We start from the raw sequence: 65,595 nt of genomic DNA on the forward strand, positions 1-65,595 counted from the left end.
AGTCCAGGCTGAGATGGTGTAATGAAAAGGAAAAAAATGAATAATAGATGCGGGTGCAGCAGTACACACCAGGGCCATCTTTGCATATTGGAATGGTTCACTGACCTTCCACCTGTTCTGCCATCTCCACTCACCTTCTGCACAGCTCGTTGACACCGCGGCTTGTCGAATGGTGGCTCCGCGAGGCCCAAGTGCGTCCGGTGCCCCCGTTGTTCTGTCTCCGGTGGACCTTCGGCCCCTGCCTGCAAACATTCCCCCGGCCTACCTGCTCGGCAGGCCCCGTCAAGCAATTCCCCTGCAGCAGACATCTGCATCCCCACCAGGCCGGGCCCATGTCTCTGGCTCCGGTGTCGTGTTGCGTCAAACCAGTCAATAATATTTCCTGCAGCTGAAGTTTCAATGTTAAGCAGTATCAAAATATATAACACAAAATATATCCAACTCTTCCCTTTTAACCTTGGTAGGATGTCCAGTTTATATGTTGCAATGTCTTTGTCCTTGGGTGGATTACGAAAAAATTGTTTGGATGTCTTTCAGGAGAGAAAGGATATATTAAGACCACATAATATTTGTGTTCTAAATGCCAAAAGAATGGATGAATAGAACTTGGAAAGAAAATGAAACTACAGGAGGGAGGGCCTCAATTGTGAGGTGCGCCACCTGCTGCTCAGGAGGAGAAATAGCATGTGTGGACAGTCACCGCATAGCAGGGAACCTGCCAGAGCCAACAGCCAGTAGACGTCCAACACCATGGTGCCTGTCCAGGGGAGCTTACATGCCTTCTGGAGACTGTTCATTAACACGCACCATTAGCACGGCAACACGGAAAGTGGATTATAATTAATTTCACATCTGTCACAGTTAATTACATACAGCACAGCTTAACAGATCTGATGAGGGATACTTTTCCCAAGGGTTAAAAGCAATCAATAGTAGTGCCTTTCTCCTTTCTCCTGCAGTTAAAAAAATTTAAAAAAAAAATTAAAGATAGAAAAAGGATAATAACCATCTTGAATAGTTAATTCTTGTACATAACCTAAACCTCAGACTCCCTATGTTTGTTATGTCCGTTGCCAAGGTTACATCAATTATTTCAGTGTACCTAAGACAGTCTGATTATTACAAATTGACTTTTTTCACCCCCATTGATTTTTTTGTAAGTATCTCTTTTGCAATTTCTTTATATATATTTTTACAGAAAAGCCGTGAAATATTTACACAACCAGGAAAAGAGATAGATAAACTAAAATTGGGCTTTCGAAGACTTGCACAACAGTTGACAAACAGTCCACACTCACTATAACAAGGGGTATGTGTTAATAAAATTCATTCATTCATTCATTCATTCATTCACTTTTTGGTTCATGCACAACTAATTGGGAAAAACATAACTAAGTGCTGGGGCTTTGACATTATTCCTCTACTACCTGTGTATCATGTCCTCAGGCTTCATTTTTGGCTTGCTGTTCATCACACAGCCATTCTCTTATACTGTGGTTCTCAGACCTGTTCAGGTGAAGAACTCAAAGCTTTATGAGAAGAAAATCTAAAATAGTCATTATTTTGAGGTCATGACCTTTCACCGGTTCACTGACATACATACAGATGCTCCTCTACTTATGATGGTTTGACTTACGATTTTTTGAATTTACAATGCTGAGCTGGCTACTGATATTCAGTAGAAACCATACTTCGAATTTTAATTTTTTTTTTCCTGGGCAAGCAATATGTGGTGCGATACTCTCTCGCGATGCTGGCCAACGGCAGCGATCCGCACCTCCCAGTCTGTCTTACGGTTGCTATACAGATACCCCCGTGTCTACGTTATCTTTTGTGCATCCATAATGTCACGTAAATGCCCATCTGTGTCTCCTGCTACTGGTGGGAAGAAGAAGAGGAGGGCAATTACTCGTGAAGACAAACTCAAGATAACTGCCCAGCATTAAGGCAGCAAGCCCGTACTGGCCATCCTCCATATGCTAGGCCACGATGTTCGGTAGGTTAGGTATATTAAATGCATTTTCAAATTACAATATTTTTGATTTTGTAGAATGTAACTCCATCATAAGTCGGGGACCACCTGTATATATATTTCACATATATCTCGGAAGTGCTTAGTGATTAATTATAACTGCTAAACTTTCAAAATGGTTATAGTCAAACCCCGAGACACACCCTCTCAAGTTATGAGAATGTGACTTTAAAAGGAGCTCCTGTTTACAAGGAACACTGCTACTTATGCATATGAAGCATGGCTTTGCATTTACAAAATTTGCATTTTGCATGTGTCCTGATAGCTGTGTGCTGCATTAAATTCCTTCTTCATTGCATATGATTTCATTTGTGTTTTTTCTTGAATTTGCTTTCACTTTACTGTTCCATTAGATTAAAGGTTGAGTTAAGACATAAACATTATCACTTTGTAGCCCAACTCCCCCTTCTAATCACCTTGCCCTGCATATATCATCTGTCAATTGTGTGCGAAGACAAGGATCTCCATAACACTGTACATATGACACTCTACCCATTTGTAGAGCTGGGGAATTTTTACTAGAAAAAAATTCTGGGCAGACAGTTTGCTTCGGGGTACTGAACCTTTGGCTTCCAAATTCATAAGTGTTGGCTTTAAGAATATGGTACCTATTGCACACATATGAAATAAAGTTTTGATCAAGACATGATTAAAAAGCACAAGATCCAACATAGCCAAACTGAACCCCATGTGGATCACTTTTAATCATACAGCTTCTGATCGCAGTTGCCCACCCTGAACAGATATCCCACAATGCACAGCAATGCACACTCTGAATAAACACTTATGAAAACATTACAGAACTGATGAACTCATTCAGCTATGAACAGAAATACAAAAGTGCCACAAGGGAACTAATTTACAGTTTTCTCCCAAGACATCACAATATATGTGTACGTGTTGTTTGTGAGCATTTAAGTGTATGGTATGTGAGAACTATGTAACAGCTGAACGAGCGCATTAATGAAGGGAAACTGCATTGTTATGTTGTGCTATAATAATTAATGTTAACTGTGGAAATAATTGTGACTATTTTGATGGGATTTTGGTGATGTTTTAGTATAAATTGGTGTCAACTTTAGGGCTCAAGAACACTATTTTTTTCCCATTGAAACTATTGAGTTATGCATCGGATATCACTTTATCAAGGGTTTGTCATCTTCACCAGGTAGAGGAAGACTATATTAATTAGATAATTATTAGACATCATAGGTGGCCAACTAGTATATTCGTGCAGTGTATCAGAAGATGGATTTTAACCAGAGAGCACATGGAGGCAGAAGATGGTGTTCTGGTTAGAACTGCAAACGTTCTGCCCTTGACCAATGCACTTGCCCTTAATTCCTCTAGTAAAAATTACCGTATTGTATAAATGCATATATCATTATGTCACTTTAGAGAAAAATGTCAGGGAAAAGAAAAAATATAAATGTATATTATACATTTTAAGCGAAAGATTTTTCGTTTTTTTCTTTTGCATTTCCGAAACGGCATCGGTTTAATAGTACCATACGAGACAAACACAATAACTTGAGGTAAGCAAGTGAATTTTAGTATTACTTCCAGGCATCAAGGAAGGCTCGTGTTTCATGCAACCATGACCTGACTTGACCACCTGTCTCAGAAGGTGCAACTCTACTCTTCGTTTCCACACACTGATGATGTTTGAAGGCCCTCTCCTGCATTATTTAAGGCTCTGCCAAGAAGATTAATTAACAAATGTGAGGTGTGAGGAAGTAGAATTATTTGGTGAGACCAGCTGAGGCAATCTTGAAGTAACCCAGAGCCAAAAATAATATGACATTTTAAAACACAAATGCTATGAAAATGAAGCTATTTCTAAATATGGACCCCTTGTGTTAGTATTTTTTTGCACAGCCAATGTGATTGTTGTGGTTACCAAAGTATATAAGGGGATATATTGCTTTCGAGCACTGGCAGGCCCTCTTCTCTAATTCACAGTGACAGCCTTCAGGTCTGCATTCTTAGCCACTGTGCCATCTACTTGCAGCTATTTATTTAGCTGACATTTTTCTCCAAAGCAACTTACATATTAGGGTATATTTACACTTATTTATCTATTTAAACTGCTGGGTAATCTTTCTGGAGCAATTTTTCTTTAATGAAAGTTCCTTGCTCAAGCATACTACAGCCAGAGGTGGGAATCACACCTGCAGCCTCTGGGTCTGAAGGCAGTAGCTCTAACCGCTATGCTACCAGCTGTCCCATACTTGCAAGTTTATATTTAGTGTTTTCATAAAAAGATGATATTTCTTGGTCCCGAAGTCATCCCGTGATTTTGTAAGCTACTGCAGTGACCTGCTCTTCCTCATTTTGGGCTTGTTGCCCACATGACTGAAACCGTTGGAGACCACGATACACTCACCACACATCTCCTTCAGTCTATTTATTAATCCCTTCAATTTGATTTTCCCTTACATTTTTGTTCTTTTCATCAGCATTCATTTTGCTTGCCGGAGCTCTGATTTGGGCTGTTTTACCACCTAAGTGTGGGAGGCCCCCCATCTCTTCGCAGATTCCGCTTTTCCACAGCACATTTTATCGTCCCCCTCGTCTGCGTTCAGAGTTCAAATTCACTTCCTTTGATTGGCTGATAAACACAAACCGCATCCTCGCTCGCGCCTCTTGGCAGGCTCCGGGGCTGAAATCCCTCAGGCACATGTAACGCAAAACTGAAATTAAAAGAAGTGCCAACAGCAGCATACCGGAGCTGAGGGCTCTATCCTCATCCCCACGTCCGCAAACTTTAGAGATGCTTAAAACAAATCAACTCCGATGTGTATGTCACCTACTCAAATGCATTGCGGCACATCACTTTTTTTTTTTTTAGTGAATAAAAGAGACCCTCAGCCTTAGAGACCACAAGCTACAAGCTTCAACCTCACCGAATATTAACTCTTGCAAATGTGAAGTATGGTGGGAATTCCTGCAAGCTCTCAGAGAAACTTAATTAACTGTCGGTTTTTAACCACACTTTAATTAGGAAAACAATAAAACAACTCAGCAGGATCCTGGGTTAGCAACAAAATACCTTACTGGTGAGTTTAAAATGGTGTTTAGAACTGGTGTTATTGTTACTCATTATGTTCAAAGCAACATAATACACTGATATTTCAAGAAATAGCAGTGCTAGAATTAATCATTTGCTTTTTGTATATAGTATTTCAAAAGATATAGCCTCTATGATGCACTTCAACCTTTGTCCTTACTCTTGTGTTCACACTTTGTGCTTGTTTTTCAACTCATAATAATCTTTGTCTTAAGTGATGTACTTATGAGTATGAAGATTAATTTATTGATTAACATGTTAATCAGTAAACTCGTAAATATCAGTAAAAATAATAAATCTAAGAATAAAATCAGTACAATTGTGAATATCAATAAATATCAGTAAATTCGTAAATCGGTAAATAATCGTTATAAATACGATTAACGTTTATATTTATCCGATTAAACTCATATTTTCACTTAAAGTATTGATGAAGGAAATTGAGTATTTCAGCTTCAGCAATCTTTGGCTGTGTTTGGTATTTTGACACTTCCCTCTAGCTTCTGCATTGTTCTTATTTGAAATTCTCTGAGAAGGAGCTCTGACGGTGCTCACTGCTCCTGGACTTCTCAAGAGGATGGAGCAGGACTTTGGTGGAAAACCATCTTTGATGAGCCAACACGATATCAGCAGTCCCCTGTTCCAGTCCTAGTTATTGTTTCGCAGCTGGATCTCGAGTGACATAACTTGCAATAGAAATAAAACTTCAAGGGCAAACCCTAACGGAGAAGAACATCTTGAAATGATGGTTCTCTATAGGTTCTGAGTTGCACCCCTGTTCATTTTCTCTGTTGTAGGGGGACTGAGGTGGAGAATTCAAAGTATAAATGAAGAACCCAAAACACAAACATTAAATAAATAAATCGTTACAAGTATTGTTCCAGTGTAGGGGAAGAGTAAAGTCAAATTTTCATAGAAGATTCTTTTTAAATTTCATTCATTCATTCATTCATTCATTCATTCATTCATTTAAATGATTGGGGGGAGGGGGGTGGCATTTGGACAGAAAATACCGTATCATATCATTTCCTCATACACTTTCATGTGCTTCAGCACCTCTCACATACCTAACACACCTGAATCCAGCATCTCTTGAGAATGAAATATACCGCATTGTTGTTCAACGTCTTTTTTTTTTTTTTTTTTTACTATTATATATTTGAAGGCCTCCTTGCGACAGACAGAGGGACATAGTTGCAGCCATGGGGAACTTCATTTGCCTTTTAACTTAGGCTCCCTATTGAGTTTAATTAAAACTCATGGGGGTCTGGGTCTGATATCCTGGCAAGTTTTATGTTAAATCTTGTCATTAGGGGCTCTGATTTTCGGTAGGGTTACAACTGGGTAGATGTAAATGGCATAACTAAACAACAACTTTATTTCTCTCTCCCCTTCTTTCCTTTCCCAGGGGAAATTTAGGCTCAGTAGTTCTCTGTATTTTCTTTTCAATCTTGCTTTCAGCAAACATTCTTAGAAGAAAAGGTGAAAAAATGAAATGCGGCAGGATTACAAGCACTGTAGACTGCAGTCGTGTAATGTGGATTATAAACATACATTTGTGCTATTTAAAATTGCATGCACACACGAACACACATACATATACAGGTCTTTTTTAAACATATTTACACAGGTTCCATGTCACCACATTAACATGCCCAGCAGGGGTGAGCAGGAGCTGAAACTGTGGGACTCCAAGATATTCATTTTTCTCCTTTTCTTTGGAGTTGAGAGTTTTTTGCTTTCTTTTCCTCAGATGCAAGCTGGCTTATTCTAAATTTAGCTAAACTGCTACTAACTAACTGCTGCTTATGACACCCTGTAATATTACATTATTCCCAGTAACTATATTCAGCGCTCTGGGCCACTGTGGTGGGTGTTCTCTAAAAATAAAGTGAATTTGATTGAACATCTTGCGAGCTGGTAGGCAGTACACTCATGGTATGGTGCAGAGTTTGAACTGACGGACAGCTCCCTATTCATTGCCCTTACCGCACCTCAGAGGACAACCAGCTGCCTTAACTTATGAGACAATCAGCCAGGATATTTAAGGCAGCTGGTCTGAGAGGATAAAGGATTGTTTTGGGGAAATTTGGAAGAAAGAATGGCTCCCTAGAATGGGCCCTGGTTTGTAGATGTAGGCCATGTTCCTGTTGCTTTTTGCTTGGTGTATGTGTACGTTTGTACGTACGTGCGTGCCTTCGTGTGTGTGTGTGTGTGTGTGTGTGTGTGTGTGTGTGTGTGTCTGTGGTTTGCTCGTGTACTCTACTATTGTTAAATGGAACCTCTTCATTTTGGATTGGGGTTTTTCATTTGAAAAAGTCAATTTTGTGTTGGGAAAAAACCTGCCCAAGCAGCTGCCTCTGTCCATAACCAACAATGATTTCTATATATATTTCTATCATTTGTTTTTCGTCAGTTGTGTGAAAAAAAAAAAAAAATTACGTTTACATACGAAAAATATCCAGAAAATTTTTAAGTTTGGAGTTAAATAGTGAAATCTAGTTGCATGCAGTTAATTGTATATTGCTGGTTTTATCAATGAAAATAAATTGGTTCTGCTTCAGGATTCTGTACAGATAGCTATTAACTTTAATAACATGGAACCCAAACGTTTTAGCAGAGTGAAGCAACCGAGTCATAATGCATCCATTTGCTGGCAAAATGAATAGAGTGACTCACTTGCAATAACACCCACATGGCAAAATAACTTATCTTTAGGCCAAGCAAGTGCTGCTCCTCATTATTTAGAAAAAAAAAAAAAAAAAAAAAAGGTCTTGTGTATTTACAGAGTATAGCAATCAGTTTGGCCTTCCAATGACGAAAGATGAAATGGAAGAAAATCATTAATTCAAGTGTTTTTTTTTTTTTTTTTTTAACAAAAATGCTGCAAACTCCAGAGGGTTAAAAACATTAAAATGAAGTCACTAAAAGTTCTCATTAAATTTGGTCGAGGAGAGAAGTGTTTAACAGGGAAGCAGCTGTATAGAAGTGGACTATTTCACAGCATATTTTGTAATTTTACTGATATTTCTGCCCATAAGTGTATTTTGTTTTTCCTATGCTGAATGTTGCATTAATACAGTTATAGTTTAAATTGAAATAAACGTCTTTCATTAATTTTGCCTCTTAAATTCCCATTACTATATATTATCTAAAATGAAAACAGTAGAGCACATAAATCGATAATTAAAGTAGCAATATGGGTTATGTCTGGTTTTTATTTGTAAAAATGTGTAAAAATGTACAGTTGAAAAATTCCCCTTACCCAGTGAAAATTAATTATAGTATATGTTTTTTGCGTTTTATTGTTATTCATACTTTTTGAAATGAAGTACTGAATAATTAATCACTTTGAACTGGTAATTTATAATTACTTTAGAAGTAAATATTTCATATTTAGAGAAAGTGATTTTAATAATGCAGAATTATTCTGATAAATGTCTTCTCTGCCACCTTACTTTTATTCAGCCTCAAACTAAGTCATCTTTTGATTGATTTGTGTGAAGTTTAATAATCAAGAGAAATAATTGTGCATATGTGAGAAATAATGACCATGTTGCTTTGTGATACAGTACAGAAAGAAAGAGAGTTTCACTGTTCAAAAAAATTGCTGTTTGAAATTTGGAGCTGTAACTGCAGGACATAGGTGCCAATTTAGTATAAGATTTAAAAAAAAAAAAAAAAAAAAATGACAATGAATAGCATTTAAGAGGGTAAGTACCATAACAACTAGCAGGGATCTTTATTTACAAAAATTTAATGGTTCGAGTCAAAATAGCAAAATTAACTAGATTAGTTATGGAACACGCTTAAAATACTTAACCTTTAACTTTGTGCTTTTCAGATGAAATGGTGTGTGCTTTCCACTTCGCTGTAGGAAAACGGAATATCTGTTGACTTCCAACAAAGGAATTTTGACACAGTTGCTCCTTCTGACTAATTTTTCTAATTAGCGAGATATTCAGGAATCTGGGCATTTGTTACTGTTTTCGTGATGCTCTCACAGGAGCTTTCTTTTCCCGATTTTTTCTCCCATTGCGACTCAAAGCCATGGCAGACAATAAGAAACACACACACCAGGGAATAAAAACAGTAATGAGAGACGAGAAATCTGCACTCTCACTTCATTAAACTTAGTTTAGAATGCAGGAAAGACGTAACTGGTTGGATGTGGCTCAGGGCTACCAATTAAGCACTAACGTTCCCACTAGTAATATATTCAAAGCAGGACCTCGGTGGTCTTTGAAGACAGTTCGACTGAGTAGGCCGTCTTCACTCAATGTCATTACCTTCTGATTTACATTCAAAGCTCGAGTCCATAGGCCAACCTGTAGGAACAAGAGAAGGAGCTGAATTGTATTAGGAAAGCAGCACTGTCCCTGAATGAAAGACCGCAAGGAATGTCGTTCCTAATGAAGGTCCATTGCCCTTGCCCTGTCCTTACCTAGGAATTGCGGTAGCACTTCAAGACACACTTAGTTCTTGCGGTCCTGGAGAAGAAAGTCAAGCTTTAAACTGTGATATATCAGGCAGCCCTGGAAAAAGACACGAATAATGACACATTCCCTTTAGGGAAACTTTAATCCTCCTTTGCCCTGGAAAAAAAAAAAAAAAAAAAAAAAAAAAATCAAACAAAAAAATTTGCACACTGATAGAAATATCAGTGTGAGATGGAACATTTTTAAGACAATAATTGAGAAAAATCACCTCCCAGTTTTCAAAGAGAGCCACATGTACGAATGCATACACTCCACCTTCATTACAGTGATACTTAGTGATTTATTCTTTTTTTTAATAAGCTAACATGCAGCTTATAATGAAGGCAATGTTAATTGGATTCATTGCATCCGGGAGCCAAGGATTAAATCAGAGGAGGGAGTATAACACAATGCATTTAAATGAGGGCAGCGCAAGCTTTGACTTGTGCCATTGCAACTGAACGACATAGTTATATTTAAGGGCATGCAGGATGAGTGGCAACGAACAACTGGCCAAATTGCCTCCAAAAAAATTTTTCAAGAAACTCGGAAATGTGATTTCCATCCATCCATCCATCCATCCATCCATCCCTTGCTTGACCAGTGGGGAACAGTGGTCTGGAGCCTATTGTGGTAGTGGAGGGTGTGCTCTGGATAATTTCATTTTCTGTCATAAACGTGACGCATCTTTGTCGTTTTGCGTTACTCAAAAATCACGTCTTTGTTCGTCAGAGAGACTGTCTATCTAACTGATTGGTTATTTACCAAAGTACTTCTCCTTTCGCCAATATGTGCCTTTTACTATCAACAATTTCATGCATGAGATCAGATAATTTTGTTAATTGCTATTCATGCAGAATGCCTCAAATCGGCTTACGTGGGGAACTGGCAGGCCGAGCAGTTTAAGTGTAATTATTTCAAAATGCAGGGATGACAATGTGCCAGAATTTACACATCCCAGCTTCTTAATTTTTCTTGAACAAAAGATGTCTTTTGCTGAGAAATGAAGGTTGTTAAGTGCGAATTTTAAACACCTTCTGCATTCAATACAGCACTCCTATAAAATACAAAGTAACATTTTCAAAGGCAAATATGGACTTTGAAGTTAGCATTTAGAGGTGACACCAAAAGTGCTGAATATGATTCAAAACCTGTAGAAAATAAATAAATATTAGACTGAAACCTGCAGTCAGAGCTCTGTGGCACAATATAAAGAAGGTCTGGGAATAAAAGAGGTGGTTTATAATTTCTGTTAAATTTTCAACAGAAATCCATTGTGTCCATTTTGATAATCATATGCAATTTTCATGCCAATGGAAACTGTAAATTCATTCATTTTCTGTCTTAAGGAGTAATTCTGAATACGCCTCTCTGTGTCGATGGTTTATCAACGCATTGGAAATGGCACGCTCTCTAGACAGCGGGTTTAGCTCTTGAAGTTCAGGGTGGAGGCAGTAAGTAAATATTATTTTGAGTTTATAATGTATTGAGTTAGATTCATTACTGAAAAATCTATCAGATGCATCAGTTAAATAACAGGTAATCTCCCTACAGAGAAACCACTAAAGGTCACGTAGGTTTCCAAGCTTATTAAGGAAGTTTTAAACATTGACAGGTGCCCATCACTGAAGAGAATCAATATACAAGTGAGGGAAAAATCATTATAAACACTGGAAGATGAGGATTAAATAGATAAATAGTCATATCAGTTCCTACTAAAGGCACAGCAGGCACTTTAAGGCATCCCAGGCATTTTAATGATAACCACCATAATATGAAGTTTCTTCCCCAAACCACTGAACTTCCACAAAGTGACTGTGAAGATATGTCATTATTTTATTCTCAGTGTCCATTTTCAGAAGGTAGGAGTAAAAATATTAAAAGTGTGCAGGACTTATACTATATGGACTGTTCTCTCAATATATGTTTTAAATCTGGTCTTATTTCCTGAGCAGATCATAAAGGCACAAACTCTTTCCATCACATCATCTAGTAGGTCTAGTAGGTCACTGTTACCTCTATATTCAAAGGCAAAGCAGCTGGCCAGGCAGTCAAGATGAGGCCGATTAAAGAGGGGTGAGCTACACCTTCTTACCCAGACAACTGCCAGCCTCTACTGGAGATCACCTGAGCATCTCTTTGATTGACGGACACCAGTGGACCTCACTGAAGATACCATCTTCAGAAACTTAAAGGCAGAAGAAACATGAGAAGAACTTAAGCCCTAAATACAGTCAGCGGTTCGAGTGAACCACTATCATCTGCAGCAGGCAGATAGAACTTGTGAAGGTGAGAATATGCCCACGCACATTAATAATGTCTCCTTCCTCTTTGATGATTGTAGCCTGGAGTCACCTGTATATTTTATTATGCTCTTCTTGTGGCTGTGTTTGTGATATCAAAGCCCAGCATTTTATAGTATATTACAACTCACCTGGGTGTCAGAGCTCATTAAGGATGCTTTAAATACAGTAGCTCCTGGGCTGTGGGGTCAAATGTGGGTTTCAATTTGGTTCAGTCTGTGCAGAGTTTGCATGTTCTCCACATGTCTGTGTGGATTTCCTCTGGATGCTCTGGTTTCCTCCAAGAGCCCAAAGACATATGTTTCAGGTAACTTGGAGACCATAAATTAGGCTTGGTGTGTATGTGAGTGAATGGGTGTGTGTTTCTCTTCATGCTTCATGCTTCCACCATGACAGTGCATTAAACAAGGGTGTTGATGGATGGATGGATGGATGGATGGATGGAAATCAAAACTGACAGAATTCATACTCAACATCAGTATATCTGTAATGTAATGTCATTTAATGCAAATTTGAATTGCAGCTGTTTATATGTGTCCTTTCTCAGACTAAATGGATGTTTTGTGGTGTTTCGTGCTTTCACCACACCTATGCTCATTCAGATACATACATTTTTTTAACAGTAGACACACAAAAAATCATTTGCACAATCACACTCATTTAGTTGATTTCACTGGGAAGCAGCACTTTGCCTTCACCTTGCAGACATTATTCATGTCCCCTTCAGGCAACGTCTCATATCGCACGTCTACAAACAGAGACTTCCTTCTCCACAATTCCCAGTGATGAATAATTAAAACTATAGAAACTATGGTCTGTTTTGTAGAAGCGGATTACATTTTCAAAGGTATTTTTTTCCCTCCACTTGTAACATGAACAGTTTTGAAATGAAAGCTGCCTCTGTGTGACAAGGCCCCAGATAGGATTAAATGGAACTTGTGTTCCTGCAATGAAAACACAATGACATTTACCGTGGTTATGAAGTTTATAGGATGTATCACCCTGGTACGACCAGGAGAACTGTACAGGAAGCTGGTTTGTGGTCCTCCTGCTCTGTTATCCAGTGTTTTTATCTTTGGCAAATCAAAGTAGGAGCTTGTTGGCGTGACACAGCAATAAGTGAAAGCTGCCGAAATTTGCAGTCTCTTACAAATAAGGTTTTGTAGCTTTTCCCCAAATCTCACAGCTCAGTTATGCAAGTTAGTCATTGCCTATTATCTTTCGAAAATTTAATTTATACCCAAATGTGGGGTCATCAGTGAAGCCAGAGCTAATTACCAGCTAAAATCAAACTCTGTGCAAAAAAATGGTCAATGAAGAAAAGTCATTGAACCCTGACTGGTCCTAGGACCTGAACTTGCAGTATTTCCATCTACCAAGTGCTGGAGATATTTCTACTTGTAGATGATATAAATGAAGTCTGAGGCTTCTAAGGTTACATTCATGTATTTATTCATAAAATACCTTAATTAAATCCTTTTTCATTTAAACTTTGAGGCAATCATTTTTGTAAATGGCCGTGTTTGGCAACTTATCATAGAATTCCATGATTCATGGACTCATCCATCCATCCATCCATCCATTTTGAATTGTGCAAAATTTTTACTTATGAACTTGTTGCCATTACCTTTGTAAGATGAACACCAAACTCACAGGTCTAGGTTTCGTCATCCCAATTAACATTTCAATAAAATTAATTCAAATGGGTAGGAATGCTGACAGCACAAACATCCTATTGAAGCAGCCAAAACCAACATCACAGTAAATGAAAATGAAAAGTGATGGCCACCTATAAAGTTCATGTTCACAACATGCCTTGGCTCCACCTCTTTGCTCCACCTCCATCAGCTCACATCTAGAAAGGGAAAACCTGTACAAGGAAGTATAAAAATTTTCAGCTGCTATAGATTATGATAAACTATAAAACAAAAAAAAAGCGTGTATCCAGGAACACTCATAATGAAAAAGACATATTTCATAAAAGAACGTTTTCGGAGCAATGTCTTTGGCGCCGTGACAGCAAAGAGGAAAAGCCATATCCGTGTGTGTGTGTGTGTGTGTGTGTGTATATAGGAGGTTCTTGCAGGTCCTCTATGCTGTCCCCACTGAACGACCCGTTATTAGGGTTGAAACAACCGGCTAGTTTATAGCTTTGATAATAACTGAATGTGTCCTATCACATATTCATGATGTCTTAGCTGTGTTAGTGTGACTTTTTGTTTTTTTTACTTTTGCTCTTTGCGTTTTACCCCCTGGGATCAGATAATAAATATTTTGTGCTATTTCAGCCAACCCATCATTTAAAATGTGGCCCATTGCAGACGGACAAGAGGGAAATGGCTCGTTTGTCTCCTCTTAGCATCCAACCAGTTTGACGCCACTTTGATTTCATTTTCACTTCTGACTGTGTATGTGTGTCACTGCCCAAGTGGCTGGATTAGTCACTCCGAACTCCTGGCTGCTGTTATTTTCAGAGCTCGTAGGGACCGGCAGAGGCCACTGCAGAGCAAAGAACCAGAAGAGCTGACAGTTACCATCGGAGCGGAGCAGGATCGTAGGGCTGCTACAGGATGGATAAAACAAGATCGAAACAAACCTCCACCATCTGCTCAGAGTTGTCCTCGATAAAAGGTTCCACCTTTCAGATAATTTACACCCTCTGAAGCAAAAAGAGAGAAAACAGCTACCAGCACCAGAGAAAGAAAATAACTGATGCTTTTTAAAGTGCTATAGAATAAAGGGCTGTCAAATGACTCCCTACCAATGAACGAGCCAGAGTTGTGGAGGGTTCAAGTTCTAAAAGGGTGGAAGGGAACGGAAAAGACGGAGATCTCAAACGACGCGGTGAAACGGGAACACGTAATCAACTGTGTTGGCAATCTCCATCGAGATAATGTGATTATCATGAAGAGCACTTGTGTTCTCCACTTTGCACCGCTTTGAAGTTCTCCAGGCTGAATTGCATCTCGTGCTCATCAAATTATTACATTATCAAAGCGGCATCCGACAAGATTGCATCTGCCTTCTTGAGGGAAAACATCGGCGTTGGGTTTGTGGAATTCACTTGGGTAAATTATTCCACAGACAGTTCATATTGTGGACAAGGGAATAACGACTTTGAATAGTAATATGAATTCCATGGTGCGGTTAACCTGCCGTTATAATTGCGTATTACCACATTAACGTATTGTATCATATCAAGGGACTTGCTCCACTGCAGTGATTCCAAGCTCGTGAAAGGTTAAATAAATCAGAAGATAGATTTGCAATATCATACATGCCATTAAACCGCGGTTGGTATCAGCATTAGATGTCAGCAAGCGTGGGACTGAGCCCTCGGTGTTAAATCCGCGCAGAAAAGGATGTTCTTTTGGGGCCGAGATGGAATGAGAAGGAAAGCGGAGCAGGCGCAGCATCACTCTGAGTTGTAAAGCTTTTCCCTTGGTTGCCTCAAAGCAGCCCATTAGTAAACATGGCTGGGGGAAAAGTGAGAGCAGGAGACGTCGGCTAGCGGTCGGGTTCTTGTTTACGATGGCTTTGGCGTGCTGCCAAGGCGACGCTTCTGATGCACGGGAGGGCATCGAGGCTTTAAACCGTGCCGTTACGCCGCCGCATGAACCATTCGCCGGCAGGACCCCCCACCTCTGCGCTCATACCCCCCGGTGACAGGATGCCCGATCGGGGCCTGTTTGTGTTCATTTCTCCTTTATTTGCCTGGTGGGTGGTTGTCTTGGGATAGGGGCAGGGGTTCGACGCGGAGGTGTCTTGAATTTGGTTTTGATCAGTTTGCCGCAGTTTTCTGTTACTCGGGATTTTTTTTTTTTCCCCTTCTGTGCCACTCCCCCACCACCCACTGCCGCCACCACACAAAACTACTTTAGATAAGCCATTTAAAGCAAACGTGGTCTCGGTGGGGTTTACTTGACCTAACCTCACGCAAGCTGCATAATTACCTCATATATCTGCCTAACTGTTAGGCTAATGTGTTTATGATCCTACACGCACTTTTCACCTGTGATGCATCAGCGATACGCAGCTTATTCGCTTATTTGTGCCCGAGTCTCTCTGTGCTTTTATGACCATCCATGTAGTGCAGCAGGCAGGAATTTGCACCTCATCGCGAAGCATCCACACCAAAAGGCAAATGACACAAATTGTTTTGCTGCTCACAGCCGTGTCGATGTCTTAACAATCATTTAGTTGTTAGGATTATTATTTCATTCCGCTGGAGTCATACCCACACACAGCTAGACAACAGACTTTATGTTTGTGTTTTTTTAAAATACTTCTGGATTGGAGGAAGTGTAATTCATTGGAATACCAATCCGATGTGTTTTCGGTGACCTAAGAAACTTTACACTCCAGAAGAAGTCTCTACTGTATATATTAAACAGAGACTGGCTTTGAGTGTATGTGTTATTAAAGATATTTACATTTACATTTACATTACATTTATTCATTTAGGAGACGCTTTTCTTCAAAGCGACGTACAGCTCGTGGAAAATACAATGTGTTCGTTACATGAGATGAAAGAGATACAGCTGCAGACATGTGACTCTTAAGTACAGATTGTTGGTTTTCTTCACCATATACACCGACGTTCATCACACAAGTAGCTACATTAAACTTTACCAGGACATCGCCGATTCCTAATCACCTTCCCAGTAGTTTTTTTTTTTTTTAGATACATATAAACATTTATGTTCCATTGCAGGAGTGGCTCTGTAAAGGACTGATCCGCCCGCGCATGATCATGAACATTAATATCCTACATGAACTTATGAGATCAAGCGCAAAGTGAGTCTTGAAGAGATGAGTTTTAAGACCCTTTTTAAATGTGGACAGAGATTCAGCAGTTCTGAGCAAGAGGGGGAGGTCGTTCCACCACAACGGAGCCAGAACCACGAACCTCTGTGCTTTACCTTTTAAGGTAAATTACACTCTTATTTTTCTTTATAAAACTGAAAGTCAGTTTGAGCCATTTTATTAAAACAAGTATTAATGGCCCAAGTGCAAGACAATACAGACATCATCATCAGTTTTCAGCTTTGAAGCATATTAAAATACTCAGCATCGTTCAGTTGTCCAGTAGTGTTTTCATATCAAAGGGTCGGTGTTGATACTACAGGAACTTCACTTGGTTTGCCACCAGCTATAATATCACACCATCTGTTTGGACTGGCACCCCAGTTCCCAGCTCCCCTCCTTGCAATTGCATTCATATCCTCATGTCAAAGTCTGTTTCAATGAGACCACTTCTTGGCACCATTACCTTAAGACCAGCAATCCAAACTTATTTTGGTAAAAATCATGATTATTCTTCATATTGCTGAGGATGCCATGATGATAAAGAGAATTGCTGCTGGAAACTAAATATCAATCATGCATTTTTTATCCAGTGCAAATTGAAAACTGAATTTCATGTGTAGTTTTCTTTTTTTTTTTTTTTTTTTTTTTTTAAGTATCAAGTACTGTAAGGTGAAATATATCGGTATAGTGAGAGTTTAAAAATTAATGTGTGAGAGTTCTTTTGGATGCAGGAGGCTCAGAAACTTTCTTGGTTCAAGTAATGGACTTCAAATACCTAGAGGGACTCAATTAAAATAAGTCTTTCTGCATGAAGCTATAGGTTGGATGACACTAAGCACAGTTTTCAACACTTAACACAAATAACATCAAAATTACCCTGAGGCTAGTAATAATTCTTGAATGGCTGAGATGAGATATTTCATTGTTATACTAGCATTTGGCTGAACTGTCATAAAATGTAACTTGAGCAAAGCATTTTTTTTCCCCATCTAAGTTTAATCCAAGTTTTCACATTTGAGTTTTTTTTTTTTTTTCCTTTTACATATTTTACATTACTGCAGGGAAGCAATAAAATATGCTGAAACGATTCTTGTGAAATATGAAATGACACATTTGAAAGCAATGCACTCCAGTTGCAGAGGTCTCATTTATAGGTGTCATTGGGATATGCTAAAAAAATTTAGTTTTACAGCAACTAAACAAATTCAACAGCAGTCTGAGACAATATTATTAAGGTTATACATCCATACAGTTTTACTCTAACGTAAAATTACAAACGGACCGACTTGCCGTTCGCCCAATTTGCTTGATTCATTTGCACGTTGCATCATTGCCCGTCCCACCACTGTGTCGTCTGAAAACACGTGCTTGTTACGAGACAGTCCTCACCGCAGAACGTTTGCACCAAATCCTCATTAATTACCTGACATTTGTTTCGAGTGAAAGCGACACCAGATTCCACCACAGCCTCGAGACTCATGCAGAGCTGCGTTTGAAGCTCAGGCCTTCGGAAGAAACGTGCGAGAATGATAAATTGGCAGCAGCGGTGATCCCCACCTGCGTACAAGTCGGGTACGCTGTGGGAGCTTTACATCTTCGTGCCCACAAGCATTTAATCGTGGTACACAAGCAAAGCTTTGATTATCCCCCTGAATTAAAATATAATAAGAAATAAGACCCCTCAGGCTCCCACAGCCCTTTTATTCAATCATTCAAGGTGGTGCAATGGAGTAGCCTTGCAGCTGGTCAGTCCCCAATGAAAGCAAATGTCTTTTAAGTTTGGATGTTTCTTTTTTTTCATATTTAATGGAAATACTACTCCCCTGTATAATGTAACTACTGCGTTTTGCTAAGAGATCACCTTGTGTATGGAAACCCGTTACTAACTAACTAAGGAGAAGTAGCAGTTAAAAAAAGTAAATCTTGATGTTATCAAAGAGCTGTCTTGCTCTATGTGAAGAAGCAGGATAATCATGGATTGTCAAGATTTCAATGAATTACCTTATCTATCTATCTATCTATCTATCTATCTATCTATCATTCATTCATTCATTCATTCATTCATTCAGATTCTTAGACATCACTTTCTAAATCAACTCACTATCTTTAAGTTTATTTGTTTAATTGTATTCATTTTTACTAAATGACAATTCTTTTTGTGTTCTTGTATTTAGACTCTGAAAACTTTTAATGTTTCAGCAGATTTCCTGAAAGTTCTAGAAATTAGTTGACTGTATGATGGTTGTCAGAAGTACTGCATAAGAGCTTCAGTACGTTTGGTTCTCAAGGTCTTCCATTAATAAATCAACACACTCTATATGCATAACAAATTTTGACTCTGTTATACCTTAATATAATAGAGGCGTGTGATATGTCCTACACAGTACTGTACTAATCACTTAATTATCTGCAAGTCAAAATAGTGTTTACTCACATCTTCAGTCTATTAATTAACCAGAATGCCTGTGCAAATGACAGCCTCCTCAATGGCAACAGTGAATATAACATGGAGAGTTGAGAGTTGCATTGGCTCTGTCTGTTGGATTTGTTTTCTTCGATCCACAGACATGAGCTGTAGGTGTAGGTTTACTTTTACCCGGTTTTCCATGTCTATGCATTGGCCTACAAGACCATCACTGGATCTGTTTCCTGATCTACCTGTAGGACCTGATCACTGGCTACACACCAACCAGACTGCTACACTTCTCCACCTCTTTCCTGTTTGCAGTCCCAAGCACAAGAGGTTCAAAATAAAGGACTGTACATTCTCAGTTCTGGCTCCAGTGTGGTTGAATGAGCACCCTCAGCCCCTCAGAAATGCTGAATCCTTCACAACATTCAGCAAGAGTCTCAAAATACATTTTATTTTACTTATTTACAAGACTTGAATTGACAAACAATGATGTTTTTCTGATGTATTTGTGATAGTGATCTAACATTTTATCTTACCAAAGCAAAATTCAGGAGCTCAGTTACTGCGCATCAACTCTGTGAGATTCTAATCCATCTAGCAATGTCATTTTTATTCATCGTAATGAAGAGCCTGCTTTTTGGGGTCTGAAGATTTTATGACCGAGAATTTGAAAGAAGAGATAATGTGACACTTCTGCTTGTCGCTGCAACTGCTGCTTTGTGTTATGGGAACAGATATAAAAGTGACAAAGTGTTCACAGAAATTTCATTGGCCATGTGCTTTTTTTGCCCCTTTGCATGCTTATTTCTTCCATACTAAAGTCATATACGTGTGTGTGTGCATGTGTGTGTGTTGTGTGGAAGTAGATGAGTCACTGATATGGATGATTTAGACATTAGGGTTAAGGTGTGTGTGTGTGTATATATATATATATATATATATATATATGCATTTATATAGCTATATATATAATATATATATATATAGATAGATATATTTATGTGTGTGTGTATATAGTATATAACTTAAAGTCTTTTTCCATCTAAAATGTATAGGAGGGGTTGGCAGCCACCGGGATTCAAACGGGTTTTTTCTTTCTCCCTTGGCTTTCTGTTGGGGGTTTTTTGTTTTCCTTTCCTCCATGGCCAGTTGGTTTACTTATAGCTTTAATAATTAATATAGTTATTGTAATAATTTAAAGTGCAGGCAACCTTTTATTTGTATTGTGTCTCTGAGTCTTTGTCAGTGCTCTATGTTGCTTGAATTAAATTCAACGGAATTGATAAAGATAGTTGGTTTAACTGTAAATCTTCTACTTTGAAAATTCACATTCAAACTGTATTTAATAGTACTAGGGCTCTGCAGACCTTCAAGCTGTTTTTTATAAATTATTAAAAAAAAACTTACTTTTTTGTCTTTGACATGAAAGAGTTTCTATTTGATGCCTTATCATTGTTTTTGGAAACAAAAAAGCTCTTGAGTGTATTATTGTGTCTTCTTGTCTAATAAATTAATTGGCTTCTACTTTTTCTTGTTTTTGGTTTGATTCCAGGCAGGATTTTTACAGAAATTATGGACAATACATTGAAAACATGTTCATAAATTTGATAAAGGTGTCGAATTAAAAATTCTAATTAAGCACTGTTTAAAAGCAGTAGACATGTTTGTCCAGCATGAAAACACTCTTCAGTGAAATATGACCTTTTGCTAGATTAAGTGATTATAATTTTCATTACAAAATTTTTCTTAATGGTTGTCCAAGGATGTTTCTTCAGCCACAATAATTTTGTGTCTGAAACGATACTGACATCGCAAATACTAACAAAGGGGTGTGATATATGATATATTGAGTGAATTATTTTTTACTACCTTTCTTTGAACTCATTATATCAGTTTCAATATTCTATACTAAATATGGTGCCACAAAATGTACACTATACCTTATGTACTCCTGTTCTTTCACCCCAGACAACTAAAACTAGACATGCAGCCAGGAGGTTGTAGGTTCAGTTACCATGAACTTCTCTATCGCATCCCTGAGCAAAGGTATTGAATTGCAGAAGTAAAACAGGCAGCTGAACAAATGGGCAAAAGTGTAAGTGAGCGTGAAATTAATCTTAACCTTTGTAAGTCGCTTTGGATAATAGTGTCTGCTAGGCAAAAAAAAGCAATCAGAGGTAATAGCAGCTAATAGCTTTAAAAACCAGTGTTTAGCCTTTAACCAAGACAGGGGAGCAGCACGGTAATGAAAAACTGCATTTTTATTAACTGTCAAGATCCTAAATCCTACAGAAAAAAAAAACATCAACCTATTTATTTTTTAACTTTTTTTCTTTGTCAAGGATAAAGGAAGATGAGGGGGAAGTTACCTTCAGAAAAGAAAACAAAAAAAAAAACAGTGTACGGAATTTTAATTACTTAGAGGGAATGTGATTTGAAAGCTGGAGCCTTTGGCCATGAGTGAAGCTTGTGTTACACATGGCAGCAGGTGTCGTAGCGGCTGGGGAAATGGCCTTGTAAACTGGAAAGCTGTCAGTTGCAGCTCCAGCCCAGCCCCTGCAAAATGCTCAGCTTCTGAAATGATTATGGCAGTTTGGGTGAAACCATCAGTTACACAAACAGCACAATATTTGAAAAGGAAAAATGATTGGCGATATTTCGTGCACAGATTAACCTGTGATTTTTTGCAGATGACCAGAATATTATGTAATACCACAAACAGTGAAGAGTATTTCTTTATTTATAAAAATGAAATACTGAAAGACATTTGATCATATCTTGGGAGGGGTATTAAATAATTACATAACAATACGACAGAAGATTTGCAAAACATATGTTCTGAATGGAATATATTGCTTATAAATAAATGAACTATGAACAATACAGGAAAAGAAGAAATACTTGTATCAGCACTCATGTAAAGAAGCAACAGATTTGTCTTGATTTTTATTTGTGCCTTTGTCAACTTCAAAAGTTTGTGTCACAAGGAATAGATATTATAAGGAGTCAATAAAAAAAGAAAGAAAGAGAATAAGAAAGATCTTTACTCAACATCTTAGGCAAGTTCAGGTAGATGTAGTCAGTATGAGACTGGTCACATGGTGTATAACCCATTCTCAGCAATGTTAACAGTCATTATTGACCGAATGGAAATGAACATTCTTTGAATAATCTCTTATATTTATTTATTTAGCAAACACTTTTCTCCAAAGCGACTTCCAATGACCTCTATATAGTGCTACTCAAATAGGGAGGTCTTTCTTATGCCATTGTGACTAAAACATGTGCTTGTCAACAGTAAAGACAAGTTCCACCAACAGAGTAGTCTGATGTTCTCCACTGTTGAAGGCTCAGAGCTGGGACGCACATCTTAAATTCATTCATTTAGCAGACACTTTTCTCCAAAGCGACTTCCAGTGAACTCTACGTAGTGCTATCAGTCCACACACCTTATTCACCATGGTGACTTACACTGCTAGATACACTACTTATACTGGGTCACTCATCCATACATCAGTGGAACACACACTCTCTCTTCCTCTGTCACTTACACACCATGAGTGAACCTGAAGAGCATGTCTTTGGAGTGTGGGAGGAAACCAGAGCACCCAGAGGAAACCCACACAGACATGGGGAGAACATGCAAACTCCACACAGACTGAGCAGGATCAAATCCACGTCCTCTCACACCACCCAGGTGCTGTGAGAGAGCAGCACTACTTGGTGTGCCACCATGCTGCTCTCTTTGTTATGCTGATGCCTTTACGGGGGTAAAGGTCCATGTGCCAAACATACAGTATATGCCTACAGTCTGTACAGTGTGAATCACTAATTCCATGAATCTGTACATAATGATATTTGATATAATGAATTAAGTTAAAAAGCTGGAATTGAGCTCCTCCTTTCTTCCAGACCACTGACAAGACATACAGGTCCTCCATGTGTGTCACACAAGTAGGAGATATTACAACTACATTGTCCTCCCCATGTTGTAAACAAGCTTACAAGTTGAACAGAACTGCATAACAATGAAATGCTTCATTAGCATCTGACTGCATATAAGCTCAAGGCACCTTGTTTAAATGTTACTTTTCATCTCTTGTCATATTTGCAAAGACATGACAGTCCTCCGGAATAACTGTCACGTTCCGGTAGCTTCCTGCTGTGACGAAAACCGCAGAACCGGGCCAGCTTTGGAGGCTCTCAAAAGGCACACAAAGGTGCATTAGTGAAACTTTACAAATGTTTCTGTACAAAACAAGCAGGTTGAACATGCAATAGCTCTCAGTTTGCAGTTCTCAATAAATAAATAAAATACCCTTTGCTTCTGGGATAGGCTCCAGACCATGGCTACTCTGCACTGAAAAAAGTGGTTATTGAAAATGGATGGATGGATGGATGGATGGATGGAGCAATATTTGGATGATGGATGGATGGATGGATGGATGGATGGATGGATGGAGCGAGCAATATTTGGATGGATGGATGGATGGATGGATGGAGCAAGCAATATTTGGATGGATGGAAGGATGGATGGATGGATGGATGGAGCGAGCAATATTTGGATGGATGGATGGATGGATGGATGGATGGATGGATGGAGCGAGCAATATTTGGATGGATGGATGGATGGATGGATGGATGGAGCGAGCAATATTTGGATGGATGGATGGATGGATGGAGCAAGCAATATTTGGATGGATGGAAGTAAAAAGTTCATAGGTGCATACAGTACAGAGTTTTTGTAAGTGCAGTTAAGAGCTGACAAATTCCAGTTTAATCCCCCCATCCTCTAGCTAGCACTAGAAATATGAGGTGGTGAGGAGAAGGAGGAAGGAGGAAGGAGGAAGGCGGAAGGGAGAAGAGCAAAAACTGAACTAACCAAAAAACAAGCATGTTTCAGCTTTATAAAACTCGGTGAACTGATGATATTTGAATGGGGCCATTAAGTCCTCCTGAGGGAATTTTCATGCACTCCATTTAAACTGTGTCAGTGTTATTTTCCATTAATACTTACATCGTGTTCCATTGTTTGTTTTTTTCTTTTTTTTTTTTTAAACAGAATTTTGGGATTCCAGCAGATTTCATGGTTAGTCCAAAATTGAGTTCAGGAGTTCTTCTGAATCCTGGTGCCAAGTCCTTTTCAGCTGTATTTTTTCATGTGTGTGGCTTAAATTCACTATAAACACAACAAGAAAACGGGGTCAGATGAGGGAAACATTTATGAAAATAAAAACAAAACACCACCGGCTGTATTTATACACAAAAACCTTGGAAAACCATGTTTAAGAGCTGACTTTGACTAAGAATGATGCCAAGGACAGAGGAACTATCATCAGTATGGTATGATTTTACAGACTTTTTTGCCAGAAAGCATAGAATGTTTCCAAATACACCCAATGTTCATAAAAATATCAAATAATGAAATATCGGTCAGAAGTTTGAGTACACTTGGTAGGAAGTTGTCTATGTTCAAGAGGCATTTGGCCAAAAAGTTTGATGAGAAAAATGAGGTGCCATGTCTTCTCAGCTCTTCTGCAGCAACTCTCTGAGAAGCAGGACACTTGGGTGCTGCTCTGCTTTAACTATTCTGTCCAGTTCGTTCCACAGAGTTGTTGTCCAGGGGGGGTGTAGTCACAATTGTCAATAGTGCTGTATCTCAGTTTTCAGTTCTCTGCATCTTGGAGATGAACGTACAGCTCAGATGGAGTAACGTTCATGGACATTTTTAATTCATGTCCAATATCGGCAGACCTCTCATTTTAATATGAAACAATACCCACTGACTGTGAGCAACCCACTGAGAGCTCTGAAACTCCACCAATTCCTTCAGCGCAAGGACAATTCGGTGAGTCATCGACTTCCAATTACTGCGAAACAGAAATGTTCTTCAAAGTGCAGTTTGCACGTGGCGCGAAGCTCGGGGTGAATATGAAAGCAGGACTGTAACGTGATGCTGATATTGTGACACAGATTTATACTGTTAATCTAGGTCAAGTATTGCATCCCCAAGGTAGGAAAAAGGCGTCCATATTAATATGAGGAGCACAGATAGAGCGCTCGATTTTTATAGAAAAGTTCTTGATGCGAACCATTTCTTGCCTGTAGTTCTTTTCTATCTATCTATCTATCTATCTATCTGAACTATTCCTTTTTAATAGTTCTTTATGTGTTGATGTTTTAAGTCTCATTGGGTTGGAAGCTGAACAGGACACGACATGTCAGAGATTACATCATTCTTGTCATGTCATCATACAAAGAGCTTCACTCTCTGCCTTTTAAGTTGCCTTATGGAAAATAAATGTGCGAGTGAAGAAAGGCCGATCTGTCAACGCTTGCAGCCAAACTGTTCTGTGGGATTCTACTTCTCTGCTAGGTTCTTGCTAAATCCGCTGCTCGCTTGTGGAGCACAACTCTGTACCTGAGAGCGTGACAACCCAAGGGGTACCTTCAACACATGTAATCTCTTTAATGCCAATTTAATTGTCTCATCTTTCGCAGAAGGAATCTCTTCTATATTATTCTTCACTATTTCGCCCATTATCAAAACACATTTTTGTGCATTTTTTATATACTTCTGCAAACTTCAATCCCTATCTATCTATCTATCTATCTAACAATCACTGGATTGTTACAACTGCACTTCTGACAACATTTTTTTTTTTTTGTTTCACTGTATAGAATTTGAGGAAAAAGTGTCAGGTACATCCTTGAGTCTATTCACACAAAATAAATATAATATGATGCCTTTTTAAGCCAAATGCTAGTGAGCATTACATGTCTCAGAGCAGTCTGACTTTTGTCAAAAGATGAATGTGAAGTCTTATATGTAACAACACAATAAAATTCCAGTTGGCAGGAGATGTTTATAGTGCAAATGATTTCACACAGCTTTTTATGTATTCTTTAAACATGTTGTTTATTCTCCTTGGTTTTTAGTGTCCCCGGGAGCCTTGGCAGTTTAACTGTAAGCACCAATTAAGCCCACTCAGAGGTTAGAAGGCCAAAAAGACCTGCACTAAAATCCCCTTTAAACTTTGCATGCAAAAAGTGCATGTTGCCTATTTTTCATGCAGCATGGTTTCATCTTCTAAGAGAGGAATAAAATACTAATTTAGTTCTAATGAAGAGTGGCAAATCATTTATTTAAATTACTGAGCCGGTGACCCACTAAAATGGATCTTGTAGCCGTGACGATGCAAATGTCGTGACCAGTGTCATATCTCTCCTAGGCGGTGTTGGACCTTTCCTTAGAGCCATCTGGGAATTTAATCAAAAATCTTCAGGCCAAAAAAAAAAGACAGTAATGACTGAGTCAGAATCGGTCATGGTGATTGATTTTGAGAAAAGGTGGTTCACGTTACGTTCCTCAAGCTTGACAGTCTGTTCAGAAACATATAGAGAGCCAAATCTAATTATACCTACCAGGTCTGTGCTCTGCAAAGGTCAGGTTGCACAGCACCATACTCCATTATAGATTTGCCATTTGTTGATCTCCTAGACTGATCAATGCCCCACACTATATATCATTAAGCCTCAGCTAAAATACATAATTATTAATGATCACAAGTAGCTGTCAGCTTAAACTGTTCAGAAATGAGTGGAAGAATAAAAACTTTTACACACCACATAAATGACACAATATTTTGACAAAATCAATTGTCTTCAAACCATAAATCTATGTAAGAATAACTGCTTGCCCCCATCAAATTAATGGGAGTATAAAACTAAGGATTCGTCAAAGCTCCAAGTTCCTTGATTCTGGCTGTTTTTCACTGAATCAATCTAGGTCAAGTGCTATATCTCAGTTAGACACACAAGAGAAATGTACCCTGTTGGATTTGAACATATGACATATGCCTTCAATAATGCAAGAATCAGGCAACAGAGCTGCAGCATTCCAAGTATTTTTGGGACAAATGAATGATTTCCTTGTACTTTCATATAGCCTTTTTTTTTTTTTTTTTTTTTTTTTTTTTTAAACAAGGGATAAAGTGGCAGGTAAAACCTACAGTGAAGGAGTGAGCAGCTGCTAAACAGTTATCCCCTTTAGGGACAGCAAAAAGAGCTGTAGAGCCAAGCCCCCCTGCCGCCGCTCCTGGATTATGGCTGGGTGTAAATCCCCCTATCTTTTTCATGCATACTTTGACGGCCGCTGAGTACGGTCCCTCTGGTAGCATCGGAACCCAACCCAAGAGGAGTCCAATCTCCGACCAATCCTATTAGGCAGTGCAGCTCTTGTCTTCTGGTTTCTGCATTAGGCAGGACATGGGCGGTGCATCTTCCCCAACTTCATTTTTCATCATTTACTGTTGATTACTAATAAAAATAACTCTTCATACATCTAAAGAACAGGGGAAACACTACGGTGCTCTACTCAGGACCAGCGCCTTGGGAGTCAGTGCAGGATGGATTGGTGAAGAGCTATACTGCCATCTGTTGTTGGAGCAAAGCTGTAATCTACCTTGGTGAAGCTCCGGGGGCAGCTGCAGAGCCACGGAAGGATAAACAGCCGTGTTTATTGGCATTGAAGTGATACTAAGTGCAAGGGTGTGTAATAGAGTACAGGTATAGGGAATAGTAATTCCAGACTATGTTTCACAGCAAACTTTCATACCAGCCTTTTGATCGAGCATACCTTGGTCAGTAGTCAGAGCAGAAATTTTAGGATACCCATCATTTCAGCCTTAGAAACAGAGACTGCCTAATATATGTAAGATTAACACTTTTATGAAATTGAGAACAGGATGTGGAGCACAGATCGAGGGTCTGTTGTACCTTAGCATATCACCTGAAGAGTAATGAATTGTGTATTTGTCCTTAAAGAAATGCAATAATAATTAATTCACCATACTGCAACCAGTGAAAAAATGGTGAAATAACTGGGACCGAGTTAAAAAAAAAATAAAAAATCACTTATTTTCACAATTTTCACAAATATTCGCAAGATTCTTCCACTTCCCAATGTTTTTAATTAACATTTTTTCTTTTTTCTTTTTAATATAATCATGTGTGCATTACAGCTAAAGCAGTAAAAAAGAAATAACTTCAATCATGATATTCCAAGCAATCCTCCAAAACCAACCTCCTTCCATCACCCAGAGACAGACAAGAAGGCCTCTGTGTATTGGGTGCGTGTATGTGTACAAGCACACATCTGTTCACTTGTGGTGTAACTGAGGTAAACAGTAAAGCTGAGATTAACCCCTCACTTGCTGTTCCTTTGCTGGGATGGGTTCTCCAGCAGCGTGGGGGTTTCTCTTGTGTCAGTGCCCCAGTTGCATAAGTGAAGACATTTTCTGGTGCTGCCTCCAGCCCGAACGGAAGGATTTCATACTGATAATACCAAAATGCCACGAAGCAGGTTAATGATTTGTCCAGGTTTTGTCTCCAGTTTATCTTGACCTTTTATGTGGCATTCACAGCATTACATCTTGCAAGATGCAATGCCTCATCCAAGCATCAAACCTACCGTCTGCTCACTTTCTTTGATTAATTACTATAAAAAGATGAAGAGCAAACCTTCTTCATTTGCTCATGTGTAGTGAAACAGTTAATTTAGTTATGCATCAAAAAGTGTAAAAATCAGAAGGTTGTTTGAGATGTCAGAAAAAAATCAAACCTGGGGTAAACTGGGTACTATTTATAGCAGTCTGTCAGCTTTTAATTATCTTATACAGCTTTAAACTGTTGCCTGAGTCAGCAAAATCACCGATGTGGTTGTATTAATAAAGGTTTATTGCAAAATTAAGCTTGCTTACAACCGACACTGTCATATTAATTATCTCATTACCCATCTGTTTACAGGTAATTCCAGCCTAACAAAGTCTCTCCCTCTCTCACCAACACTTTCTCACGGTGGTTTCTTCTTGTTATTACCGCATCAAAAGTATCATCAGAAGAAAAAAACCTAAATTAAGACTAAATGTTCTGCAGAAATCTAGAGTAGCTTTGGTCTGTCTATGTTATAGCACAATTTGTATTTTAGTGTGCTATGGGGCAGCTTTATTGGATTAGAAAGATTATGCATGTATGTGCAGTATACGATTAGTTGCATTAGACAGTTATTCTAGGACAGCAGTACTTCTGATTGTGTTGTGGCAATTTTTGTGCCATGTTTGATATTAACAGCTTGGCTGTCCTCACACTTTTTCATGGTGGATTGACCTCAGCGGTTCTAAAATTTGTTTTAAAGAAAAAAAAAAAATCAATTTTTGTTTTTATTTTTTTTTTTTTTTAAATTCTGCCGTTTTTTGATGGTCCTTCTGTGATGAAGAAGGAAAAAAAAAACTCCATGATGCAAGACTATTTTGCGAACAGACTTTGATGTTGTACTTACGAAGATGGCTGCCGTTAGGTAACCGGATCCGGAGACCTAAGAATCAAGACACATAGATGTTCAAAGACCGTTTTGCCATTAGAAGCAAACTTAGAAGTGAACCTAAAATACCCGTGGTGTCATAAAAAGCTATAGTGCCATGAAAATCAAGATTTTTTCCTCTACTTTTGTACACTTCGGATGAATCGATTGGACCGAATCAATGGTACATTTAAGAACAAAACCTGCTGTCATTTAGAGTTTGCTCACAAATAAGTCACGCGGGTGAATCACACCTCACTCCTTCCAAGACATGGCATGATGGTAATTCCAACAGAAATGAACGAACAAAAGCGCAAAGAAAACGCTACAGGACCAGCGCATCAGGAGTTCAGTAGCGTTGATGTGGTATGACATACGAAACTGCATCTAAGTGTATGTGAGACAAAAACCAGTTTGATTGACTTTGTCAGTCATGAAACTCACATATGAAGGTTTTGCTATAATCGGGGGACAGTCCACTTAGGAGTCCAGCATAGATCATATTCCTCCTCAGTCTTGTGGACAACGAATCTACTATACATCCTTGCACATTGTAACATGTCATGTAGCCACTGTGTTTCAGGTTCAAAGACCAGCCACCCACATTTAAACCCCTTTATCCACAACCCACCTCTATATTTCATTTTGTGTTACAAAAGGTTTAAAGTATTAGAAAGGAATAAATGTTATTTAGCATCTCTTTTATTATGTTTATTATGTTTAATTTAATGCTGTTTTCGTTTCAACTCCAGCAGCGGCACGAAATGTTTATCAGCACAAGGAGCCCTGTCCTAAGCCAATAATAATAATAATAATAATAATAATAATAATGCACACACACATTTTCAGAACTGCTTGTCCCATACAGGGTCATGGGGAACCGGAGCCTACCCAGCAACTCAGGGCGTAAGGCCGGAGGGGGAGAGGACACACCCAGGACGGGATGCCAGTCTGCCGCAAGGCACCCCAAGTGGGACTCGAACCCCAGACCCACTGGAGAGCAGGACCCGGTCCAACCCACTGCGCCACCGCGCCCCCAAATAATAATAATAATAATAATAATAATAATAATAATAATGATGATAATAATAATAATAATATTAGGCGGGTCTGGGATTCGAGTTATTATTATTATTATACAAGGTGTACCCCGTTCAGCCTTGTTCCCAGTAATTCTGAGGTAGGCTCTCGACCACCATGCCCATGATCAAGACAAGCAGTTAATGAAAATGGATGGCAGGGTGGACGGATGGATGGACGATGATAATAATAATAATAACCAGGTGTGAATGTCAGTCTGCTTGCTTAGTTTACAGAAGCTTTCTCCTGCAGACAAAGGAGGCCCTTGAAACAGAGGTCTGGAGTGGACGACTCAGCATCTTAGTACAGTCACAGTTCCTTGCCAGCCCTTTCCACCCCATCCCGCCTGACTCTCACTCTCCAAGGTCCCCTTCTCATCCCTTGCTGTTGACTGCATTATCGAAGACTAAAGGCAAGCGTGCATAATCATTGTGCACGCTGCATGCCCATATAGGCAAGAGTTAATTGCTCGGGACCGAAGAGATGGAACTGCTTTTCATCCCCCCAGCCATCAAACTAATCCCAGTGATCCACGTCCCCACAACCCAGTCCCCAACTGAACCAAGTTCCAATACACTGCTCACTTCTAATTAGCAAATTAATCCTGAATTTTAAAACAGAATAAAAGCCTCATATAAGAATTGCCTGTATAGATTATGGTTCAATATTATTTTTTATTCATTCTTGCACTGTTAAAATTATTCGTTCCCAAAATGAGGGACTTAAATTAATTCATTCCAGATGGCGTTTGGATTGCACTTTTAAGCCTTATTTGTTTCTCTCGGGTGCCACAGGTGAGGTGTAGGTGCCAAATGGTTCTTCATTATGCATGAGGGTTTATCATTAATAACACATACGGTATGTAATTCAGCTTCTTTTCATTTATCTGCTTTTCTTCTCCCCGCACAAGCAGCCTGGCTTTAAACTGAGTATCTCCGCACGGCAGATCCTCAGACACAGGTGCCGCCGGTTTGTGCTCGAGATGCACAATATTGCACGTGAAAACAGCCTTGATTCCGTTCTCTCGGCGAGAAGCTGAGTCTCGAATGGCAGAGCAGTAGCTGAGCTTCGGCACACGCCACGTATCCGTCCGGTTGGCTGTGCTTGCGTGTGGATAAAGGAGAGCTGCGCCGCTGAAAATCCTGCCGCTTTGTTCTAATCTGCTGCTGTGCTCTAATGTAATTAAATGACTCTCAGGCCTGAAGAGCTTGGAAGAGCCACAGCGCCACCTACTGCTTCCTAGAAGACTTCCTGGGGGGGGGGGGGGGATAAGGGACAGGCTGACTTGACTGAAATAAACTAAATACTTCATACTTCTTCATTATTCTTAAAGCAGCTGAGAATTTTCCAGACGTCACTTGCACTTTCAGTGTTCATAGTCAATAATATAAGGGTTAAGATAAGAGGGCTTTATTTATTGGATCAGATCATACATGAAGGGGAACACTCCACGTGCCACAGTGCTTCCTTTGGTTTTCGTGGAAGGGCATAAAAAATGGAGATATCCCCAGGCCTTTAGCTGGAAATCTCTTTCTCCTGTCATGACTGGGTAATGTAACTGCCCACCACCCATCGATACACCACTTTGAAAGTTTTCGCATGGAGGAGACACCTCAGCAGGACTCATTCTGCTCCCCTGCACCCTGACAAAGACCGTGTCTAAAGCAAAGGTCGCAGGCCACAATGGGAGTGGACTAACCTTTGTACGGCAGCTTCTCCTACTTCTTCTTTTTTTTTTTTTTTTTCTAAATTTGCGTAATAAAAAAAGGCTTCAGAAAGTGCTCAGTGTCATACATTTACATTTATTTAGCAGACACTTTTCTCCAAAGCAACTTCCAATGAACTCTATGTAGTGTTATCTGCCCACACACCTTACTCACCATGGTAACTTACACTGCTGGATACACTACTTACAATGGGTCACTCATCCATACATCAGTGGAACACACACACACATACACACACACACACAATGGGTGAACCTGAACAGCATGTCTTTGGAGTGTGGGAGGAAACCAGAGCACCCAGAGGAAACCCACACAGACACGGGGAGAACATGCAAACTCCACATAGACTGAGCGGGGATCAAACCCACGTCCTCGCACCACCCAGGCGCTGCGAGAGAGCAGTGCTGCCCAATTTTCATGGCACATACACACCAAGCTCTTCACAGAACAGTAAAGAGACTCAGTAAAGCTCCTTCAGCCTTAATTTCGAAACGTTTTCTTCATTTCATTTTGTCCTGGAAGTCATGGAGCATGGAAAACAAAGAGGCCCGCAGGAAAAATGTACATGTGAACGGGAAGCTTTCCGTGGAAAGAAAAATTGAATTGGCGGCTTATTGATATTATTACCCTTGTTTGCTGTGATTTGACTTAGATTTCTTGCAGCTGTTCAAAGTCACACACACTGATTACATAGTCTGGGCTTTGGGAAAGAAACACAGGTTTGGAAAAATCTGCTTCTGCGATGGAGTTCGGACCCGGTGCCTTAACCACTACTGCCATTCAAAGCACAAATGAGTTCTTCAATTCTTCAGTTCACATATAAATTCATATTTATATTCATAATTCAGCCTGTAATAGTGCAAAAAGGAAATGGCTATTGATGTCTGACCTAAAATGTCAGCTCTGAGCTCTGAGTCTTCATCTTGCTGGGGTTCCGTGGTTTTATTATGCAAGCAGAACAACTGGCGTGTGAAAAAACGGGGTATCATTTCGGAGCTAATTACCCACCAGGCAAGAGTGTCAAATGTGTGCTTTTGTAATCATGTAAAGAATGTGCAAATCTACCCACTCATTAGGAGTTCGCTAAAAAGGCATTTGGTAGCATTATGGTAACAGATGATGCTTTTTTCTGTAGGTATCTAATGGAATTGGTGTGAAAGCTCAACTGGCTCCAACAGTAAAGAAATGTGCACATCAAAGACAAAAGAGTTCCTTGTGCTGGTCGTAAATACAAACAACGGAATAAAGTGTACATGCAGTGTTTCGACTTTTTTAACCCTCGGGTTGTTTCCTGGTAGAATTTGACCCATTTATAAACTTTTACCTACCGTAAATATGGTTTCCTTTCTCTGCTTGCCATAAGGCTTCCTGATATCCTGCACACCAGACATTTGAACGCACTATATTAATGACCACTTGTATCATCGAATTATATGCTTTCAGTTTCTGCATCTGAGGGGAGTCCAGCCAGACCTGACTGGCCGTAGGAAATGAATAAGTGAGACTATAGCAAAGAATAAAGACTATGAGATGCCAGGCTGAAGAGTTCACGAATACAAGAGGTAAAATTTCAGATAAAGGAGGTCTATAGGTAGCAAGTTCCAAAAAGAAGTGTAGAATTTGCCATAATGATTTAAGTATCTACGAGACTCGATCACGCGCTACACCTCAACCAGACTGCAACGTTCTTCCAGATCTGTCCGTTTGGTGGTTCCACGGTCGAAAGGTAAAACACGGAGGTTCTCGGTTCTGGCTCCGTTGTGGTGGAACGACCTCCCCCTCTCACTCAGAACTGCTGAATCCTTGTCCACATTTAAAAAGGGTCTTAAAACGCACCTCTTCCAGACTCACTTCGCCCATCATCTCTTAAGTTCGTGCGAGGTGTAAATGTTCATGCTCTATAACTTTAAGATCATGTCCGGATAAATCTTTACACAGCTACTCTTATAATGTAACGTAAATGTTTATATGTCTCTCAAATATATACATAGAGAGATACATATAAACATTTACGTTACATTAAAGGAGTAGCTGTGTAAAGGTACACATATATATATTACTAGGAAGGTGATCAGGAATTATCGATATTCTGATAAGGTTTTATGCAGCTACTTGTGTGATGAACAAAGTAACAAACTAACTGTACTTAAGAATCACAGGTCTATGTCTAAGAGTCTCTTCCTGCTAACGTAATGAACACATAGCATTTTCTATGAGATGTGCATCACTTTGGAGAAAAGTGTCTGATAAATGAACACATGTCAGTGTAAATATGTAAATAATGATTAAAAATCAAGTTAAAAGGTGTAACGCAACACTAGGAGATAGTGTATGTTTTTCAGTCATTTCATGAAAGCGGCCACCCAATTCTGGATGGGAACACCGATAATAGGAAGCTGTTTCTAACAGAAAACCGGGGTTCCAACGACCAGTCAGCGCACGAGTCATTCTTTTTACTACGACTCGGCGATATTAAAAGCGTAGATGACGCCGGGCTGCCGGGGCTTTTCAGAGGGTAATTCTTTAATTTTTTTTTCAGACACATTTGTCTGAGCAGATGGAGCAGGGTGTGATTATCTATTTGCTCTGTACCGCAGAGCTGCCCAGAAGTGCCTGGACATCTCCGTTGGATCGATGGCTTGCGTGAGGACCGGGCGGGATCGCGCCCATCTGTCATTGAAGGCTGGGGAGGCCCAACAGCCTGCAGGGACTTGTGTAGGAGGCAGAGGCGGTAGGAAAGACTTGTTGGTGGTCAACAAAAGCCCCCCCAGCAGATAGGCAGATGTTGTAGTAAGATGCCACACCTCTTGTCATTTATAACGTATAAAGCAGCGATGCTATATGCCATACAGAACCAGAGGTGAGTGAAATATTCAAAAATTGTACAAACTTGCTAAAAGTTGCCCTATGCTCGCGCCGCCCCGCTACTCCTATGATTTATTAGACATTTACTGCAAAAAGCACTACACCTGAACAGCCCAGGTTTGAACCCAGAAACTGGCGTACCCTTGAGCATCATACTAACAATAAACTGGTACAATAAAAATTACCCAGCTGCATAAACTGGTAAAGAGATACAAGCAGTTTCGTGCACAAAGCTAATATTTTAAGTCACTTTGGAAAGTATCGGGAAAAAAGGAATTTATAATGAAAATGACAACTTTCTAATGATGATGGCTAATGACTTTATTATAGGACAGCTGGTAGTGTAGTGGTTAGAGCTACTTACTGCCTTTGGATCCAAAGCTTACAGGTTCAATCCCCACCTCTGGCTGTAGTACCCTTGAACAAGGTACTTACACTAAATCACTCCAGTAAAATTACCCAGCTGTATAAATGGGTAAATAGTTGTAAACTTAACACTGTAAGCTGCTTTGAAGAAAAGTGTCAGATAAATATTAAAACAATAACTTAGCATTCAGGTATATGCAAGAGCTGCATGCACAAAAACTGTCAGTATAAAGGCTATATCATTAAATAAAAGACAAGCTGTTTTCTTTTTTCCATCAGTAAAAGAAATTATTCTGCCAAAATCTGCAGCAGCTACTGGCTTCCCTGAGTGCTTTTACACACCTTTTCCAGTGGCTCAGGTACAAATTACCATTAAATTGCACTGTGTTACGGACTATCCCATTAAAAGTTGCGAAAAGCTAAAATATTGACCAGCACCATTACTATTTAGCTCAATACTTCTTTCATTCTCTGCGGACTTTAGCTCCTGAAGCCATGATGAAAGAAATGCGACCGCATTGAGCCGGACAATAGATTGTTCCCGGAAAACCTCAGGTCGCAGATTTTCTCATGTGGAACAGGCGCCATGTGATAAAGGCCGGGGATTCTTTCGTTCGGGGCCACTAAATTGGAGGACATAAAAGCCGGTGGGGTAGTCCATCTCCCCGGCCGCTGTGTTTTCTCCCTAAGGAGCGCTTGTTACCCGACCGTAATACCTGTTTTGTCTCAAATTACCACACAGCTCAGATCCTGCCTCTTAACCCTCTTTACATTGTGGTGACGGAATCATAACACGGCCCAAAATGATGCTCGCCGTCTCTGCGTTTTAAATGGTTTGATGACCTGTGGGGGGTTTGTGTTCATTTTGAACGCCGTGGATGAGGACGAGAACCCAGAGCAGGCCTGCAGAAACATGTTGACAGCTACTGTATGTCAAGAATATGACTTGTTAGGAACATGCAATACCATCATCTATCTTGCCTGATATTAGTCAGATTTTTATACACAGATTTTTAAATGTGGACATTTCACAAAAAAATGAGAACAAATTACAAGTAAGCAATTAAGTAAGCAACCTCCAGGTGCTCTGGTTTCCTCCCACAGTCCAAACACATTTCAGGTGAATTGGTGATGTTGCCCTTAGTGTGAGTGTGTGTGTGTGGGTGTGAGAGATCACCCTGCAATGGACTGGCGCCCCATCCAGTGTGGACCCTGCATCACATCTTCTGTTCCTGGAATAACTTCCGAACCACCATGGCCCTGCATCCGAGAAGCAGTAATTGCTGGATCAATGAATGAATCAGTCAATGAATCAATCAATGATTTAAGAATAAATGAAAAAGATACCTGACATGGGAAGCACTGCTGGATTATGAATTTTTCTGAAAACAATTCACTGAACATGTAACCAACTCGTCAGTAAAAACTCATTACATTGCATATCATTATCATTGCTGAGTTATGAATTTATCACTGGTTGCATTTCTCTCGTCCATCCATCTAGTGGGTTGTTCTGTCTCTGTATGCCATCAATGGGAGCAAATACTGACTACTGTACTGACTTTCTATTCTAAGCCAATGCTGGGGGGGGGGGGTCTGTTTTACCTTCCCACTTCCAGACTGACACTTTCTCAAGGTAAACAGAAGTACTTCATTTTCTCCTGAAAATGTATGCCATTTAAAATCCAGATTGTATTCATGACGGAGATATATATACACACGGACACACACAATTTCACTTTGAATCTGCATTTGAAAGCCAGAGCAGTTATCTCTTTTACGACGACAAACCTGTGAAAACCTGGAAGGGGAATTCTTGTGTGAGTGTGTGAGTGGTGTGTGTGTGTGTGTGTGTGTGTGTGTGTGTGTTAGTGGGGATCAAGACTTTCTGATGCCAGTCAGGTCTTGTCAACCCCCTCCGCCCAAAACCAAACCGCAGCATACAAATGGGCCTGTGCGCCACCGAGCTGCAACGGAGCAGAGGGGATGTGAGGAGACTCTTACGAACGGGGACAGCTGTGACAAGGTGAGGAGCGGCGAGAAATTAACAATGAGCTTATCTCCGCACCGCTCCTGCACTCCTGTCCCAAATCGTTCGGCGAGGCTGCCGATCTTCCGGCTCCTGTCGCCGCACCGGTTTCCCACAGAAAGGGAACTGGGAGCCTTGACAGGTTTGCTCTTTGTCATTGAAATGTATTTAGGTCATTATTTCGGGACGGCTCATTTGAACTTTCTTTCTTCCCCCCACACTTTGAATATCAAGCACGTTGGCTTTTTCGGCTTTTTCTTCTACGCGAACATAAAGTTGTGCATCTTTGTTTATATTATTGTCGCACTCCTTGTGTACCTGTCATATTTGACTCCCACTGTTTCGTATATGAACCCCCCCCAACAGTAGTATTATAGGCACTTGTATTTGGCATTCAGTTTCATCACAAGGTTCAAGACGTTTACTTAAAGGTTGATGCAAGCAAGTGACTTGCTGTATTAATAAATGTCTTTGGAACATGTGGATGAATACATTTTCAATCATCACTGGAGTGGAATTCTGGTACAAGATCGCTTGTCCCTGTAACACAACCACACCGGGATTGTATTCTGAAGACCGTTTACTTTGCAAATAACCATGGCTAATGATTTTATTATGAACCGGAGTTTTGAACCAAGCGAAGAGCTACAAGAACGCCCCATAAACATTCGTAAAGATTTTTTTTTTTTTTTTTTTGAGAATTCAGTCACTTCTATTGCCTTCATTTTTGTGCAAAAGCAGTAGAAAATGAAGCATTCTGGAAAAGGTTACTGTTGGATGTTAAAACTAAATAAATAAAGACCCTAGGCTGTGTACTTCAAACAGGGTAAAAGAAAAAAAAAAAAATCACATGCATAAGCAGTCAAGAACATTTTAAATTTTAATAATAATTCTAACTCTGTTGAATAGCAATATGCCTAAATGGCTCATATTTGCTGCCTGTAACATGCAGAGCATTTCACACAATTGCTTTTGTTAATGCAAAACATTCTAATGAGTTGTTTGCTTGTAACCGTGGAAACAATAAACAATATATTCCATTCTTTTTTTAATAATGCGAAATGCGATGGGAGGCCTGCCCTGGAGTCCTGCGTTCGGCTCGCTTTGAAGACTTGGTTATTGTTCAGCTCGGAGGAGGCACGGGACAGTGACAGCATCTTCTCTCTAGTTTTGTTGCTGCGGATGCCCAAAGAGGTTATGAAGCCATGTGGAACAAATACTTGGATTCTGCTCATCTTCTGAGACGACAAAGGAGTCTCGAGACTCAAAAGTATCTCTGCCGGTTTGCACCTGAGCGGAAGCCTGACTGCTCTGTTGAACGATCGCAAGAGCACTGGAAATCTGGCTCGTCTGTCTGAACGCTGCCGCTCTAGCAGTTTTTGAAATGTCTTGTACCAAATGCATGTAATCTCCCTTATTTCTGCTGAAATGTCAAGAAAGAACACAGCAAACAACATACAGGTGGTCCCCGACTTACGATGTGGTTACGTTTCGCAATACCCACTGCAAGTCGAAAATATCGTAAGTCAAAAATGCATTTAAATACACGTAACCTACCGAACATCATAGCCTAGCATACGTGTGCTGGCCATTACTGGGCATGCTGGGCAATTATGTTGAGTTTCTCCTCTAGAGCGAATGCCCTCTTCTTCTTCTCACCAGTAGCAGGAGACACAGATGGGCGTTTCTGTTGACATTATGGATGCACAAAACACAACGTAGATACGGGAAGTATCTGTATAGCGACCGTGTAGCAGACTGGGAGGTGCGGATCGCTCTAGCTGCCCAGCATCGTGAGAGTATCGCACCACATATCGGTTGCCTGGGGGGGAATAAAAAAATCTAAATTCAAAATTCAAAGTACGATTTTTACTGAATGTCTATTGCTAGCGGGGGTGCAGTGGCGCAGTGGGTTGGACCAGGTCCTGCTTTCCGGTGGGTCTGGGGTTCAAGTCCCGCTTGGGGTGCCTTGCGATGGACTGGCGTCCCGTCCTGGGTGTGTCCCCTCCCCCTCTGGCCTTACGCCCTGTGTTGCTGGGTAGGCTCCGGTTCCCCGGGACAAGCGGTTCTGAAAATGTGTGTCTATTGCTAGCTTACCATCGTAAAGTCAAAAAATTCGCAAGTCGAACCATGGTAAATCGAGGCGCATCTGTATATGGCACCATTGCTTTCCATTTATCCGAAAGCAGTAGCTGGTGTTGTATATATAATCTGTGTTTTAGCGTACCAAATGCTGCTTTTATTAATTATGATCATCCACCACCCCCCCAAATAAAAACAACTGCACGAGGTTAATTTCTTGTCAATCAGATTAATCTACTTGGTGATGGACAACCATGTTAAATGAGCCCGCGTGTTATCCGAACCTCGTGTCCAAATCAGCGTCTGTCCGGGGACTGGTGACCGCCGAAAAACTGTGACATGAGCCTTAGGAGATAATGCGATTGTAATTCAGCGGCGTGAAGCTCTGCGCTCGGACAATAAGGAAAAATGGCAAGGGGCGGGAGACGAGCGGGTTGACAAAACACAGGGATTTAATCAACTTTCCCAGCAGCTGATGAACAACAACGGTGCCTATTTGCAGAACCCGTCCCTTTTCCCTCAGACCTCGCGCCCCCATGATTTAATTCCATTTCTTACTTGCCACCTTTAATGGAAAGCTTAGGGTGACAAGGATCATCCCCTGCTCCCCCGCTTCCGTACATTAAGCTTTCAAATGGCCAGTGTTTCGCCATTCGGGCAGACAGAGCACTAAATTGGAGTAAAAAGAAACAGCCTCTGTTGAATCACAGCCATTCATTAAGCCCAGCAGTACGGGGCTCCGCGGAACAGTATTAATAAGGAATGATAATATGTTCTGAGGGCAGAGGTTCTAACTGTTAGCTGCCACATCTGAAGAAAATAGAGTCATCTCGCTCTTTCAGGACATAATAACTTGACTCAAACTCAATCTTCCTTGATTAGGTGGAGAGGGTGACAATGACAACGTGACAGCGAAAGTGCATCCTGGGAAAGGCCACACTGACAGCAATGCGTGATGGCAATTGACAATGAGGTGTATGTTGGTGCGGTGGCAGCGAACCCTGAATTTTCTCAGCAAGTTGTAAAATACAGACGGTTGCCGACTTACGATGGGGTTATGTTCCGAGAAACCCATCATAAGTCGAAAATGCATTTAATAAACCTAACCTACCGAACACCATAGCCTAGCGTACGTGCGATGACCATTACGGACTTGTCGCCTTCATGCTGGGCAATTATCTTGAGTTTCTCCTCAAGAGAAATTGCCTTCCTCTTCTTCTTCCCGCCAATAGCAGGAGACACAGATGGGCATTTCGTAGACATGATGGATGCACAAAACACGATGTAGATACAGGGAGGTATCCAAAAAAAACATTGGCAACACAGAACACTGCAGAGTATCAGCTGTATACACTAGCAATGGCGTGGCCGACTGGAAGATGCGGATCACTGCCGCTGCCCAGCATCACGAGAGAGTATCGCACCTCATATCGTTTGCGCGGGAAACAAATCAAAATTCAAAATTTGAAGTATGGCTTCTACTGAATGCGTATTGCTATCGCACCATCCCATCGTAAAGTCGAAAAATCATAAGCCGGACCATCGTAACTCGGGGACCGTCTGTAAAGAAAGAAAAATATCTATGATCGGTGGGTTATGTGATGATTGCAAGGAAAGTTTCCATCCATTGTACATAACTGCCTTTGCAGTGCAAGGTCACAGGAAGTAAGACAGGGTGCACCATGGACAGCCCACCACTGGGCAATGCCCCACACGCAAGCTACGGACAACCTAGAATCACGAATTTGCCTGCAACACCTGTCTTTGGGTTGACTTGGGAAACTCACGCGAAAGTGGGGAGAACATGGAAGCTCCACCCAGACTGAGCTGCTTTCAGACCCCCATCCAAACCCATAGGTCAGGAACTGTGAGGCATCTGCACTACCTTCTACCCCCAAATGCCCCTACAGGGAAACCGGTCGAGTTAAAAACCGAATTGTAAATGTGCGCAAAACTAAGGCATAAAATCATGATCTTTCTCATCCATCTCCTTAAATTGGTGTTATTCTTCTCGTAATGTGCTAACATCTTTTACTGAGTTAGTAAGGGAAGCGTTCACTTTATCGAACCCCAAATGAGCCCATTTCATTTGTTTCCCCTTTTATTCCTTTAAATGCTTAAGTTTACAACTTACAATCCAATCAATTTTTATAAAATGCTCTTCCAAGCTGGTTACTTCCGAGTCTATTAATGTGAAACATACAACAAACAGCATTAGTAATAACAACAATGACACATGGCTCGGAAACAAGCGCGGGTTAAAAAAAACCAGAAGGCAGCAGAGGAGAGGAAATTAGTAATACAGTTACGCTCATCTTAACATCAGCCTGAAGATGTTCGACAGCTATACCACGTATTAGTTCTTGAAGGCAGTGGTGCTACTAGGGTGGGTGCGGAGGATGCGGACCGCACCGGATGACACTGTCAGAGGAGGTGACACCAAAATGACTGTCTATAAAATGTTTGTGCAGTGTTTCAGTAGAAATGTATTTTTTTTTTATAAAAATATCCAAATAGTTAGTAATAAGAAAAAAAAGAAAACATTTTTCGTAATAAAGCCCAGTTTACATGTATCAATATACCTACAAGGATAAAACTCTGTGCTCATTGACTTTTTGAATCTTCCAATGCGCTCCGCTCAGCGCTCTAATTATTACCCAATTACAATTACAATTACAATTACAGTGATGCTTCAAATCACGTGGTTTCGCCTACACGCACTACAAGCACGTTCTTTTTTGGCCGCTGCTCGTGGTTTTATAGCGACTGATTTCGTCACATTTTCTGGTGTTTTAGCTACAATATTGTGGTAATTAGTATTTATGAATCGATATCAATAACGTTAAAATAAACATAATTTTGATGTAGCTCTTAAACGTTTTTACTTCGGATTCTATCGTTTTCTTACCAAATTTTCATTTTAACTACATGAAATTGTGTAAATGTAAAAATATTTAGGCTGTGCGTATAATATTAGAATTTAAAGGTGTAATTTTAATTTTGTTATTTGTTTAAGTCACTACTGTTCGATTTGCCATTGCATTCAGTGAAATAGGGGAATTACGATTTACGAGTAGCATTAGTAGAAAAAACATTACTAAGGATTTTGTATGGTCTGGTACAGAAGGAGGTCCATGGGGGGTTGTCACACCATGAGTTACCGCACTGGGTGACACGAACCCTAGTGACCCCACTGCTTTAAGGGCTACTGCACACAATAAGAATATTCTCAAATGTATGACTGTTGATTCCTAAGGAAGAATCCTTGTCTGCAGCAAATTTTATTTCGCACAGCAATAGCTGTAAATATCTGTATGTCCACTACACTGCAAAGTGATGTGTATATTTTCTACACACAAGGAAACCAGCATAAACCTGAAAGCACTATTGCTTCTTTATCGTCATTGTACATTTAACCACTTCTGGCTGATTAACCGCATGTGTTCATCAGATGATATCTGCATCCATAAATGTCTCTGCAGACCTGTGTTTGCAAATCCTCCTGGATAATCAAGGGGAAAAGTGAAGTTTCTCACCCAAACTGCTATCAGCAACAGATAATAATAAGTGTCAGCACTATTAAATGTAGTAAAAGAGCAAATTTAATTTTCATAGTCCACATCCACAGTTTGGTTAAGTGCCATCATCAGCATGCATCCAGAATGTATAAAGAGGCGTACGTAGAGGAGTGCAGAAACACAACATTGCGAAGTCAACTGCTGGAGAATTACCCGATTCTGAAGAACACTGTCACCTGGACAGTGTATTGATCGCGACAAAAATGATTCACAAGAAACCAAAACCCAGAAAAATAATGATGTTATGAAGGAACTGAACAGAGAATTTCCAAAGAGCTTCCCAAAAGGGGCGAGAAAGCAGTTTTATAACATCATCTGTAAAGAAACTGAAGATGGAAAAAGACGACGGAACAAGGCGAGCATTCCGTAAGACCCAAGAAATTGAAACTAAGTTCCACCCAAGAATAATAAAGAAATGATGAAGACAAGTACAAAGAATGACAATTCAGAATAGACTGTGTTACAAAAAACAATTCAAAGATAACTCTCCATAAAAGCCGTTGGGAGATGCAGTGTTCACAGAATGGATTTACCATGCTTTCCTTTGTATAAGCTAAGCGAAGGAATGACAAGAGATTACAAACTGTAGGTTTCACAACCACAGCCAGCAGCTACAACTACCCCCCCCAACCTAATAGATCCTGTACAACGGGTGTTTTGAAAGAAGATAAAAATTCCAAAATTTGTAAAGGTTACTATGATTGACTGGTATCCTTTCCAGTATGTAACTGGACTCCTACCCTGTGCTTCTGGGATAGGCTCCAGAGCATCATGACCCTGCACTGATCAAGCAGCTGATGGATGGATGGATGGATGGAGCAAAGACTTCCTTAAGAAAGTAATTTTGCAACTATTTTAAAACCCGCACCCCAATGCAACTGCATCACTAGTGTTGGTAAACATAATCCAGCTCAATATTTAATCTCTGTGAGATGAAAGCATTCATTTCAACTCCTGTTAAACGTTAATAAACAGCACAGCCAGTCTGCTCCGCATGGTAATATATATATTTTTTTTCTACTCTCGTGTGGCTGCAGGGAAGACTTCTCCTTCAAACATTACTGGGCAATCAAATATTTCAGGCTTATAAAACTATTATTTTTATTGGCTTCTGAACATGCTTTATTGAGTTGCATTCTGTGTATTTTACAGATATTCAATAGTCTTCATTATTAAGAAAATCACAAAGCCTTGGCCATAGATGTGTTTGGGAGAGGTTTTAACTGTTCCACAAAACCAGTGTTGAAGTAAATTTGTATAAAAGGTTTTTTTTTTTTTTTTTTTCGTTACAGGCAGATAAGTTTAATGAAAATTTCAATGTTACATATTATTGTGTGTTGCTCTCTACTTCCTTTTCCCTTTTTGTATTTGTATGCATATGCAATACTGTAGGTCTGGGTGCAGTGAAGTAATAAAAAAAGGATAAAGTGAGAGTTCCAATCATCTGTCCCATTCTGGGCCAAAGAAAGTGGTGTGTCGGTGGTGTCAGCATCTGTGAGAGACCCACAGCGTCTCCTTTAGGCTGGCTGTGCATCTCGTTCTGTAAACCCTGACCCCATGAGCCTCTCGCCGAGGCGCCGCTCTTTATTAATTTGCGTTCCACACGGCTGAATGTAGTTCATTATTATAGCAATGCAAATTCGCCTGATCATAAGTTAAATGATGAACACAAATAATTGCATATTATTATAGTACTATCTACAGAAACTCTGACATGGGCTTCATTTTGCACCCACTGGAGTCCAGCTGGATTCAGCCCTTAGTAATAAGTAAGCAAGCTAAGAAATAAACAAATTTTAAGCAATGACTGTTTCTTTTTTTTTATTAGAAACACAATGTGAGATCAGTCTTGAATGCAACTGCGCAACAGCGTAACAATGTAATAACTTCAGTTGTTAATTTTTATTGCCCAATGGCATATATGGCATGTGTATGTATCATATCTCTGAAATGAAATAATGAACTTGTATTTAAATAATTAACACTAAATGAAAAATTGATTAATATTTCCCTATGAATACTTTATCTCAATGGGATTTTTCTAGTTAAATATTTAAGTTTGTAATTAGAACATCCATTGTGGGGTTACTTACACGCACATAATTACCTAATGAATTAATGTTTTTAATTACTTTAAATCTTTTTTGTCCTTCAAGTGATGATGGGTTACTACAGCAGCTGCAAAATATTATATTTTAATTAGCAAAAACAGGATATTATTAGTGTTGAATCACATTAAAACTACAAAGGTGTATCCTCTATGCAAAGAACAAGCTGGGTACATAAAACTGTGGTTCGAACCCACGCTATGCCATTCACTGACCGGTAGTTTGAGTAGAGGGTGGGAAAATCGGCAGGGACAAACCACTTGGGTTCTCAGGGTAGGACACACACTTTGGCAGGGTGCCACAGCTCAATTTACATATATTAACTTACTACTTTTTTAATCCCCAAAGTGACATACAATGCAGAGTAAACAAAAGTGCATACAATGAAATGGTATTTTTTTATTAGCCAAAACCACAGTTACCTATAAAGAGTACACTGTAGAATATTTCATACTTAACGTTTAGATAACGACAAATTCTTTATCATCACATTAATTCGTTTAGCCGATACCTTCCACTAAAGCGACTTACAACGTTAAGCAGCTTATAACGATTTACCCATTTATATACCTGGGTAATTTTCTTTTTTACTGGAGAAATTTATTCTAAGTACTTGCTCAAGGGCACTAGAGCAGTAGCTGGGACTTGAACCAGCAACCTTCACATTCTTCTTCTTCTTCTTCTTCTTCTTCTTCTTATTATTATGATTATCATTATTATTATTATGTAAGAGGTATCGTGTGTTAACTTTCCAAAGGCTCGAACCTGACTTAAACGAGCACACAATAACCTTATGCATCACACTGGGGCTATTTAATAAGCAGCGGTTGTTCCTTACATGTTGTTTTCACCAAAGAAATTAAACTGCTGCTCTGAATATTTAGCCATTACTACCCCATCCCACCCCCGTTGATAGTTTCCACAGTGCACCCATCCCTGAGCTCAGTTATGATCCAGACTTTTACATTAAAAAAGACTCCATGCTGAGAGTGTATGAAAAATGCCTACATTACATAAATGAAAAGAGGAAAAATGCGAGATTTCATTTGCAAATGCATCGGCCTTTCCCATTAGTATTTTTCAACGGAGCTCTGCAGAGGCAGCAAACCCATGTTGAAATGCCAGGCCGGATGTGTTTCCACGCTGATCTATGACTGTGCCCACGACAATGCGCCAGTTCTCGGCTGCTCTGAATGAATACCTTCCTCATAATCATTAGGGACGCCATCGCGTGTGTGTTTTATCGTTCTGAGCTCTGTAGTAAAAGATTTAGGGTGACTAACAAGTTATTTTGTTGGGTGGATAAAAATAAAATTCTGTCGATGTAAATCTTAAAAAAATAATAATAATAATGAAACAAAAATTAATGCTTGAAGCACTGTGACTTTGGGGAAATAATGAAATGAATTAATGAACCATTTCTCAAATGTTTCTGCTTTTCAAATGAAGCAAAACATAATTGCTTCTTTTTTTTTTTTTCCCCTCCAATGTCTTGTGGGTTTCATTTTATGCCTCTTCAATAATAGAATTCTTATTTTTTTTCTAACACATTAAATCTAAAAAAAAAAAGAAAAAAAAATCTTCATGGATCATTAAATGTCACTATTAAATGATTATTTCCTGTCGTTACAAACAGCAATGTATTATTAACTCTTTTGCAAATGTGAAGGAACTGACATTAGCATGACATCATGTCTAGTCATAATATTGAGTTATGCCTTGGAACATGCAAAGATAACTTTCCTCATTTTTTCCCCAGTGCCTTTCAATAAACAAATAAGCAAGCAAATAAAACAACATAAAAACGGGACGCAACGCAGTAGAAAATTGCCAGCACTGGTGCTCTGTGTTTTTTAGATACTATATATGTACACTCATCTCTGTCTTAATGGGGTTAATTTGTGCCATGAAATCACCCAGTCAGGCAAATTCCTGCTGCGAGGGGATCAAATTAACATAATTTCTTATGAGAAAAAAATATAATTGGTTCCTTGACGGAAAATGTGTCACCAAAAATTAATTTAAAAAACCCAAAACAGAAGTATTTTATGCATGACAATGACAACGGCGCATTTTGTAATAGTATTTCTGGCTTGTCTTTCAATGTTAAATTTTCTTTCCCTCATTTTTCATCATTAACTGTCCAATATACCATCACAATGGTCCGAAGACATTGGACATCGTGGACATTGCTATCCCATGTCGCCTTACGCTATGCATAACTATGCTTTGGTACATACTTAAATAAAAATTAATACTTAAATAACACTTTAATACTTAAATAATAATTTATTGCATTATGAACTTTTCTTAAACACTGGAAAGAGCATTAATGTCATGTTTACTTGCTGTCAATCAGTGGTTCTATGACAAATTAAAAGAGCTTTAACAATATATTCCCTATTGTTTTCAAACATTACAAGCAGTTGAGTTGATGTCGAGGATTTTAGCATGCTTAATACTTATGACCATTTATAATGTCCAAAGATTCCTCTACATATTCGCCAACTTCGTATACATTTAGTATAGGTACCTTCATAAAACACTTAGAAAACACTTCAATCCGATGATAACTGATCATTAAATAAGGACCTAATAACAGGTGCTTAGACCCAGAATAAAGGGCAAAATGAGATCATTAATTAAATTTGCAGCCTGTTACTACTACTACTACTACTACTACTAATAATAATAATAATAATAATAATACTAATAATAATAATAATGCAGAACAGCCATCCAAACCAAATTCACATTTTTGTTTGCCAATGTGCCAATGAATGTGATTGCATTCATGTCCACATTCTGATCTGTGTTCAGCTGTAATCCTCGCACGCTTGCTTGGTAGGAGAGGACAAGTGATGCATCACTGATAATGAGGAGCTTAAGCACAGATCTCAAAGTAAACCCAGTGCCTGATTTCAATGACAATGAACAGAAAATGGGCAGAGCTCAGTACTACTCTTTACACTAAAAACTATTAATCGGTGTTTAAAAACGGCTGTATAGGCCAAGATAATAGGGACTTGTGACAATATAGACCTTTTGTGCCAGACCTCAATTAGAGGGATTTCACATTACAGCCTGCTGGCAGCAGGTGGCATCATGGTTAGGGTTACTGCCTCGCAATCTGAAGATTCTGGGTTTGGTCCCCTGATCCTACTGTACCCTTCAGCATGACATTTACCCTGAAGTGAAACAGTAAGAACATCTTGCTGCGTGAATGGATAAATCATTGCAAAATTGGTAATCTAACGACGTTGCCCTGAACCATAACCAGGTAAAAAAAAAAAAAAAAATGCCAATAACAATACTGAACGTGACAGCCCTAGAGGATTACAGCTAGAAATGTAATACCATAAAAACTGATCAAATTACCTTGGGTATTCCGTATCTTAATCCTCTTTTCCGCCCATCATAATCTTGGCAATTTGCCCACACTGGTAATATACAACTGGTTATTGTATTTTTATAATATTTGGTGTTCACTGCACGTCGAAACGTAAACTGGCGATTTCCACTGCACATTTTACCAGGAAACGTCTTTAATTTGTTTCTGTGTTTAGAGGCATTTAACATTTATTCTAGAGAGAAAAACAGCCAATTCCGCTACTGGAGCAACAGAGCAACATTGACGACGTGACTGATGAGCTGGGCATCACGTGTGTGGGATGGGTGTGGGTGTGGCCAGGAGAAATCGTAAGGCGGTTTCCGAATCCGGCACTGTGATAGGCTACATTCGGTAGTATTTGGTAAAAAGTGGGCGATGTCACCAGAAACTGGGCACTGTGATTGGCTATATTACTGGACACAGCTAGTAAGTGGCAGGCGTTTGATGAAATCTGGTACCTCTATAAGGCAAATGGGTGGGACTTCGGGGGGAAGTGGGAGGTGTGTCCCAAATCCGGCCCTGTGATTGGTTATCCTGTCACCCACAACTCGTGAACTAGGAAACGGTTGTGGGGCTCGGTTCGGATCAACGGTCATAATCGAACGGTGCTTTTGTAGTGCGAGCTGGGGGGCAAAAAAAAAAAACATTAACAACAAACCAAACCAACATGGCTTCCGGTGGCGGAGTCGTGAGGTGGATTCGTGTTCCTAACATCACTGTTTTCGTAAGTAATAGTGTTAACTACTAGTCTAGGAGTCAAATGTCTTCGTGATAGTAAGTAAGAGAGCAACCAGCAGTTCCGAGTTACAGTGTCGCAAGTGCTTTACATAATCAATGAATCATCATAATCATCATGCTGCGTGAATTTCAGGCCGTCATCGTGACACGACAATTCCAGTAGTAACAGTTAGTTACCACTAAAAAAGGGTTTAGTTGCACATCGCGTCTTCGGAAATGTGGACGTTTCCGTACGGAAAGACCGGCGACGATCGGATCGCGCACGCTGCGTGGTCACGTTTCGGCTTTAAATTATTGAACTTATAATGATTTCAACATGGAACCTTTGTGACAGTTTGTCTCTGTCATCCAGATCCCGGTTTTTGTCTATCTGAAGTACATCAGAGTCCTCCCATTTACCATAAATCATGTGGTGAAGTGATGTAGTTGGTAGCGTAGTGGTTAGAACTGCTGCCTTTGAACCCAAAGGTCACAGGTTCGAATCCCACCTCGGGCTGTCCTTCCCTTGAGCGCAGTTCTTGCCCTCGATTGCTCAATAACCCAGCTGTATAATGGGCAAATATGTAAGTAGACTAACTGTAAGTCACTTTGGAGGGAAGCATCAGCTGAATGAATGAGCGTGATTTAATGTTGCCTCTGCGCCTTTACTTCATCGCTGGGTGTCTTCTGCCATGTGGCTGTTTTTTCACACGTTCTCTCGATCAGGCCCGACTTCTCCACGCCAAGAGGTTCCATGCCGCCGCCGTGACCTCGGCGGCGAACCGGAGACGGTTTTCCAGCAAACCTCCCGAGAACATCAGCCGGTACCCGGTCCCCTACAGAAAGGAGCTGCCCTACGACATCGTCGAACTCATGGAGGAGGTGGAGGCCAAGGTAAAAAAATACCTGTCTTTTCACTAATCTCTTTACTTAAGGAACAAGCCGCTATTTACTATGTATTGTGGTAGCGAAGCGGAGTTATGGCTGCAGGAGACGCAGCGGTACGAGCCGCCGCCCTACGTTCGAAGGACATCGGTTCAGATCCCCACTCCTGCAGTATCGGTTTTCCTGAGTTGATAGAGTAAAGGCTCCTCAGCTGCATGTATGGGTAAATCAGTGTAAGTATGTTAACAGTGTGTGTGGCTTTGGAAAACTCTCAGCTAAATAAATAAAATTGTAGTTATCGTTGGTAGTTACCACAATATATCAAAAAGTGTAAAAGTTATACCTGTGTGTGTGTGTGTGTATATATATATAAATATATAAATAATATGACACACAATTTTTTTTTTTTTTTTTTTTTTTTTAGTTGCACTTGTTCTCACATGAAGATTGTCATTATTTTTTCTTTCACAGACAAGGCCCAAGGAACGTTTTTAGAAAACCAGTGCTTAATGTGTGTTTTCATCTTTTCTTGTCTTTTTTTTTCGTCAGGGGGGATTTCTGCCCAACGTTTTTAAGGTTCTAGCCCATCGACCTTCTGAGTTCCGAGCTTTCTTTGCTTACTACAATGCTCTCATGAACAAAGAAACGGGTGAGTGGGGCTTTGGTCTGTTCAGAAATAAATGGTCACTCATTTGGACAACTGGTCAATATTATACATTGTAGAGTTAAGGTTGTTAAGCAAAGAATTAACTTTTATGTACACAGCAAAAGACCGACATTGGAATGTCAGCATGTGTTTGAGTTTCTGCCTATGAAGTTTATCCCAATTTTTGACTGCTACGTATGATTGTTCTTAGGTCGACTGACGAAAGCAGACCGGGAGCTGATTGTGGTGGCCACCAGTTCCTACAACCGTTGTCTGTATTGTGTCGTCTCGCATAGCGCGTTACACCGCATCTACTCCAAGAACCCCACCTTGGCTGATCAGGTGCCAGTCCTCTTTGACCAAAATCATCTTGTATAATCAGTCCTTGCGTTTGTCTTGGTTTTTCTGGATTTTCTGGTTTCCTCCTACGGACATATGTGTCTTGGGTTGGCTGGTGGCTCTAAATTGCACTTTGTGTGGGTGTGATTGTCTTGTGATGGGCTGGTATCCAGTGTAGGATGTATCTGGCCTCATACCCTATGTTTCCAAGCTGGGTTCTGGAGTGCTGTGACCCTGCACTGGACGAGCGACTATTTAGGACCAATGGATGAGATCTATTAATGTATCCAGTTCATCCATCTGAAGATATTAGCAATGCCATTTAAGGGCCATGTTGGCAAATTATACATGTGCTGGTATTTGACTAATCTGCTTGAATCTGTGTGCAAATTAATCATTAAGGCTTTTAAAATTAGAAACCCTTGAAACTATATTATGGGGAGCATGGTGGCACAGTGGGTTTGACCGGGTCCTGCTCTCCGGTGGGTCTGGGGTTCGAGTCCCGCTTGGGGTGCCTTGTGACGGACTGGCGTCCCGTCCTGGGTCTGTCCCCTCCGGCCTTACGCCCTGCGTTGCCGGGTTAGGCTCTGGCTCCGGCTCCCCACGGCCTCGCATGGGACGAGCAGTTTCAGACAGTGTGTCTGTGTGTGTGATGTGACGCAGCGGGTTTGGCCGCGGTCTGCTGTGTGGTGGGTCTGGGGTTCGAGTCCTGCTTGGTGTCCCATTCAGCATATGTCCCCTTCCCCTCCAGCTTTGCACCCTTTGTTGCCGGATTAGGCTCCGACTTGCCGCGACCCTACGACACGTTCTACAGCTCTGACAATGATGCTACCCAGTAACCTTAAGCACATTTTATAGATAACATGCACTGAAGCCCCACCTGTGTCCTGTCTCCAGGTCATTGTGAACTATGAGAATGCTGACCTCAGTCCCCGGGAGCGAGCCATGCTGGACTTTGCCCTGGCCGTGTGCCGCAGCGACACCATCACCGACAGCCACTTTGAGCAACTTGAAGAGCACGGCTTGGACCGCGAGGATGCCTGGGACATCGCCGCCATTGCTGCCTTCTTCGCCATGTCCAATCGCTTGGCGCACCTCACCGACATGCGTCCCAACGTTGAGTTCTACAGCATTGGCCGAGTGCCTCGGAGCAAGGACGCAAACAAGGGCGAGGGCAAAGAAAAAGCATAGCCTCTGCTGAACTTCAGCTATTTATAGCATGTGATCGAGCCTTCTTTCCTGCTTCAACTTAACGTATGACCTCTTGGGTATTCCTCTGTCTTTAACGTTAATTGTTGTTGCAGCGGTTTATTAAACATGACGGTAGTGGACAATACCTTGGGTATGGTTTTACTGCAGTCTTCACCTGAGCACCCCAAACCCTCTTCAGTTCACATTGTAGTTTTCATAAGCAATAATGTTCACTTAATACTTTCACACACCCAACTGACATGCCTTTAGTCTCTGTTCCCGTAAGGATTCTTTACCGATCCAATTTTTTTGCTTGTTGCTCACATTGGCAGTTACTGTAGAGGTGCTCTTTTTGGTGGGGATTTTGTAATTTCATAATTGCGATATATTTAGTTGTAAAATGCAGTAGTTTGGTATTGCTGTTCTAAAAAATTCCTTTGCACATGGTGTGCGGACGTTGAAATTAGAATTTGCAGGGTTTGGGGGTGGGGTGTATGTGGAGGCAGCAGAGCTAAACAAGCACAGCCAGTTTCATTTCTATAAATACTTTTCTTTTTTTTGGGGGGGTTACATCATCCATAGAGATCCAAACCCATATGCTGCCAATTTGAGCCATTGTCTTTTTTCACTGTCTGAACAGCTGTGATTTAAAGTCCTTTCCCCCCTTCGAATGTTCATAAAGGACACTTGACACTGGTACCTGGTCGGTGAAACCTGCTACGGCAGTCTGTTATGCTTTTTTAAGGAACAGTCTGTTCCTCTTATATAAAACATGTATAAAACATGTTTGTGTGCCATTCACATGGATCTAGTTCCATATGTTGACAGCCCAAGACACTGGTCATTGACTGTGATTTATGTGCTGCCTTTCAGCCCTCTGTAAGCCATCCTGTTACATTTTCATATAGCACCAAATTCATATGTAATGCACTATATGTGTGATGAATCTGAATATCTAGTAGAAGCTAATATCAGTAATATTTTTATATGGTAGTTTGTAGTACTACAAAATTGTTTTAGCTGAACTTTTTGTTTCTAATGTTAATTTGCTAATGACATCTGATGTTGAATTTTGTGTGTTTTTTTTTTTTTTTTTTTTTTTTCCCCCCTCTTTTCCCCAGTGTGGTTTGTGATTTTTAAAATGCGAAGTTGAGCATTACAGCCCATGTTACTCTATGCTTAATTCTTTGGCCTTTTGCACATTTTTGTATTCTTTTCATTGCTTCCATACGCACTCTTCGGAACTCGGCCTTAATTCACATAAAGGGTGGCTTTTATACTACCAGTGCACACTGGTGTACCGTGTGTACCATGTGCGGTGTCTTATCTTTTTGATTAACTTCAAGTGTAATTCAGACAAGAACTGTCACTTTACCAAACTGAAATGCAATTAAAATGTAAATTCTTTTTATTGATTAGGATTTATGAAGGAAAAAAAATCATTTCAAAACCTTTTTCACAGCTTTCGTTTGAGATTATATTAAATATTTTCCTAAATGAATGAAATGTATTCTGTCAAATATGATTTGATAAAAGTAATAAAGTTTGATTTTTAAGTATGACTCAGTCATCGTAGTGCTCTTGATTAAGAACTTAGCATGGGCAAAAGTAAAATACGTTTAACAGAAATTATTTAAATATTTAAAATTAACCTGTTGTGAAAATGCTTTTTCCGTCATATGGATATCTGTTTTCGAGACACAGATACCAGGAAAAATGTTTTCTTTACAGTTACGTCTACTATTTCACCAGGTGATAAAAGCTTTTTTGTTTCTTTGGTCTGGTTGGCCAACTTCTGAAACTCATTTCAACATCTTCCTTCAAATAATGGTTTCACAGTAACTGGCCAAATCCTCTCTTTAAATATGAATATTCTTAGTTGTTTTTTTTTTCTTTTTCTTCTTTTTTTCTGGAAATGTGTTGTGATATGCTGGGGTGTGTCAGGTTTGAGGAGAGACTATCCATGGGGTGGTACTGGCTCGACTTCCAGTTACACTGATTCCATGTTTACAAAACCAAAGTACAAAACTATCCAAATTAATAGAATCAAAAGGGAAATGACTTTACAGACCTAAAAAGCAGGGGAAAAAAAACAACTATTTAACAGTAAAGTACCAAATATTAACACAGTCAGATCTTTTGTATAACTCCAACAACACAAACTCCCCCATGTTACCTGTAGTGTATGATTGTCACACTGCTGTCACAATGACTGTAGGGAGTTTATTGTCGTGTATCTAACATTCTCATTCGCCTTGGATAAAATTTTCGGATAAATAGTTTTTTGTGCGTTGCTTTGGAGAAAAGTGTCTGCTAAATGATGTAGATGTATACGTCTCATGCTACTAAGCTGTCGGGAAGCGCACAAAATCCAAATCCGGCCCTCGTGAATCCCTCGTAAACTGAAGAAGGGGTATAAATGAGAGGAATGAAACCCCTTTGTAAAGTTCAGCTCTTAAAAGGTGAATTTATGTATTTCGGGGTATGACTCATATATATGTACAGGGCAGTTAGTAACATAGTGGTTAGAGCTGCTGCCTTTGGCCCCAAAGGTTGCTGGTTTAATTCCCTGTCTTTAGCTGTAGTACCCTTGAGTGACATTCTTACCCTAAATTGCTCTGCTAGCAGTATCTGACTGTATGCTGGGGTAAAATAATTGTAAGTCACTTTGCAGTGAATGTAATATATATGGGTGGCACAGCAAGTAGCACTGCTGTCTCACAGTGCTTGAGTGGTGCAAGAGGCAATGGGTTCAATCCCTGCTCAGTCTGTGTTGAGTTTCTCTGTTCTCCCTGTGTCTGTGTGGGTTTGCTCTGGTTTCCTCCCACACTCCAAAGATGTGCTGTTCAGGTTCACCCACAGTGTGTGAGTGACAGAGAGAGACTGTGTGTGTTCCGCTGATGTATGGACGAGTGACCCAGTGTAAGTAGTGTATCTAGCAGTGTAAATCACCATGGTGAAGAAATTGTGTGGGCTGATAACACTACATAGAGTTCATTGTGAGTTGCTTTGGAGAAAAGCAACTGCTAGATAAATGTAATATGAGCATGTGTGCTGTACTCTCAGATATGAGAAAACAGCTGTGGAAGTGGGTCCAGTTTAGACGCAAAGCCCTGGACCTCGAGAGCACTGTTACCACCCTTGTGCACTTTATGACATCAAATACACCCTCAAGACTATACTATGCATAACCGTAACCATTACAGTCCATTCAATTGTTTGCAAAGAGTCTCCGAAACACCGCCGAGCCATGAGCAGAAATGATCGTTAAGAGAACTGCAGTTCTTATCATTAAATGTAATGCTTTTTAGCGGTAGAGCCCATCTGCTAAGAGCCATTGGATTAATCGCAGTCCTCACAGTTGTTGCAGCGAGGATGATAGCAATGATAATAATGTACACTGCAGGTCTTTTCTCCAAAACTAGACCGGGGTTAATATGTGCGGGCCGCATCATTGTATAAAAAATTACCCAGCTGGAAAATGGGTAAATCACTGTAAGCTTAACTGTAAGACGCTTTCGAGAAAAAAGCACAAAGAAGGGTAAATGAACACTTTGCAGGAAACACATCCATCCGGGTGCTGGCTTGTTCACGTTCTCCTTATGACACTAGGCATTATTTAGGGAAATTTCGTGGGGAAGTTAAGATGGGTTTTGGATGAGCTGGAATTTCTCGTCATGACAAGGAATTTGGTAGTAATTTCATTATTTAGCTTTTGATATTCGGTTCGCTTTCCGATACGAACTGGAACCAGTTAACAGGCAATAAGGGTTTATATCGGTTATTTTGCTAGATGTTGGATTTCTTAGGTACTTTTTGTCATGATCTGGAAGAAAATTCTATGATGTGAAGTAACATGACAAGAGAAATTTCCCTGCTACCACAAGCTGGATTGCCTATGATAATGACACACACTGCCATTCAAAGCAGCCCATCCACCTGATTCGGGGTGCGAGATGTGACGGTGCTTTTCCGTTGCAAGTGTTACCCTAATGCAAACATCCGTCGGCTCCCTGCCGACGTTTTATCACTTATATGCAGATCTGTCCCCATAAATAACATTTTGAACAAAAGTGTGATGCGGTGGAATAAATTAGTGACAGAGCTGGGGATTCGCACGTCTCCAAAGCTGTAATGAAACCTTCAGGACGAAACTCAGGTTAGTGTGTAAATCCTCCCACTAGATGGCTTCATATCCTTATATTTTGCACCTTAGACTCATAACTATATGACATAATAAATTAGGAATATGAGAATGTGTCAAGCATTGGTTTAACCAGAAAATGTCAACGATATTTCATAATGGAGTTGAACACAAAAGAATGGTGGCAAAACACATTCTTACTTGAACTCTTTGGTGGAGAGACATCCCTCTGCCACCCCCTTCTTATACCCATGTAATAAATAACCAGAGGAAGGATATAATTGTCATGATTGGTGTCTGAAGAGATGGATGCATTTTCATATTTTCTTGCCAAAATGGAATTTTCATGTAAAAATCCACAGATAGTATTACAATATATTACAAGCAAATGCTGCTTTTTTGGGTGAAAGTATAATAATAATAATAATAATGATGTAGAATAAGAGTGACATATTAAATATAAATGGGCCCTGAGTTCAGTACTGTAGCCAGTTCTCTAAGGTGCTGAGTAATAAACCGCATCATCTATATAATCTTTTCAGCTAAAATAAAATAAATTTCTTTCCTTTATATACCTTTTTCCAAGTAGAAAGCACTTTCTTATGGTCCCTGATAGTAAAGGGGTGCCCCTGCTCAGCTGCCGTAAATCAGTGCTTGTCCACTGCAGGGTCGCGGAGGTTCAGAGCCTATCCCCGAAGGCTTCGGTGTGAGATAGAGAACACCCTGGTTGAGACAGCAGTCTTTTGAAAGGCAGTCACACACACACACTCACATAAAAACACACTGTAGGGAATTTCTGTGAAATGGATATTATGTCAAGATGTGTTCACTAGGAGGCAGCATTGACTCACTGGGTCCTTTGCATGTACTGTAAGTTTCACCACATTATTGGCGTGACGCAGAGACTGAGGTGGTCCAAGTCTGGTAGAAAGTTAAGCTCCCTGCTTTACAGCAACATTCACTTAGCAGATGCTTTGTCCAAATCAACTTCCAATGAGCTCTATGTAGTGTTATCAGCCCACACACCTTATTCACCACGGTGACTTACACTGCTAGATACACGACTTGCACTGGGTCACTCATCCATACAATAGTGGAACACACACACTCTCTGTCAGCATGTCTTTGGAGTGTGGGAGGAAACCAGAGCACCCAGATGAAACCCACACAGACACAGGGAGAACATGCAAACATCACACAGGCTGAGCAGGGATTGAGCCCACGTCCTCTTGCACCACCAAGGCGCTGTGAGACAGCAGCACTACGCACTGTGCCACCATGTCACAGACAAACCTTGATGCAAGAGTCAGATCACACTTTGAGTTCTCTGAGATACGGAGAAGCTGTTCTTTGCGGAAAGCTCACAATACCCCTTGTTATGAAGATAATGGTGAAAGCCGAGCTTGAGGCTCAAAGTACTTCTGGCTTTGCTTTGTTTCTGTATCGGTGCGTTTGCAGCCCTATGCCAGCATTAATAGGTCATATTTCAGAGCCGGGAGAGCAAACTGAGGAAAACTTACCTTTGGGCTTGAGCTCGTGCCAACCGTGAACATTTTCCCAACCCATGACAATGCTGTGATTGTAAAAAAAGCATTTCATGTAACAAATGCACTGTTCGATTTCATATGCATGAGCTGCCTTACATTCCCTGTCCCCTTCCATTAAGACAGATATTGAAATAGTGCATTGGCTGAGGAAGTGCCCTTGTGACCTTTGATGCTTGACTATGGTATGTAACTGTAATTACTTAAGTTCTATATATGCAGTGTCTGTCACCTTGGATAAAACTGGAAAAAAAAAAAATAACCAGGTGCTCAAATGAAGCCTCGGAAGTTCTTCTCATACATGTAAATTAAATAAAATAAATTTATATCAGCTGTTTTTATAAGTTTAAATAGTTATATATTTCAACAGCACTGCCAGCTACGCATTAAATTCTCTTACTTTTTTCAGTTGTGTTCTGTTTCTGTGCTGAACATATTGCACTTTCTTAGCATCAGTGTGGTCTGAGTAGCCTGATTTTTTTTTTTTTTTTTCTGCAGAGCAAGAGTAATATTAACATGGTGAATCTATAATTTGTATAAAAATGTCTCCTAGATAATGACTTCAGTGTAAATTATTCATAATAATATCTTTTTGTAGTTTTAAGCATATTCTAACTCTGTTTGAACTATCTTTGGGTCCCAGATTTTTTTTTTTTTTTTTTTTTTGCTGTCTTGCTGAATTATATCCTCATGTTATGGGTACATGTTGGGACCTTATGTCACAGTAAAATGTCTGTTAGGGGTTTTGACAGAGGCCATACATCCACTCTATAACTGCACCATTATCACAGGGTACATGGCAGGCAATAGAGTCTAATAGGACTACAGTAAATTATGGGTCCATTAGATTCAGGCTTTGACAGCACCTTGAGGCTTAGTTGGTTCCAAGTCGCCCCACAAAGCAAAATGGGTCAATTAACATGCAAGGGAAGTATAAAATTACATTATAATAAAATTTCTTTTGGTCAGTATTGGCACTTCTATTATTTTTATGGACAAGGCATCTGGAGATGCTGTTATAATCCAGACTATTAACTGGGTGATAGTCACCCATCTCTTTTCAAGAAAATTATTAGATCTTTCGCCATTCTCGACTCCAAAAACACTCGGCAGGTCCTCCATGCTGAATAACCATACAGCAGTGGAGAAGAAAAAGGAGCCTCTTCTTTTTTTGATCGTGTTGTATTTTCCTCCACAGTTTGGAATAATTGATTTTATTCACAAATTTTGCGTTGCCATAAAAAAAAAAAAAAAAAATTCTCTATTTTCTTATCCCATGCACTACCTGCTATTGCTGTACTCGGACAAATGAAGAAGGGGAAAATATTCAGAATGTACGACAGAACGAAGGGTTTTGTCAAGTCAAATAATTGTCTAGAAAAGAATCACCAACAGCGATCGCCCTCAAATTGACTTAAATCCCCACTTACGAGTTTAATAAAAGATGTTCAATTCCCAACCAGCTGGAGAAAAAACATACAAACATGGGTAGAGCATACAAATGCCACACAGACTGAATCAGATTCAACGCCAAAACGTCAAAAATATTTCCAGTTGTGCCCTATTAAGATTCAAAGGGAAGGTGACTCTTTCTCCCGCAGTCCAAAGGAAAGTGTAAATCAGTTATAATATGTTAATATCCTAATGTATAATGAAACACTGCATGGATTATATATTATGTAAACACACACACTTAGCTTGCTCTGTTCATGCTGAGATAAAAATGAATACACTCATACCATTTACACCTAAAATTTGACCCTTCTTTTGATCAAATTTATTGGATGTCAAGGATTTAATCTAAGAGCTGGATTGTTGTTTTCAGTTCTACTTGCCCTAAAAATATAGGAGAGGGTGTTATCTCCGGATTATATATTCAGGTACATCATTGCATATGCAAATATTAATTAGAATAAAGACTGCAGATGCAAGAATAATGTAATTATTGTTACATTGCTTGCTTTCTCTCTCCCTTTCCTTCCAGGGTTACAGTAAATGCCAATGTAGTCCAGAACATTCTCACCTCCCCCCCCACACACCACCATCACCATGGTGTACTCCTTTGATATGGAAGAAATTATTTCTTCTGCTATTTCAAAAACATTCTTTGCACCTGCTGCCTCGCACTGCAGTCATATCAGGCGAAAGGGGGCCAAACGGTCATCACGTGTCCAACCTAGACCCAGACGCAAAGCCTTCCAAGGGAGATGTTCTCATCTGTCTGGTAAGAGGATTGCTTGCATTTAATTATCTGTTGGTCTCTTTTGCATATTAAACACAGCGCAGGGATATCACAATAATGTAACTTCATTGACCTGACACTTTCCTCCAAAGCAACTTACAATTATTTGCTGTTTATACAGTTGGGTAACTTCACTGGAGCAACTGAGGGTTTGTCCCTTACACAAGGATACTACATCTGGAAAGGGGATTTGAACCTAGACCCTTTGGGGCCAAAGGCAACAGCTCTGATCACTGCACTACAAGCTGCCCTCATAACTAAATGCATTTTATTTTTTGTGTCCCAGTGAGCAATCCAGTGGGAAGAAACACACACACACACTGCTTGTCCCAAGCAGGGTCACAGAAAAGCAGAGCCTAACCCAGCAACACAGGGCACGAGGCTGGAGGGGGAGGGGACACACCCAGGACAGGACACCAGTCCATCACAAGGCACCTCAAGCAGGACTCAAACCCCAGACCCATTAGCAAGCAGGACCCAGCCATTGCACCATTGCGCCACCTTGGGAGCAAGTAGTTACACGCATTTAGTGGTAAGGACTAGGTGCCAAAACAATGCAAAAATCGAATGCAGAAGTGACATGACATTTACGTTTACATTCATTTATTTAGCAGATGCTTTTCTCCAAAGTGAGTCCCGATGAACTCTACGTAGTGTTATCGGCCCACACGCCTTATTCACCGTGGTGACAAGTGACACAGCGTAAAATAAATCTGAATGGTTGTCAGTTGTGCTGAGATTTAGAAAATCGGTTTCAAAATGTGTGCTACGAAAGGTCAGCACCAATTTTCTGTTTTTTCTTACCTTTAGTCATTAGCAGCCCGACTGGGAGAACATAAGAGTGAACATTCGCATCACACATCCGCTGTGAAAAATAGCATCTACTAATGCAGCCAATATTTACTCAAGTAAAATCATTCAGCTAATGAAACCACTCATTCAATTTCACACTTTCATAGTGGAGACATAAAACATTACTGCTGTCAAGGATCTTGGTTCTCCGGCAAGGAAATTACAAGTATCGTTGCGCACGACGTTTAAGTGGATCCTGCGTTCTTTCAGTTCATTTTCCACTCGAAACGTAGGAGGTCGAGGAGGACACGTCTTCCATTTTGCAGTTTCGAACTTCACTTCCAGCCCAAACGGCTGCATCCCTGAGGCTAAACAGGGATGAGCGCCGGGGTTTAATTCATGCTGCATCCCTTTTTGCATAATATGGAAATGTGTTTCCCTGGGAGTCTGGCCTGCATAAGATGGGCAACAGGCCTGGGGTGTGCGAGACGATGTGGGCTCAGTCCCGCTCAGTCTATGCGGAGTTTGCATGCTCTCCCTGTGTCCACAGCAGGTACATTTCCTCTGGGTGCTCTGGTTTCCTCCCACCCTCCAACGACCTGCTGTTCGGGTTCACCCACAGTGTGTGAGTGGCAGAGAGAGTGTGTGTGTGTTCCACTGATGTACGCATGAGTGATCCAGTGCAAGTAGTGTACCTAGCAGTGTAAGTCACCGCGGTGAATGAGGTGTGTGGGCTGATAACACTACATAGAGTTCATTGGAAGTTGCTTTGGAGAAAAGTGTCTGATGAATGAATGTAAGATCCGTCTCCCAGCTCTCTGAGTCTTAAACGGTGGAGAACATCAGACTACTCTGTTGGTGGAACTTGTCTTTATTGTTGACAAGCACATGTTTTAGTCACAATGGCATCAGAAAGACCTCCCTATCTGACTTATCTGGCTGCGGAACAGTCCATGCCGTGGGTGTGTTCTCTTCAGCTTGAGCGCGCAAATGACTGAAGGCTTGCTGCCTCAAGAGAACCTATTCATTCATGAATAAACTGTGTCACATCTGCAGACGTCCCCAGAGATCAACGCATCGCAATACAGTGCAACAACGCTGGACCATGCGCTGACAGATTGTGTCTGTCCCGTGGTGTTGAACTCGTGCAAGAGGCCTTGCTTCAGGTGTACGTCAAAGAACGATAATTTCAAAGTTTTATGTCTTGCAAGATGGAGAAATGGAGTCTGGCCCTGTACTTCACAAAGGAGCTGAACACAAATAATGGAAGAAAAAAGTGTTTTGAATTCTTGAAGTTCACGCTTGACCTATGTATAAGCACTATTATTATTATTATTATTATTATTATTATTATTATTATTATTATTATTATTCACTCATATCCATTAACCACCTGTCCTTATCAGGGTTGCGGCAGTCCAGAGCCTATCCTGGAGTCACTGGGCACCAGGATAGAAGGCCTGCAACTTGGATAGGATCCCAGCACAGGGTATAGGAGCTCAGGACTTTGGGGACAGTTGTTAGTGTAGTGGTTAGAGCTCCTGCCTTTTGCTTGAAAGATTATAGGTTTCATCCCCACTTCTGGCTGTAGTACCCTTGCCCAAGGTATTTACCCTGAATTGCTCTTTTAAAATTACCCAACTGCACAAATGTGTAAATTATTGTAACCTTAACATTGTAAGTCACTTTAGAGAAAAGCATCAGCTAAATGAATAAATGTGAATCTCACTATCATTAACTGCTATGGTCATGGTGGTCAGAGTCTATTATGAACGCGTGCTCATTCTGTCCTAAAAAAAATCCCACACCAGGTATATCCGTGAGTCCAGGTTCATGGCTGCCGCACATATTTTTACAGTTGAACTGCTGTACGGACAGAGTGTGAAGGTTATTGAGAGGACCGCGTCACATTTCTTTGAGACTGCTACACAATGGCTGCAAGACCAGCTGAACTCCACCGCACCACCCTCCAGCAGACAAGTCCACTCCTTACTGGTTCTGTGCACTGGAGAAGCAGCCCATGTATCCTGTTCTTAAATCAGTATAATATGAAACTGCATTGTATATCAATATAGACATTTTCCCACAAAGCAGCTTGCAGTGATTTACCCATTGATAGAGCTGGTTCATTTTTATTGTAGCAAATCAGGATAATTACCTGGATCAAGGGTATGACAGCAGAAACAGGATTTGATCCTTGGTTTTTCAACGCTGAAAAACTGTAAGTGCAAAGCCCCAAACGTTCCCCGAATGACAGCGAGGATGGGATGCCTGGGCGCCTGCCACTGAGACAAAGGGTTCATGGTGGAGGTTTGCTCCCCTCCCTTTGTGCTTTTTTTTTTAACATTTTTAAAGCTGCTAAACTAAAGTGGCAGGCTTATTCCTCTGCAACTTTTTGTTCATTCATTTATTCATTAGTTTGCCGTATGGGTGCTGGGCTGGATGCCAGGCTAAGGAGTACTAGGACGTACAGCATGTGCCACAGCCATGAGGCCCTTTGAAGAACATCAATTTATTCCACTGTCAGAGGCTTCCAGCTACGACTGTTAAATGGTGCATTCCAGACTTCAGCCGTAGCCTGGGTGGAACCCGAGCATTTTAGAGGGGCAGAGCATTAACGGTGTAATAGAGTGAGGTACTTGGGCTGATTGTAGTTGTGGCTTCATGACACCAGGTAGCTGTGTCTCTACAGAGTTGGTATGTTCTCTCCATGTTTGTATGGGTTCCCTCCAGGTAACTGATTCTAAACTACTCTGTGTGTGTATGTATGTATGTATGTATGTGATAAACTGGTGTTCCATCCAGACTCTACCCTCCCTCACACCCTGTGCACCCAGGATAGGCTCCAGACCACTGCAACCCTGTCTTGGGCAAACACACAAACACACTGTCTGAAACTGCTTGTCCCAAGTGAGGTCGAGGCAAACCGGAGCCCACACCGGCAACGCAGGGCACAAGGCTGGAAGGGGAGGGGACACACCCAGGATGAGATGCCGGTCTGTTGCAAGGCACCCCAGGCAGGGCTCGAACCCCAGACCCGCCAGAGAGCAGGACCTGGCCAAACCCGCTGCACCACCGCATCCCCCACCCTGGATAAACATTGATAACTTATGCATGGAATACAATGAAATTGAACAATAATACTTGATGTCCCCCCAGTGAAGTAGAAACAGTCATTTGCAGCAATACAGTAATACCAGCTGCGAAGTTCAGGGAGACAAAACCAGAGCGCAAGGTCATTTGTCACAATTACTAGTCTTAGACAGGCCATAACACCCCTTTGTCCAAAGGTACCTTGCAGACATGTCACTGACAGTGTTTTGTGAACTATTTTTCCTCCTATGATAAAAGTACTTACGTAAAACAATTTCAGAGATGATTTTCAGTGATGAATCCATTTGGGAATATTCATTTCATGTAGCCTCTACACGAGTTCAATCTGTCGTGGTTCGCTGTGTGAGGTGGGTGAACAGCATGGTAACACATCCCCATCTGAGAGGCAACAATCCCAGATCCAGAAGTCTGTGTCAGCAGCTGCAGTAAGAAATCGGCACAGCAGAAAAAATTGTATTCATTCAGATTTACATCTATTTATTTAGCAGACACTTTTCTCCAAAGCACCTTCCAATCAACTCTGTGTAGTGTTATCAGCACACACACATTATTCACCGCGGTGCCTTACACTGCTGGATACACTACTTACACTGGGTCACTCATCCATACATCAGTGGAACACACACACTCTCTCTGTGACTCACACACAATGGGTGAACCTGAACAGTATGTCTTTGGAGAGTGGGAGGAAACCAGAGCACCCAGAGAACATGCAAACTCCACACAGACTGAGCACGGATCAAACCCATGCCCTCTCACACCACCCAGGCACTGTGAGACAGCAGCACTACTCACTGTGCCACCCATTCACTGCTACACTACCCCTGAGTGAGGTACTTACCCTATATTTCTGCAGTAAAATTCCGCAGCTGCATAAATGGGTAAATAACTGTATGTAGCTTAACATTTTTAGATGCTTTAGTGAAAAGTGTCAACTAACTGAATAAATGTAAATAGACAGTGTAAATGTTTCATTGTGCTCACTGACACTTTCTTCCCTGCTGATGTAATGTTGTCATCACACTGTTTTTGCGCTTGTCTAATTGTGGCAGGAAGCATTGTAGGACACAGAACAATATGTCTTAAGAAGGCTTTGATGTTGTTATTTTTTCGCTGGGTAATGTTGTGGTTAAACAGGGTACAGCGCGATTAAATGGGTTTAAGTGCAGAATTGAAGGCAGAGAATGTCGGCTTGGGATATTTGGTGCTGAAACAAATCAGTGCAAGTTGTCAGCAGATGGTGGCATTGAATCTGTGTCTCTTATTGTTGATATTGACATCACCATCCAT

The 65,595-nt window shown here is 40.3% G+C and overlaps 1 protein-coding gene and 1 long non-coding RNA gene across 2 annotated transcripts; one reads left to right on the plus strand and one right to left on the minus strand.

Moving 5' to 3' along the window:
• Positions 1-24,133: 24,133 nt before the first annotated feature.
• Positions 24,134-48,940, minus strand: LOC108930812 (uncharacterized). The gene is made up of 3 exons (XR_001965866.2): positions 48,679-48,940; positions 29,445-29,480; positions 24,134-24,284 (listed from the first exon to the last, which is right to left on the minus strand). It is a non-coding gene; the product is annotated as an uncharacterized LOC108930812 (long non-coding RNA).
• Positions 48,941-49,246: 306 nt separating this feature from the next.
• On the plus strand, positions 49,247-53,894 carry LOC108930792 (uncharacterized). The gene is made up of 5 exons (XM_018746200.2): positions 49,247-49,415; positions 50,135-50,302; positions 50,843-50,942; positions 51,151-51,281; positions 52,176-53,894. Exons 1-5 carry the CDS (start codon positions 49,359-49,361, stop codon positions 52,467-52,469), a joined length of 750 nt encoding a protein of 249 aa, XP_018601716.1. The 5' UTR covers positions 49,247-49,358; the 3' UTR covers positions 52,470-53,894.
• Positions 53,895-65,595: the final 11,701 nt, after the last annotated feature.

This window comes from Scleropages formosus, chromosome 5, assembly GCF_900964775.1.
Source record: "Scleropages formosus chromosome 5, fSclFor1.1, whole genome shotgun sequence".
Lineage (NCBI taxonomy): Eukaryota > Metazoa > Chordata > Actinopteri > Osteoglossiformes > Osteoglossidae > Scleropages > Scleropages formosus.

Bases quoted from the DNA above. Each gene is read 5' to 3' on its own strand.
- LOC108930792 (XM_018746200.2), top strand. From the start codon at position 49,359: ATGGCTTCCGGTGGCGGAGTCGTGAGGTGGATTCGTGTTCCTAACATC. The intron at 50,303-50,842 runs GTAAAAAAATAC...TTTTTTCGTCAG, and splicing joins TGGAGGAGGTGGAGGCCAAG to GGGGGATTTCTGCCCAACGT. The intron at 51,282-52,175 runs GTGCCAGTCCTC...TCCTGTCTCCAG, and splicing joins ACCCCACCTTGGCTGATCAG to GTCATTGTGAACTATGAGAA.